Source organism: Diadema setosum, chromosome 19 (assembly GCF_964275005.1).
Source record: "Diadema setosum chromosome 19, eeDiaSeto1, whole genome shotgun sequence".
NCBI lineage: Eukaryota > Metazoa > Echinodermata > Echinoidea > Diadematoida > Diadematidae > Diadema > Diadema setosum.
Window position 1 is genome coordinate 35823653 of NC_092703.1, and position 63560 is coordinate 35887212.

Below are 63560 nucleotides of genomic sequence, written 5' to 3' on the forward strand. Positions count from 1 at the left end.
AGCATCAAGGACGTCGGAAAAGGGCTAAAAATTGAAAAATTAGCAATGCTGCTGCGAGATTTTTCGCTTAGAGAGTGATGGTATCCTCAAAAACTCCAAAGAAAAACAAAATCTCCGTGCATGCCGATACAGTGAATAAATGTACAGGGGCTGAATGCAAGTGCAGAGTCACCAAAATTCGGACACGAACGGGCGCTGCAACATCCCCGATACAACCGTGCGCCAACAAGGTATGGCGCGCGCTCAATTTTCAGTGGCCTTGTATGCGTGTTGACATTGCGCGTGTGTCCGAATTTTGGAGTGGCTGTCTGAATTTTTGGGAATTGACAAGGTGATAATGCACTGTCAATGTAATGACGCACCCCACTACCCCCGGACATGGGTGCGTCATGGTCATTTTTTGACTGACCACACGGGGTTTTTGACGGACACCACAGTCACTTTTTTGACGGACAAAAGGCTGCAAGTGACGAACACCACAGTCACTTTTTTGACGGACAACACGTTGAAAGTGACGAACACCTCGGTCACCTTTTTGACGGACATCCTCGGTACATTTGACGCACCCCCGAAAATACTGAAACGATTTTTGCATACGTTTTATTCAAGCAATTTCATTTTCTTTTGGTTCGTAAACATAATTTGTAAAAGTTTCGGCAAGTTTCCCTTACCCTGGCCCTGCAAGCACCGTACCGTCATTCACCGTACATCACGCTGCTGCTACGATATTCCGTACAGTAGTATGTATTCTGTGCATGCAATCCATCCATACGACAATCACATGTGTGCAGATGCGCTGTGTGTGCGCGGCCATTGCTAGTCCGGTGGATGCATACTGCAGCGCGGGTACTCACCACGCCACGGCATTCCCGCGAGTATACACAGCCCAGTCGCTGTACGTAGAGATTCGCATAGCCTAAACAAGTCCCTGGTTTGACTTGAGATTGAGTATGCGGGATTTCATGGGTTTGTTGGATAGAAAATGTGAGGAGAAAGGGTGCCGCTTTTAAATTATTTGCTTGCCAGATTCTGGCAAGCATTTTTCCCTCTTATTCCAAAATGCTTCCCGACTTTGATTTTCACTTGCCGCGGGAAAACGCTCACCGTAATTTCACTCGCGGTACGTGTATACGGTACTGGTAGCGTGCAAAAATGCGTGCAGTTTTCCATAGGCTGTAGCCAAGTGACGCACCCCTCGGTTCAGAATAATGCGTGTTATTTTCCATAGCCAAGTGACGTACCATGACGCACCCCTCGGTCAAAAATTTGACCGACAATGATGGGATTTTGACGCACCCCTCGGTCAAAAATTTGACGGACAAAGCTGGTAAAATGACTGACACCTAGGTCACAAATTTGACGGACCAAACGAGGAAATGACGCACCCATGTCCGGGGGTAGTGGGGTGAGTCATTACATTGACAAGTGCATAATATTTGGGGATTCTGTGAAATTTTATGATGTACGGTATTTAACAAAATCAATAGTGGTAAAAAGTAGTTTGATATATTAAACATACATTATTGTGGATATGATTTTGTAGAGTATTATTTGAGTTATTATTTTGTAGAGTATTATTTGAGTTGAACAAATATTGCAAAAAAGCTTAAGTGTCCGAAAATTGGGGGCTTTACTCTATACCACTTTCATAATACAAAGTGTACTTGAGCATGCTGGCTTCCCTGAGTGTAGTGATGAGCGAAATGAAGTACGATTCAGGCAGAGATAATTTTCCAGTGTGGTATAGACATGTATATCACAGCTGGAGGAGCCATAGTCCAACCAAACCACAGGAAATTAAAAGGTCAGAGATATTTAGGTGTACGGATGATTTGTTTCCATTTTGTTTTAATTTAACCTTTGTTCAAGTCCTGTTTTTACTGTATAAAACAGGAATTCACTGGACTCTCTCCCAAGATCATTGGAATAGAAAGTGCCGAATTTGAAACAGATCTCCAAAGGTTGAAGTGATGACAAATTTAAGTGTCTGAAATTTCCTTTTTGTCTTTTTGAATGGTGGATTGATTTTTTTTTTTTTTTTCCTTTGTTGCCCAGCACCGGCGATAATGAAATAAATTTTCAGGATGTAGGCCCCATGTTGCAGAATGGTTTGTTACATGTATTCCTTTGAATAGAGGGTCACCTCTTTTATCTAAGCAAACAACCATACCGGTACAAGTGTAGGCTGATATCTGTGGGATGCTCATTGATATTTGCAACATACTATACTAGAAATATTACTGCTAACGGTACCACCACTATTATTATTTTTATTATTATTATTATTATCATTATTATTATTATTATTATTATTATCATCATTATTATTGTCGTTGTTGTTATTAGTAGTATTACAGCTGTACTACTACATGTACTACTGCTACTACTATAGATAGATAGATAGATAAATATGGTATTTTATTGAAACTATTCATGTCTCGCAGTCATACGACTGAATTGCACATACAATTACATCATAAAAGAGACAACAGATATTACAAAAAAAAAAAGGTATTCATACAAATGAAACATGTAAAATACTGACATTAAGAAACGAGGTCATACGACAGGACATGTAGACCTACAAACTGAGCAAGCCGTAAACATAACATCATAACAAAAACAAAGATGATCAGGGTTCGGTATTCACACACTCTCTTTCGACACCTGCCTCACACACTATCACACTCCCTTTCGCTCTTTGTCACTTTCACTCGCTCTTTCTCTCATGCTTTTGCATACGCACCACTACGCTCACACAGTGTATTAGTACATTATCAGACTATTACTTTTTCTGCAAGAAAGAGTAATAGTAGAATGGTAAAGATTATTCTGCCCACTGTCATTTAATGGTGAATAGGATAATGATCCTTTTGTATGTTTTGTCCCCTTCCCTCTGCAGAGCCCATGACCCAAGGTGTTGAGCTCAGTGTCTAGTCGTTACGCCATGCTGGGGGGAGTACCCCAGGTGGCCTTCTACGGCCACGCTCCCGAGATGAACTACTTTGACGCAGCCAAGGATGAGGCGGCCTTTGTCCGGTCGCGGCCCCCCTTACCCGTTGACCTGGCCCAGAGCTACCGGCCCCCTAACCCCTGGCCGGTCAGTCCCACCTGTGGCAAAGACTTCATCCTGGTCTGTGAGTTCTCGGAATTGGAGGGGCCAAAACCACTGGTTAGTAGAGTTTGCTTGTATACATTCAATGTGTAACCTAATTGTTTTCAATCTATTGTGCCTTTTAAACCTTCCAGTCAGCCCTTAGGAATTGTTGCTGCAGGAGTTCATCTTACCCCTCATTCATTTGGCAAACTTGTCAAAATACATGCCTCTCTTGTCAGGAGAAAGTTTTAATGGAATTAACAATTAAAGTCATTAATCTGCACAAAATCTGAAAATGAATGAACAAGTTTGCCAATTATAGACAGAAATATTAACTAAGATATTCTAAGATGTATTGTCAATTTTATTACCAATTATAAATTCTGCATTTGAAATACAGTTTGTATAAAGTTGCTTTTTGACCAAAACAGATGTCAGATGAAGAAGTATTTTCTCGCTCCTAAGACAGTCTAGCAATGAATGATAGATGATATGAAAAACATCATCATCGTTCAGTGGTTCCTTGAACTTCAATGGGTTAAGAGAGACTACCGGGGCAGCAAATGTCACATGGGTAGGGAGAGTTTTGAAATTTAGGTGTGGAGAGAGATTGGGAAGATAACCTTGGCACAGCAATGAAACCAAGTTGATATGAGGAGAGTTGAAGAGGGAAGAGAATAATCAAGATATGAAAGGAGTGGCAAACTAATAGAGCTAGGTAAAGGCATGTATAAGATTCGCTCATTGATTAAATGTTCTGTGTAGGCCTAATTTGCCTGTGAGGTTTTAAATAAAATCACGTCGGCCTACATTTTGTTTCAGTCTTCTTTGTTTTTGCTGTTGTGTAAGATCTGTCTGAGATCCTGATGTCAAGCAAGCGTTTTAACTTTCTCGTGAACCTAGGCCGTATGTACATGTTCATGTAGAGGGAGATTTCAGGATACACTGTGTAGGAGACATATGCAATTATATGTTACATTGCAATTATATGTTACAGCTATATTTTTAGTGAGTCCAATTTTGTGCAAATCAGGACTTCCCAACAACTTAAATAAGTGGTTTAAATCGCAGTTGCCGAGTACAGTAATGAATCCATTGATACATGTACATAGTAGATGTACAGGTGTACATTCATGCATGTTGCATTCATCTTGAGATGAGAGGTAATCATTTCACATGTTGTTTAAAGGTGCAACATGGTGTAGTACCTGACTTGTGAAATTTGTGAAAATAAAAAGCCTTGCAAAATATATGCCATTTGTATAGTAGTTGAGCACTTGGGAAAAAAGGGGCATATTTTACATGTTGCATGGTGTAAAATATGGCTGGAACAGTGCATTTGTATACGGCAAATATTTTGCAAGGTTTTTATTTTCGTGAATTTCGCGAGTCAGGTGCTATTCGCGAAATTAAAGACACGTGAAAATAATGACTCTTATCTTGATATGAATATGACGCACACGTATTTATTTCTCTGTTTAGTGCAGTACTCCATGGTCGCAAATGTAACCACTCGCGAAATCGTCGGGAAATCCTGATTCGCGAAAATTTAGACTCACTAAATATACATGTACATGTATGGTGTGTACAGATACAATTAACAGCAACAGCTCAGTCACATTACAGTACATGCATTGACAGATTTTGAGACCTGTGCACAGTGAAATGGTGCTTACTTGTACATCAACCTCTGTACACAGATGTTAATCCCGACCTAATGGGTCATTGCCCATACCATGTGACTGCCTCATAATGGTAAACTCACTTTATTGCAGGTTGTGAGCCTGCTTGTAATGTGCTCTACAACGTTCCTGGGACAAAGATTAAAGCACTCAGTCACATTTGAGTAGTCTTGAATGTTATAACATTAAGATTATAGATTATAGATCCTTTGATATACTCTTGATGTAGACTAAAAAAATATCTGTGTACACTAATCCTATTTATGATTCAATTCATTATTTTTTATTTGCCCAAACACAAAGACAAGAACAATGCAAAGAAATGTATTCTGAGCAATTGATAAATGGGCACCATGCCCCACTCAGGGGGCCCCCAGGGGCGCCCAAAACCCCAAAATGAAGGAATCTTTAAAAATCTTCTCTAGAATCAGAAGTGATAGAGCTAAGATAATACTATGAGTGAGTACATTAATGACTGTATAGTTTCAAGTTTGTTCATAGGAGATCCAGGGGTGCCCCTTTTGGGGGCAGGGGTGTGTGGGGGGGGGGGGGGGGGGGTGGTTGGGAAGGTCCAAATGGGGGCCTGAATTGTACATTTTCATCTTCTTCCTGAAAACCTCATAATGGATTTTCATCAAACCTGGCAGTTAGCATCCCTAGGGGGTCAGGATCTCAATATATCAAAATGGGCACCATGCCCCACCCAGAGGGCCCCAGGGGGCCCCAATCCCCCCCAAATCAAGGAATCATAAAAAATTTGGGCCCTTATTGTACATTTTCATCTTCTACTTGAGAATGCCTGGTCAAATTTTGGTAGAGCTGTGAATAATTTAGATTAGTGACTGCGTGAAAGGTGAACTTGCGATACTCAGGTGAGCGCTAGACCCGCGGGTCTCTTGTTGCTTATAGTGTCTTTTCTTTTAGTTCACTTTCATCCATCAAGAGCATCTACAGGTGTGAGGTCTGTGTACAGACACATATGGACTACATGTACAATAATGATTTTTTGTCATTATATTATTTTCCTTTATAGACTTTACATTTCAAGACTTGAATTGGATGTGGAATTAAAGCTTAGTTTAAATGTCATGTAACTGCACATAAACTCACTTTTAGAAAGTCAGTCATGTCTTGCAGCGAATACTATTATGCTATTTTCCAGGCAAATTGATAGAGTTCAGGTAGAATTAATCAAAAATTGAGTTGTCAAATACATGTATGAACAACGCTGCGTACAACTAATGAAAGATATGTTACAAGAAGATTCAGTGTGAAAGATAATGTTTCTGCCATTCGAATGCTGCATGTACTACAACGGTATACAACCTCCGTTTTGTTTGTGTGTTTTTTAAGGAGACATGATACAACCTTCAAAGCTTGTATTTAAAGGGACTGTACAGTACTGGTTGAGGTGAGGGATTCATGTTTTGAACATTCCTAAGTGAGATAATGAGAAACCTCTTATGAAATATGAAAGAGCATATAATTTCAAGAAGGATTCAACGTTTATTTGATGAAAATTGGTTTTCAAATGGCTGAGATATCCAAAAAAGTGATAATAATAAAAGGCGACAGGCCACAACTTTATTAGGTTCTCTTTGTTTCACCTTGTTTTTGGATATCTCAGCCATTTCCAAACCGATTTTCATCAAAATCTTTTGATACCCCTTAGAATTGAATGTCCTTTGACATCTCATAGAGTGGTTTCTGAATATCTCGCAAAACGTTAAAAGCTAAATCCTCGCCTCGACCAAAACTGTACACACCCTTTAAACCCAAATAACCTCAAATGGAGGGAAAAGTCTATTAACCTGTTTTGATACCTAGGACAAGCTGACTTTGCTGTAACACTCATTTCCCATCCTACATGTAGATCTAGGCACCTGCCTCAACTGGTTAAAGGCATAGAACACATCCGTGCAGTGCCTGTATTAAGGCTGACCAAGCTGGAACTACACAAGTACTGTATACGCCGAATATTTCTTGAGGTTTTTATTTTCGCGAATTTCGCGAGTCAACTGCTATTCGCGAAATTAAAAACACACAAAAATATTGACTCTACTGCTGACATGATTGTGACGTACGTGCATACATCTGACAGTTCAGTACAGGCCTCCACGATCGCAAATTTAACCACTCGCGAAATTGTCGGGAAGTCCCGATTCGCGAAAATTTAGACTCGCGAAATATATGGCGTATACAGAAGATACTGTACTAGCTGAAATTTTCGCGGTGGTTTTATTTTCGCGAATTTCGCGAATCACCTTTGAACCGCGAAAATAACAACACGCGAAAATAACAACACGCGAAAATAACAACGCGCTAATAGCTAAGTTCAGTTAGACCCTCGCAACCGCGAAATTAACAACACGCGAAAATGTCCTCCAAGTAGCAATTCGCGAAAATATCTGTACACAAAAATTTCAGCTCGTACAGTAATGGATAGGTTGCTGGCTTGTCATCTGTACTTCTCTTTTTTTGTACATGATAAATCTTAGGCTTGCTGCATTGATGCGTATGAAATACATACCTTTACTGTTATACAATCTGTTCATTGTATCATTTGATGCTCAGACATTTACAATAAGCACAGCTGCCTGGAATGAAAGTCACTCGGTGCATTGAGATCGCATGGCGCCCTTAACCCATTGAGGACGGACTGATTTTGCTACAACACGCATTTCCCCTGCCTGAGTACATGTATACTCGGAACTCGTCCTCCACGGGTTAATAGTCCATGTTAAATCCCTTGTGCCTGGCTAGTGCTATTTGATAGTTTGGTTGTCTTACATTGTGGCCAAGATTCAGAAGAATGTTCAAACCAAATGCCAATAAAACAGTTTGGCAAGATATGGCAAAGTCCTTGAACAATTGACAAATGAGATTTATGTGAACATTGTAGCGCTCATATTACCAGTCTCTTCCTGTAAAAAGGTTGCTTGATGAGTAATACGAGGTGGTTTCCAAGAGAGGGGATTATTAGTTTTCAGAAATGCTGATAGAAAACACACTGACTCACTGACAGTAAACTTACTGTGCACCTGCTACTTGTATACGGTTCAACATTGATCTTTGATTTCATGTCTGAATGTGTGTTACTTTACTCCCGTAGGTTCCATACAGTGTAGTCTAGTGTGGAACAACAGTGTAATTGACAGAACTTGAATCACTCATAAAGACCATGTTAATGTCATTGTGTCAAGAGTATTAGACAACATAATTATGTTGTAAGACCATATCGGGGCAATTACCACCCCTGCTACTTGTAAATATTGGTTAGTGATAGGGTTAGGGTTACAGCTGTAGGTTTAGGGTTAGAATTTAGATTAGGGTTAGGATTACAAGTAGGTTCAAGATTAGGATTAGGGTTAGCGTCAGGAGAAAGGTCTTGGTAATTGTCCAGGGAGTAATTCATCTTTTCTCTTCAAGGAGATTAGGGAAGGTCAAATTCTGACCATCAAGCTTGATGTTGTTAGTGCCACCATCATGTTATCTGACCAATTACAACTTTGTAGGGTACATACATGCAGAGTGGGGTTTGCACTTTACATGAATTCACATTTGAATTACTGTGGTATCAAATACACTTGTAGCATGGTAATTTGTTAACACCATTCTCATTGGCTAAATGCCGTGATAATAGATACTGTGGCAATTTATTTGATACCATTCTTCCTGAAATACTGTTGTAGCTCTTGCTTGAAAGTACAGACTGTGTGTACACCTCTCTGGGGTAAGCACTGTGCATGCATGTTAATTTATATCAGTCTCCTGTCATGTCCATTTCCATGAAAGGGATAAAGACAGGAGGTGTGTCAGGTTATGTGAGAATCACACCACTGTGTATGATTGGTGGTATTTCATGACACAAGTCATACTCAAATCTCGCATGCTTATTTTGTGCAAAGTTTGAGTTACCACACTACATTGTAAATACCATTCTATTTCGTTATATATTTCTTACAGACTGTAGGTGTATTTTGTGGTGTGTTTGTGTTCACATACAAAATTAACATGCAAAAAACTGATATTTCAATGTAAATGTGAATGCAACTTATGTCAGAGAGGAGGTCCTCTGCAAAACTATTATGACCTCACAGATTATGGAGTGATAGGGTTATCTGTTAAAATGAAAATTATGAGAGTAGTTTTTCACATACTGTAAAAGTGGATATTTTCGTACGAGTATTTTCATTTTTTTTTTTTTGGTGCTCAGCGGGGTAAGATGGGTTTCGTGTGTTTTTAATTCTGCGGAATCAAGACATAAACATACTGGAACATATAATGGCAAACAAAAATATTTGTATGCTTTTATTTTCGCGCTAGTTTCTGATTGCGCAAAATGCGCAAAATTTCAACATTGCGAAAAATTTTACTTTTACAGTATATGTGAAGTCAACTTGCAGGGACTTCTAGTATGGGCATTCATTACTTGCTCTCCGCAGTCACAAAGAGCCTCCGGATGATATCACCCTAATATACATGTATTCATGATGTACCTAAATGATTTTAGAATCCAGTCTGTCGAATTCTTGAGATTTCCTTGTAGTGATTGAATTGAACAAATATATTCACATAAATTGTACTCTGGAACCTGAACCTCATCTCGAGTGGGAGTTGGTAGCAGGACAAGTGTGTCTGTGTCAAGGAATGCAAATATAATCAGCTACCAAGTGTTGACATTTGTCAAGATATCATCACTTCACACTCCCTACCTGAAATGCACAAAATGTGATTCAATCTCAGAAGGGGAAATCATGTTCCAATGCAGTTAAGTTTTCAGATTTTTTTCTTTTTTTAATACAAGATAGACATCATTGTTTACCAGGTAATTACACTTTAGTGATTACTAAGTATCTTTTGATTTTTTTTTTTTTTTCAAAGAGGATCATCTTGATTTTAAAAGTATTCTATCCACATTTTTTTTTCACTCTTTGACATTGTATACACACTATCGTATGTTTGTACACTACAGGATGTACACTGTATGTAGCGAGTGAAAGCAGTGCAATGCTGCTTTCTTTGCTGAGAAATATTGAGGGTAAAGTCATTATCAACAATATACCAGTCAAATTTGTCACAGTCTAGAAGCTGCTACACATTTTAAAGGTGCATAGTCCCGGTAGTGTAGAGGGCGCTGTCGATGATACTGTCGATCACCGTTAGCATTGATACGAAGATTGCCGAAATCTTTCAGAAGCGACTTCACCAATCTCTTGTTGACTGCACAAACAATTCCAAAGGTACCAGGAAGTTGGAATTGTTGATGAACCAACAAAGGGAATAGAACTAACGGTTATAGTCTATAACTCTTCAGGTGACATATATGCTATGATATGTCTCGCTCTAAATGTTAATTTCGACTACTAACGTGTGTTAGTTTAGATGGCAATCCAGGGGAGGAGGATGGGTTCCATGCCATGCCAGGCACTTTTTAGTTTTGAGTTGAAATTTACACAAATTGGTATACCCGGTTACCGGTACAGAAATTGAGAAATGTTTGTTTTGGGTTTGTTTTTTTTTTTTTTGGGGGGGGGGGGGGGATGGGGGACATGATAAAAAGAAAGAAAAAAAAATTGTCACAGTCTAGAAGCTGCTACACATTTTGAAGGTGCATAGTGCCGATAGTGTAGAGGGCGCTGTCGATGACACTGTCGATCACCGTTAGCATTGATACGAAGATTGCCGAAGTTGAGCTGTCATCAAGAGTAAAGTGCATAGGTGTTGCTAAGTAACGTTGCCATCGATGTGCTTCTTTTTATGACATCACAAAAGAAGTTTGCTAAAGCTGTCTTCCCCCTCAGCCAAATTGTGAGCCGAACTGTGATCGGACCACTGACTACAGTGGATCGGACTTCTTCGGACTCAGGGGAAGTGGGCCACGGCGTAAGCGCCAAAGAGGAGTCGATAGCATAGGTCTTTATAGGAAACCTGCGCCATGCGCTCGCGTACGCATTTGACTAAAACACTGGGACCACGTACCTTTAAAGCCCCCGTCACACTACAGCGTATAAATCAGCGAATGCCTAGCGGATGGGCAAAATTTGGCAAAGTCCAGATACGCTCGAATCCGCAAGCAAAACGTCGTTTTCGAATGTTCGCCTAACGAATGATGAGCATATGCTAACCGTGTTACGAGCGGATTAAGTAGCGAATGAAAGCGAATGCGTACAGTCCGTCCAGCGGATGCTGAGCGGACAAAGCGAATGAGGAGCGAATGCCCAACATATGCAGAGCGATACTGCGGCAGTCACGTGACGGATCTCGACTGACGCACATTTTCCCAAATCATTTTGAGTAGTGACAGTGTCGAGTAACGTTGTGATTGTGAGAATGGCCCCCAAAAGAAGGAAGGAGAAGTCACCACCAAGTGCTGCTGATGTCATTACCCTCGACAGTCCTCAAGATTCCTGTGTTCCTTCTGATGATCACGTTGACGATGATGTGGGGAGTCCAACATCCTCCATTACGTCTGGTGCCTCCAACTGTTCCTAGCCTGGAACTTCAGCGAAAAAAAAAGAAAAAAAGCCAGAGGCAAACGCCGGGACTTTAATATCCCGGAAGTTCGATGAGAAGCTGATTATACAACCCGAACTGCCCTCGTCTTCGGATCCAGGCCCTGGTCCACATCGTTCTTCGATGTTTTCCTCTCCTCCGTTTTCTCTTGTCTTGGATGTATTTGGCGATTGCCAGCTGGTTTAGGTCATACTCATGTTGATGAACAGCTAGAAGATATTGCATCTGAAATCTCTGAGCGTCCTCCAATTCTGATGACCAACTGATAAATGCTACCTGTGCTGTCCAGATTTGCTGTGCGAATTTGGACGAACGGCGAACGAATGAGAAGCGAACGCAGAGCGACCACAACTTTCGATCAGCGGGCGCTAAGCGACCACAAAGCGTATTGTCATTCCGTTCGTCATCCGCTCAAGATTTTGGACATGTCCAAAATCAAAATTTGTCTCCGGCGGATCTCTGCGAATCTCTGCGAACAGCTAGCGGATACAGCGAACGCCAAGCGGGTCATGAACGATGAGCAACGGATGTGAGCGTATCTCCAAATTTTCGGATCCGCTGGGCATTCGTTGGCTAGATACGCTCTAGTGTGACGGGGGCTTAACTATCAGACCTTCAGCAAACAATCCCAAGACTGACATGATGTGAATAGTTCCATTCACATGACATTCCTAATCTTGGTGGTTAGCTCATATACTGTACGAGCTGAAATTTTCGCGTACAGATATTTTCGCGAATTGCTACTTGGAGGACATTTTCGCGTGTTTTTAATTTCGCAGTTGCGAGGGTCTAACTGAACTTAGTTATTTGCGCGTTGTTATTTTCGCGTGTTATTATTTTCGCGGTTCAAAGGCGATTCGCGAAATTCGCGAAAATAAAACCACCGCGAAAATTTCAGCTCGTACAGTTGTAGAGCCCCATGTACAAAGATGCACTCAAGTTTAATAGCAATCTTAAAGAGAAGTCAAAGATTAAAACGACAGGACATCTCAGGATCTGTGCTACAACGTATCCATGATCCATGGGAGGGGGTGGGATGGGGTTGCCACTTGCAGTTTAGGGTCATGTGGACATGATGATAATCAACAAATTTTATGCAAAAGTTAGTGAGACTTCCCCATGAATCGTACAAAATTGTATTCCCCTCAGTTTCTGGGTCAACCATTGGTGCATTTTGTTCACTACTGTTTTGTCGCACATTATCGGGTTTATCACTAGCATTGCGTAGATATTGTATCTGTATCTTACGGTTGTGTGGTTTAATCATGGAGTGGGACTCTTGCTTGAAAATTCAATCTTTAAGACTAAGTGTCATGTGTCATGCATATTGTAGTTTAAAACTACAGCCGTACAAGCTACGTAATCATCTATTAGTTTAAGACTTTAAAGATGGCCCTTCCCTTTTGCATTCCTTCCCAAATAGCACAGAACATGATATATTCCGCCAGAATGACAAGACTGGTATTGTAAATCTATAAAATTTCTGTGATATTTGAAGGTTGTTAGCCGTCAAAATTCAAATAATGCACCAAACGCTCACCGTAACGTATTCTGTGTACTAGGCACAGCTGCACACATTAATCCTCCTGTGGTTTTAATATGATACTTGTACTTTGAACAACAGATATGCATGTTAAAGCTGTCAGAAAAGAAGAATTCACTAGCTTCTCTTCCTTTGTTATCAATGGCAAATAACACACCACTTACATGAACTACATGTACAACTAAGTGCATCACACAGTTCTGTAAAACTAGACTACCAGGTAGTATTTAGATTTGTAATTTTTGCGCAGTTCGCAAAAACTATTCAGATCTTAACGGTCAATTTAACTAAACAAATAAAGACCCTCTTGAGTTCAAAATTTACAGGATGTTTCCAAATAGTGTTTTCTTCAATACCTAAGTGTTCTCACCAATTTTTCAAAAATTTGCATGCAAAAGGGATTGGCTGTCTTTAAAGATTACAAACGTCGTGTGAACGAAACTAATGATAGATTAGAGGGTGTAATGAACGTGTTATGTGTGGAGGTGCAGATGGAGAAATGAGACGGGTGATTGACAGGTGGAAGCTGGTAGTGGAAGCATCTCATCAATCTCTCATCTTTGTAATCCATTGCTTCACTGGAGGTTAATGTCTTTACAAGGATAGAAAGACATTAAGGGTAAACATAGTCAAACACTGCAGGAACAATGCAGCTTAAATGAACATAGTATCAAAGATTATTATGCGTTCAATTGGGACTGCTATAGATATTATAGTGAGAGTGAATTCTTGAATTATCTGTTTACATTTTTTTTTTCTATTTGATTTTAATATCATGATGTTTATAAGATATCATGATTAGCAATCAGTCAAATATGTCCGGCAAGAATCTGTTTTAGGTGTTGTGTGATATTAGAAATAGTGATATTAGATATGAAAAGAGGCATACATGTATCTACAATATGATGTAAATTATTTATGTTTTGATCATTTGCAGATTACAATACCCAAAGATGGAGGGAGCTCCTTTGACAAGAATATGTACGCTGTAAAAATCATGGCTGTTGACTACAACGCAACCAACTATGCCCGCACAACGTAAGTATAGTATTTCCGCTCTCCTATTTCATTTGACGTACAACTTTGTACATGTTCCATAGTTCAATGTTTTTATGACTGTAATTGAGGGAAGAGATGTGCCTTTAACATCAGTTGTTTTATGCATTGATTTTTCACTGCATCTTTTGTAGAGATATCTAAAGATTTAAGAGCACAATCAAATTATTTCAATTGCTTTGTGCGCTTATTTTGAAATAGGAAAATAGGAAAAAATGAAATATTTACAGCAGGGTTGCACACTAACCCATTTTTTTTTTACCGGTCCAACCTGTCTGCCGGACCATTAGGTACCCAGTATTTCCATTTTTTACTGGTTTATTCCTGAAAAAGTTACTGGTCTGACAGTGATTTTTACTGGTCAGGGACCGTCGGACCAGTGACAGTGTGCAGCATTGGTTACAGTATGACAGTTTGGAATAAGAGTAATCAAACTACAACAGTGCTGTGTCTGTTCTAAATTTACTTCAAGTGTAAATTTCAAGCATGTTAAAGATGCCTCCATTTTCCTATGTGAAAATGCGAACTTGGGGTATTACACAAGAAGCTTCAAAATCAAATAATTTAAGTGTCTATCAATGTGATGACAAAATATCATGTTTGTTGATTCAATGGGCATTCAAGCTCTCATAACATTCCTGAGGTTTGGGTAATTTTTGGAATTCCTTTTGTCACCCTGAAAACAAGATTCCTTTCATACAGTGGTATATCATTGTAGACGTAGGTATTTCAGACCTTTCTTCAGAATGATAAATCTGGAAACTTTTTTTCTTGTGATAGAGGGGGACTAAATACCATAGATTTTCAGTGAATTTATTTGTATCCCGCAAAAACTTCTAGCCATTATTCTCGGTCCAAATGGTAAGCATTTTCTCGGGTGACATAGGGCTTGTTTTGTAAACAATATTTAAAGGGAAGATAAACCCCAAGAGCAATGTGGATTGAGTGAAAGCAGCAACATTTGTAGAACACATCAGTGAAAGTTTGAAGAAAATCGGACAATCGATGCAAAAGTTATGAATTTTTAAAATTTTGGTGTTGGAACCGCTGGACGAGGAGACTACTAGAGGTTATGACGTGTGAGTGGACAACAATACCAAGAAAATATAAAGAAAATTCTACAAAAATCCATTTTTCATGAAAATTACAAATTCCATCAACTTGATATTGACATATGTTAGGGGTAGCAATTATTCCCCCTGCTTTCTGAAAGAGGTTGGTCCATTGCTCTTTCATAATTCTAGAAAAGTGAATTTTTGTTGAATTTCCTTTATATTTTCTTTGTATTGTTGTCCACTCATACGTCATATCCTCTAGTAGTCTCCTCATCCAGCGGTTTCAACACCAAAACTTTAAAAATTCATAACTTTTGCATCGATTGTCCGATTTTCCTCAAACTTTCACTGATGTGTTCTACTAATGTTGCTGCTTTCACTCAATCCACATTGCTTTTTGGGTTTACCTTCCCTTTAAAGGTGTATTACCGTAAGATTTCATACACAATGTTGACAGATGCTATTCTTCAACTGTGCAAAATTTTGTGACATTTGCAAAAGGAATATGACCTTTAAGGTCTGCTTTGTCCTTTTAGTCAAGGACAGACCACATGTGATCACCCAATCTGACATGCCCACATGAACACACTCATCACACATGAAACACAACATGACAAAGTCGAGCCAACGGCCGTCCTTCATCCATCCCTTCCCCTCCCATGAATAGCTCTGCAGTTTGGATGCTGTGTCCTTGTCTTCCTACAAAGTGTGCATAATTATTACAGCGAGGGTTGTGGGTCATTAAGAGACCGTGAATGGGAGTTTATGCACCGGCCACATTAACACACTTACTGTCTTCATTATGAGTCAGCCAATAGTAACATCATGTGACCAGAGTAAATGGCAAGGCTAAAACGAGGTTAACAGTACGTGAAAGCACTGCGACATTTCCTGACCTAAAGTCCAAAGCAGAATCCGATGATAGTGTAATGCATGCTCTATATGTACATGCGCCTTGACCATTTTATTTAGTGGATTTGGTGCAAGATAAATTGTTGATAATTATCATTATTTTGTAGGTTTTCTTGTAAAACGGTAGTTTTGCCAAACATTTGTCAACGGAATCTTTCATCCGATGTGATTTTTTTCCATTGTAATGTGATAAGCGTGGCTAGGAAATGAGGCAGGATTGGCTGTTTGCCTGCAGAAAGGAAATGCCTTTGATAAGATTAGCTTCAGAATTATATTTCTCTGTGATGCAGTGTTGTTGTATCACTCATATTGCAGAACATGGATTAAAAGTGATAGCCCTTCTTACAAGCCTTCTCAGTTTCAGCTCCCGTCTGTTAGTTTTCATGGGAGTTTTGTCAATATCAGCACAGCTTATGATAAATTGTAAATCCAACTCCCTCTCATTTTAGTACCTCAATGAAAGGTTAACTCTAATTACATATATTGGACTTGTGTATTGCACCGTGCTGTGTTCAAAAAGTCATTATCAGGTAGACATGATCATCGGTGAAGTGGTTTAAATTTCAAATTCTACATTATGTTGTATTCATACGTAAAATACATGTAAAATCTGACCGCAGATCTTGATATGATCAGAATACATTGTATGTGCCAGATGAGTTCAAGCTTTATTGAGCCTTCATGTTTTTGTATACAAAAACTTTGTGAGGCAATCATTCTAAAATATGAGAAGTTACTTAAATTATGTTTGAACAATAACAAAATAACTATTTTATTATTTGGTATCATTAACATTTATTTACGACTGTACATGAAGAGGTTATCCCTGTCAAAAAACATAATAAAATTTTCAGCCTGTTGGCATGCACAAAGAAAGCTCCAATGTTAATATCATGTGATCATGGTGTATCCGTGTGGCTACTATTATTTTAGCAAACTACAAGTCATGTATGTAGTTTTGAATGTTTTTGAGGAGCAAATTTTGGTGTACCTGTAAAACCACAGGTCAGCTGGCTTTACAAATTAACAGGAAATCTCAAGGAACAATGTGATGCATGTTTTCCTAGGGACATTTGTCTGTAGGTGAAGTGCAGACACCAAACACTAGGGGAACATCAATACTGCTGGCAGGGGAGTGCAAAAATAAGTTTAGGAGCAAGACATTCTGTTGATTAAAGGGGAATGAACCCCAGGTATGTTGTAAGTGTATTGAATGCAGAATTATTCACAGAACGCATCATTGAAATTTGATGAAAATCAGACAATCCTCTTAAAGGGACTGTACAGTACTGGTTGAGGTGGGGATTCATGTTTTGAACATTCCTAAGTGAGATAATGAAAAGCCTCTGATGAAATATGAAAAAGCATGTAATTTTAAGAAGGATTCAACATTTATTTGATGAAAATTGGTTTTCAAATGGCTGAGATATCCAAAAAAGTGCTAATAATAAAAGGCGACATGCCACAACTTTATTAGGATCTCTTTGTTTCACCTTGTTTTTGGATATCTCAGCCATTTCAAAACTGATTTTCATCAAATAAACTTTTGATACCCCTTAGAACCGCACGCTCTTTGACATCTCATAGAGTGGTTTCTGAATATCTCGCAAAACGTGAAAAGCTAAATCCTCACTTCGACCAGAACTGTACACACCCTTTAAAAGTTAGAACTTTTTTTACGTTTTGGTCCATGGCTGGATAAGGAAACTAACAATCTGTGATGTCGCAGTTGGACAGCAATTAATAATATAAAGAAAGTACCAAAGAGAGTTTAACATCTTCATTCTTCCAGCATATTGAAAGAGCACTTGGCTCACCTCTTTCAGGAGGCGGGGGAATATTACTGTACATGTATGTTATCTCAAACTTTACTGATGTTTTCTACCAATATTTCTGCATTCACTCAATCTAAAGGATGTTTCATAGTTGAATAGGTCCTATCATTATCATTTACTGTAGCTTAACCAATCAAATCCCCAAACCCATGTTGTTTGTTGCTCCATTCTTTTGTTATGACTTCTGATGTAAATTAGTGCATATAGTTGGTGTTTCATTAGGAAGAGTAACAAATTCTCTTTTATTTGACCCCATGGTTGATCATGTAGAGTTCTCTTTTTTCTTCTTTTGGAGAATATTCAGAAACCTTAAACATGTATTTGCCGAATTGATAACACATTTTGAAGATTGATTTCCCATTTCTGTTCCAAATTGGCATTAATAAAAATGATCTTTTCAAAGTTTGTGCATATTTCATAACCTTAACTATTAAATGCCAGATAATATTTCACCAGTATGAGATATAATGCAATGAAATTCATAGGTGCCAATTTAATAATGGTAACGTCATCATTCCTGCAGCAGATATCCCGTAGGACTTGATGAGGGTTACAGCAAATATAACATCAGGCTGGGTAGAGAGACAGTGAAAGTTTAGATTTGTTAGTCGCTGAATGGTGCTAAATGTGATATATTCTGGTAATCTATGTCCTACCCAGGAATACCTTCAAGCTATCGGAGGATACAGCAGTCATCATGGAAGACAGACAAGAAGGAACCTACTCCTATGTAAGTCTCATTTTGGATTCTTATGTCATATGAGAACCAGAAGGGTGCTATAGCATTCTAAGATTTGAGCATAAATAAAAACTAAACAATAACTTTTCAAAAAAAATTAGTTTATTTTTCAAAAGTGGGTAGCTTTATGTGCATTGTTCCGAATTTAGGGCAAAATAACACCCTTGTGGTTTTGATTTTTAACATTTGACTGGAAATGGAAATAATTAGAATCGACACCATAATGTAGAGGAGATCCAGCTCTAGAACATGATACCAATAACTCAATACCTCCCATTAACATTTTGTCTGCAATACATCGCATACATGTACATGTACATGTACACAAGTGCAGTTTATGTCCTGTTCTGATGAAAGCAACAGGTACACCCCAACAAATGATGCAGTACCTGTATCTCTTCTTGGAATGTTACATTATCTCTCTACCATGGAATTGATGAACAAAGTCTACAAAATATTGGTAAAGTCTGACACAAGTTTTTGACTGCCTTACTAGTACAGAGCTAGTAAGTGCTGTGTAGTCAGGTAGACGACCTTGGCCAAGAAAGACGGCATCGTTCATCTTAATTAAACATGTTCTACAGTCTACAGGTATCCCTCTAATCAGCCGGCTCATGTGCAGCAACATTATTAATATTGCTGCTCCTGAGCAGCAGTAGAATGTCAGCATTATGGGATAGCATGCAGTTCAATGACTTTTAGCCAGGACCGTGGACCCATGCCAGGAAATTAAGTGTGGAGCAAATTTGCGAGTGTGTCTAACAGGGCATGACTAGAACACCCAGGGAATTATTGTGTATGGCACAAAATATTTGCGAACACAGCCTAATGAAATTGAACCCCATGTAGCCATGCAGTAATGAAAGAATGCAATAAACCAATATTTTTATGCGGTAATTCTCAGTTCACGCTAATTGATGTCTTCTCAAGTGCTAACCTTTTCCAGTATTAAATTTAAATTTACAGCAAATACTTTTCTCCCATTGTATACTTATCCCTCAAATCCCAGGTTTTACTCAACACAATGCAAGCCTGTATGCTGGGTTATTGTTAGTCAGAATCTAGTTTGCATTACTCTGTGCAAGTAGAGCTGATATTAGATTCAAAGGACTGATCGAGTGAACATAGCCTTTTGAAAGAAACCAAGTGTTAAATACATTTTAATAGATCAGTTACATCTGTGTAAGTGTCATACAACTGGCGACATGATGCTGACATATATGAAGATGATAATGCTAATAAAGATGATGATAATAGGTCAATTCCATTGTGACTTATGGGACAAAGTGACAATTTTCGGCAATTTCAAACCAATATTTTGAGAAAATAGTTGCATCAAATGCATTTTTCTCAGTTCATGGTTAGATCTATCATATCACAGTTTATGAAAACACCATACTTAGTTTGAAAAGTATCATTGCATTACATACAGCAACGAAAACTTGCTGTCGTGACTTATGGGACATCTGAGGACCACCATTTTTCACATGGGAAAGTAAGTTCTAAAATATTCTTACACACAGAGTCTCTGGAAAGATATTTTCTTTCCTGAATGTAGCAAAGAGTTGGTGCTTACCCTGAGCCAAGTGGTATGAATATCTACTCATTGGTACAGTAGCAGGATAGGGAAAACCAGTGTGACTGATGGGACACAAAAACGTGACTTATGGGACGCTATCAACTACCACATTTTGAGATTGAGAGAATAATATTTACTGATGCCGGAACAAGTTCTAGAACATCATGAAACCAATCTATGACCAAAGAACATTCAGAAAATAAGCCATCTGAGAATTACACAAGCTGCATTATGGTCATGATAGTGTATCAGAAATGATACATAATTTCTGCAAAAATTGGCAATTTTCATGAAAAATGAAGGTTTTTCGGAAATAACTCCTCTCCACGTTCACCGATGTTCACAAATGAGGTATCAAAATATCCGTTGTGAAAGGCTGCTTTGAGTAAATAATACCAGATCATCTAATTAAGCTTCATTAGTCATCTATACTCAATAGTTTGATTTTCATAAAATGCAACCTTTCAATGGAATTGACCAATAACCATAAAGAAGAGGGGAAAAAACAAGGAGTAAGATTATGATGAGAAAGTAATGATGATGATGATTACAACAGTTGTATGTTATTTGATTATGATCACCATCATCAACATTATCATCAGCTGTCTTTGTGATGTCGCATGATATTTGATGTGAAAAATATTCACAAAGTGGCTTTTCTCAAGAAATTTAAGTAATTTGATAATTATGTTTTGTGAAAAAAAAATATGCTAACGATGTGTTTATACAAGAAGTTTAATCTTGGACTGAAAAAAAAAAGGTACTGTATGCTTTCAATAAGTAAAGCATTTGGAAAAAATAAGGAAGCTACCATTTTCATGTTTTTGTCTATGATTTTTTTTTGTATCATTCATTTGATCAGAAAACAAGGGGGAGGTGGTTTGGGATCTAGATGAGATGGAGGTGAGGTGCATGTTAGACCAAAACTTTGCAGATTTGAGATTCACCACTGATCAGTTTTTCACCAATGTTGATTTGCAATTTACAAATGTATCATGTCATAGGTTTTTGTGACAGCAAGTTGATCATGAAACTATTTTTTTTTTTTTTTTTTGCTCTCATGACTTACAGTCATTCACTTCTATAGGATATTCAATTTAATGCATCTTGGAAGCAGTCTACAATGTATGTGGTAGCCTAAAAAATGTTGGTTTGAGATGGATTCTGTATATTTGAATTTGGATTGGATTAATTTGGTTTATTCTGCATCCAAACGAATACAAATTCAAACTCAAATTCCAAATATCTATGCAAACAGTGACAAGTACCATTATTGAATTTATAACAAATTGTTATGCAAGAAGAAAACATTTACAAGGCAATACTTATTATGACAATAAATGTATCCAGAACGTGTAAATAAGTATACAGGTTGTAGTTGATATTTTTCCAGTAAATGAGAGAGATAATTGAATGCAGATGACTGCCGTCATGAGCGGTTAGGCTGGAAATGGATTGGGCCTCATAACAAAATGAAAGAGTGAATAAAAATGAAAATGAGCGAAGATTAACCGTGTGATGTTTAAATGGCAGAGTTCACTACTCTGTATAATTCAAGTGCATCCATAGACTCATACAGATACAAATTGTACCCGCAGTGGTCTCGGTACAACACAGAGTAAGTGTGACTGTGATATGTACCCTTAGATAAAGGAATTACATTTTGTATATTTCCCTTTAACTAAGCATACAGTGTACAACCAGAAAACGTGCAGCATGCCTCAGTGCTGTAAAAGTGTGATATTCCGTCCTAGTCCAATTATCATCTGAGTCTCGCATGAATTCTGGGGGCTGTCGGAAGTGGACAGATGCCTAATGACTTGGCTTACGCTGACCTCATTCGGGAGTTAAGTGTGCATGAGATGTGCAGGGTATTTCAGAGTCGCGACTCAACCTCATGCATAGAATGTGTAGCAGTCGGTGAAACGGCATGGTGTGAAATGAGGATGATGTACACATTATCAGCACCCAGGTGCTGCCATGTTTGACAGACAACTTAGAAATTACATGTATATACATGTAGATTAAAGAGAGAGATTGACAATAAATGGATTGTTCCAGTCAATTCAGTGATTAAAGGGAGAGATTGACAATAAATGGATTGTTTCAGTCAATTCAGTGATTAAAGGGGGAGAGGACAATAAATGGATTGTTCCAGTCAATTCAGTGTAATTCACTGTCAGGGGTTTGTTTCATATCAAATAGCCAGTAAATATGATGGACTGTTTAGAACAGAATGAGGTATTGAACAGGCACATTCTGGAGGTTATACACACACAAGATGCTGTAATCAAGTGATGTGTTCACCAAGAATTTGGTTTTTTATCACACTTTTGATAGTAATAAATGTAAGGTATTGGAGCTGGCATTTAACATAAAAACAAACATCATTCATTGTGTTCTCTGAAACCCTTTATTTCAGCCATTGTGTTTATAAATCCATACTTTTTCTTTTTGTCCTTTAGCCAAGATCATTCCCCCCCCCCCTCCCCCATGGAATATTGATAGTTATGTGATTGTCTCATATCAGGCAACATAAAGAATGTCAACAATGCAGTACATACTATGTATTTACAATGGTTTCTGGTAGTCTCTTCCACATAGACATACATTGTAGATTGTAGACATATTAAAATAAACTCAGTCATCAAAATATGTTTAAATAACAGAGATTATAGAGAGACAAAACAGAGATAAAAATGATAATAAAAGGGATTGAATGGAATAGAATTTTGATATGGACAAGATACTCTTTCTGACTTCTTCATAAGTTGTCCATTACAAGTTTCTGCAAAGTGTGCTAGCATATTAATTATTATCATCATTGTAATGATGATTGTTAGATCATTATTGCTATTACATTTGTACTATCATCATTTATAACCATTTCCATTTCCATTCATGAATGTTCTACTCACCGGAAAGATTGCCTTTTCAGCCATAACTAGGGCTGATTTTCAGAGAGGATCTTGGTATAATGAAAGTGATCTTACTTAATACGAAAATAATGTCAAAGATTGTAAAATACATTCTAGCAACAAAATTGATATTAAAAAAAGAAAGAAATAACAGGAGCACACAGGTGAAATGAATGACTTACTTCTTGCCATGGTAACAAGGCCAGAATGAAAACATTAAAAACATTTCCTGAAAATATACCCTACAATTCAGTCGATGCTTTTCTCAATATTCCTTCGTTCTCTAATTATTATTACAAGCTGTTGTTGACTTCTCATGTTTCTGTGAGTCTAGCAAATGCAATTAGAAGTCCTCGCACTTCTTTAATTGAATTGTAATGTCTGCCGATGACAGAATTGTCGTGAAGGCACATTTATCATGCAGAGACGGCAGAACACAAGAATTACAGACGGCAATATGGAGGTAGTTCAAGAAAGGAGTCTCCTTGCAGGAGAACCTACTCCCGGGAGACAAATAAAATCTATCATGTTAGCGCATCATGTCTCAGGGAATTTTTTTTTCCTCGCAGAAATCATCATCTTTTCTTGGTGAAATGGGAATCTCTGAATTTTACTGAATATCTTACATTGGAGAAAGATTAGATGGATACTGACTACAGTCTGTAAAACTATAAAGAAAAGGGAAATAAATCAAACATTTGTTCTGAATATATGAGACAAATACTTTCATCTTCAAAATGAATTTAAGATGCAGTCATGAATTCATTACATTCAGTTTAATTGATGATCCTACAATTTAGCTTGGAGGTGGGGGCTGGAGGGCTGCTCTCCTTCCCCCACCACACTTAATAGGTCATTCTGGTCACCTTGTCTGTGAGAGCTCATTCTTTGTTTGACCATGCATCCTATTCGCTATTTTGGACAAGCTTAAATGCATTATGCTGCTTTGGAAACAAGTGACGTGCCTACCCAACTGAGAAAAACAGAAAGGTCATTTGGGAAATAGGCACATGAGCTAATTATTGCACTATCTTTGTTGTAGGGGAAATATGATATCTTGCTTTGTTTTTCAAAAGTTAAACTTTTTGTGAATCTTCAGACTGTTGAATCAAATGTCTTACTGATGGACTGCCATTTATGATATTAAAAGATGGCATCGTGTGATCAAATTCATCCAGGTCGCACACTTACTGTAGCAGTAGTGCACTTTATGTACAAGCAATGGTCTGTGTATTGCCTTCATTCAAACTCACACTTGCAATGTACATCCTCCTGCTTTATGGACTATTTTTACAGGAAGCATTTTTTCCCCCCCTCCGTGGTCCAAGCTATGTGCTGAATACGCTGTCTTGCAGTGATCGCCATGGCAACGAGATGATGTGTTGAGATATTCAATAACATGATGCTCCTGGAGGGTCCCTAGCTGCTAGGTAGTAGCTTACCTAGGATAGCACAAACGTCATAATGTTATGATGGAAATGCCACGTTGGACCAGCAGCATGTATTGTATGCATGAGAATATAACATGCAGGCATTGTATGGTGCTGATGAGGGTACACTTTTTGTATCTTTGTCACCATACATTTGTACTTTTTGTAGTTTTGTCTTCCTCGCATGATCATGAAAGAGCAGTTAGTCTTCGTCTTTTTGATATCCCAAGATGACAAATACTGTAGGCCTTTAATTCCTATGAGTTTGTAATACATCAAATGTCTATGATCTAATGTACAAGTTGTAACTCAGTGGATTACATAGATTTGCTCATCTGTTATGTTGTATCAGTTTTGTGTAGTCTACATGGAGAGTGAATTTGAAATTCGAAGTATGTCCAAGATTCATGCCTTGCGCTATAAAATGGAGTGCTTTTTGACATGAATGTAAAACATTTTAACACACATTCAAAGCTAAATTTAGGTGGTTAGCTCCTTGTGTATAAAGTTACTCACTGCTCACTTGTATTTTGTTATTTATTCATTTATTTATTTACTTATTTTTGTCTGTCCATTTCAGATTCACCACTTTACCTTGTATGACATTCATGCCAGGGGCTTCGTTCGTCCATTCTGCATGGCTTACATCACGGCAGATAAAAAGTGAGTACTACTCCAAACCAATTATCTTCAGTGTCTTCTGGCAATGAAGAGAAGAGAGAGAGAGAGGGGGGGGGGGGGAGAAAACCAGCAGCAATGCATAATCAACTCCCATCATGCACAGACAATGTGTGTCACAGTTCATAGCACATAATGCTTTACCATACCCTTGCATGTTTGAAAACTATGTTTCATAGTTCAACCACTATAAACACACGCATAGGTCAGTATGTCAGTAGATGTTGAGATATTGAAGAAGGAAGTAGTAGAAGATGGAGAGAAGGAAATAAAGACAATGGAAAAAAAGCAAAACAAGATAAGAAATAGTAAAACAAGCAGAAATGGAAGGAAAAGAAACAGAAGAAGATGAACAAGAAGAAAAATGGGAAGAAGATTTACAAACATATAAAGTATTAAGAAGTGATATTATTTGATATATTTCTCACAGCTCTGCTGGTACTCCTACCTACTATGCACCACAGAGTACATGTGTTTGATCATGATCAGATGGAACCTTTAATCGGTGATAATATGTGAAAGACAACATTATCTTAAGAGATAATGGGCAAATTTGTTTTCTTGACTGTGAAAAATCGTATCACTGATAAGCAATCAATGGTTGTAAAGTGATTTCTAGCTCAGCTCGGATACACTTCCTCTAGAGAATCTTTTCTGATAATGGTAGACTGCTGTTGCTTCTATTTCTTCTTCTTCCTCTTCATTCTTTGGGTTTTTTTTTCATTTATTTTTCTTCTCCTTTTTCAACATCGTCTCTCTATTTTCTTCATCTCCGTCTTCTCTTCCTTTCTTTTCTTCATAATTATTTCAATTTTTTACCTTTTCCTTTTCTTTTTCATACTTCTTCGTTATCTTACTTTCCTTCTTGTTCTACATCTTCCTTTTCTCCTTTATCATTTCCTTTTTTCTTTATCTTCATCCTTTCTTCTTTGTTGTCTCCTCCTCCTTCTTTTCATCTTCATCATCTTCCCTTTTTCCTTAAAGGACAAGGTCACCTTCATAGACATGTGGATTGAGTGAAGGCAACAATATTAGTGGAACACCAGTGAAAGTTTGGGGAAAATCCGACAATCTGTTCAAAAGTTATGAATTTTTAAAGTATCTGTGCAATCGCTGCTGGAGGAGAAGACTACTACAGTGTATGATGTCACTTGCGTACAACAATACAAGGAAAATAAAAAGAGAATTTCAAAAAAAAAATTGACTTTTTGAATAAAGTGTACATTTCTTCAACATGTTACTGACTTATGTTAGGGGTAATATTATTTCCCTTGACTTCTGAAAGAGAGAAGTTGAGTGTTCTTTTGTTATGTGAGAAAAGTGAGAACATCTTGAATTTTCCTTATACTTTCTTTATGTAGTTGTACTCATATGACATCACAAGCTATAGTAGTCTTCTCATCCAGCCATGACTGAGCAGAAACTTCAAAAATTCATAACTTTTGAACGGATTGTCCGATTTTCCTCAAACTCTCATTGATGTGTTCCACTAATATTGCTGCATTCACTCAACCCACATGTCTATGAAGGTGAACTTGTCCTTTAATCATTATCTTCCTTTTCTCCATCAGCTTCTCCTTTTTCCTTTTCTTCTTTATCATCATCTTTTCCTCTTCATTATTATCTCCTTCATTCCATCTTCATCATCATTTCCTTCCTTTTCTTCTTCTTCATAATCACTACCCTTCTTCAATATCTCCTTTTCATCTTCATCTTCTCCATTATTTTCCTTTCCTCCTTCATCATGATCTCATTTTCCTTCTTCGAAATCATCTCCTTTCCCTTCATCTTCATCGATCTCCTCCTTCTCATCTATCCCTGATGTTGACAGTGATTGTATCTACCTGCAGCTGATGTTTTCCTAGCCTGTGTCAATGTACAATGTATGCATCAGTCCAGCAGGTGGCAAACCATGAATTTTTAACAGGTGGCATTTACCCTCCCTCTCCCTGCCTCACCCACTGCGGTGAGAAGGTCCCAATACTGCAGGCTTTAAAGGGATGGTGTAGTTTTGGTTGTGACGGGGGATTCATATCTTTACTTTCTGTGAGATAATGAGAAACCACTTACAGTTTGTATGAAATATCAAACAGCATGCATTTCTATTCTCAAAGAGGAACTCATTTTTTATTTGATGAAAATACATTTTGAAATGGCTGAGATATCCAAAAAGGAAAGTATGTGTAAACCAGAGGGGTCATAAAAAAATGTTGGCCCCAACTTTTGTTAGGACCTCTTTGATTTCTGAGCCATTTCAAAACCAATTTTCTTCAAATAAACTTTGACTTCCTCTTTAGAATTGTATGCTTTCATATTTGATAAGAGGCTTCTCATTACCTCACAAAAGAGCTGAAAGCCTAAAGCCCCATCACAACCAAAACTATACCGTCCCTTTAAGTGCAGCACTTATGTCAGTGTCAATGTATCTCTACCCTATCCTCTATGACAGAGATACTATCTAATACTGTGTCATGGTTATACAAGAAAATCATGTATATAGTTGAATTGCGCATATTCCTATTGGCCCAAGTTTCAGACTAATGTGTTACATATCATTTTTGTCAGGGTGTTCTTAAACAATGGACACTATATTTATCTACCTCTTGTAACACAGAAATTACATAAAAGATGAGAAATATGAATTGGTTATACTGTATTCACCATATATTTCGTGATCTTTTTATTTCCATGAATTTCATAAGTCTGGAATTCACAAATTTAAAAGCATGTGAAAATATCAACTTTGATCCCAACATGAATGTGACGTGCATTTCTCCTTTCATTTTACTGTACTCCAAAATCATGAATTCAACCACTTGCGAAATCATTAAGAAGTCCTGATTTGCAAAAATTAGACTTGCTAATGTACACTTACAGAACGTATTTACGTATGGTGTGTGTTTGTGTGTGTGTGTGTGCGTGTGTCCAAACATGACAATATCCAAACACACAGTTTTATATTTGGATTATCGAACACTTTTGATTTTGCCATGCCTGCAGCAAACTACGTTCCAACCTACAGCACATCATGTCCTGCTTCAATCAAGTCAGTCAGTACTATCGCTATGGCAACTACGTCATCTTCAGGGAGGAGATGGTGCGCCGACTGGCAGATCTCATCTACACCAAAGGTGTGTAGCACCATCTCAGTCTGGTGTAATGTGTCGAGATATGTGTATGTCTTAGACAGCACTGTGTTTAATTATGGTCCACTGAATTCAGGTATGTGAGTGTTGAAGTGCGTAATTGAACATTCAGAGCTCACTACAGTATGTCATCACTGTATCTTTTTTTTCGACTTCGTGTTGTCAGGAGCAGCTCATATTGGTTTCTATCTCCAGTTGCTATGCCTTGAATGCACCCGAAACAGAAAGTAAGCTTGAAAAAAAACACACACATTTTGGAAAGCATAAAACATGGCTCTTGAATGATATCCATTATAAGTCATTATCAGCAGGATGAACCATTCAATTTTACTTTTAGTGGGTCTTTTGACAAGCGTACAACAATTGTTTCTCAATTACACACCCCTGAGTGATGATGATACAAAAGTTTAACAAGCTTACAAAACAACAGCAACAACAACACCCCACAAAGGTTTGTAGTTTCGAAAAAAAAAAAAAAATGACAGTAACCATGTTCATTCTAAGGATGATTCAGCCTGGTAAGCAATGATAACATTTTTTCTCCATCCCTCGTCCTCGTAGAAATCATCAAGACCCAGCTGGAGGAGACGGAACAGAAGCAAGAGGCGAGGGTGGAGAGGGCGAGGAGACACAAACACCGTAACAACCACACCCTCAACGCCAACTCAAACTCAAACACAAATTCACACTCCACCACAAACTCTGCTCCAAACTCCCACAACTCCACCCACGATAAAGCCAACCCCACCGTCAAAACCGCCCGCATCAGCTCCAGTGGTAGCCAGGACGACGAGACGTGGGGACTCCTGGATGAATGTGATGGTGAGAACGAGGAGGAGGTGGTGGTGGTGGTGGAGGCGGTTACCAAGGAAACGGATGATGTTGTAGAGAAGGAGCAGGACTCCAAACCAGGGGAGGAGCCAGTGGGAGATAACGCCAGCATTGTGGACATCCGACAAGAGGAAGAGGAGATCATCGCAGAATTAAAGGAGTACGCCCGGAAACGGGAGGAGCTTGAGTCAGCGGAGAAGGGGATCCGGGAGATTGAAGTTATCCTAGAAGCTGTCAATCCGGCACTAGTGAGTTTGATTCGTAGGGATGTGGAACAAAAACTATTTTTGTCTATTTGAGATTGTTTAAACTCATTCGTGACTTAAAGTACAGAAATCAAGTTGATAGATTTCTGTACAGAAAAAAAACAAAAAATCTGATAACACATGCCTAGCTGCATTTTGAACTGTTCCTCTGTAGGCTGTTTTATTTCTGTTTTTTGTTTTGTTTTGTTTTGTTTTGTTTTGTTTTCAGATTTCCTTCCTCAGTGATATTCAAAATATGTATATTCACATCTGATAAGCATGGATCCAGGGATTGGCTTCTGACTGATGAAAAATGTCGGTCATACAGTTTGGAGGAAATACAAACTAAAAAAGAGAGGATCAAATTGTTAAAGCATTTCTAAAGCTGACATGGTATGAAGCATGCTCCCAATCACTTTGCGGAATGTTCACACTAGGAATGAGAAAGTAGCTATATAGAAAGTTAAATGTGATAACAAGCTAATGTAGCCATCAGCTTGTTCAGTGGATCACAAAGGGGAAAGGCTTTGATTGGGTTTGGACATTGGACTTTCTGTCCAATCAATACATTCATAATGCCTGCAAATTGCAGCGAGAATCACAGGATCAAGTCTAAGGTTTTATTTGCAGAAATGGCATATGGTAGGTTTTTATGACTTGGGCATCTAAAGGCTTTTATGACACAAGTGTTTGCATGTGGCTGTCATTTGTGCACCTTTGATATGATATCAGATATAAACCTCATCTGAGACATCAATTCAGATGAGAATCACCATAAATAGGATCTATACTGGAAGCAATTGACAAAAATTTAATAAGATCATGAGATCAAACTACCCTTGGGTAGCTTTATTTGTGATGAACATCTAACATACAACATCCTTATTGGAGGCATTCAGACATGTTATACAGTCGTGTAGTTGTAAAATAAATTTGATTAGATATTTGCAAGATATAGGAATCATACACTAGCACACAGTATTCTGTTTGAATTTGTTGGTGCCGTGTGTAAGAGAACAATGTGTATCTTGTTTGTGTATTAATGTATCATTGGTAGAGAGTGTGTGATACACTTTGTACTCATATTTGATAGTCTAAGCCACCATATGAGCAGTGCAGATTATTTTAGAAAGGGATGATCTGTAAACAGCACAGACACTTGTACAATATTCCCAGCTAGACCAAAGGCACATATTTCATCTAATGATGACATCTGAAAAGTGTTGCATAATCTTCATGACTGTTTGGAAGTCTTGAACAGAGAGAGTTGCATTCTGGCCAAAAGTGGCAACTCTGGTGGTTAGCATAAAATGCCACTGTTCATGGTTTGAAGTGAAACACATGCACACATTGTAGCAAAGACAAAGTAGCTTAATGATAGGGTAATTTGGAGGGGGGAAAAAAGCAAACACATATGATAATAATTACACTTGTGCTAATCACAATTTGCACATTTTCAAATTCCTTTAATTGCGATGTCTGTGGCATAGATTTACCACTGGTGTTGAAATCATTCATCTTTATTCAAGAAATATGAATTTACCAAGAGAAAAAAGAACCCAGAATATGATTTATCACCAGTGCCAGATTTTCACTTCACTTCGTTCACATTCTTACAGAAGAAGAACAAGAAAATGGAGATGAGGTATAGGAGACTACAGGAGCGCTACTCAGAGAACCCTACCATCAAGACCAAACCCCCTCCACCAAAGAACCTCCACAAGGAGGGATACTGCAGTGATGAAGACATGTCCAGAGTTCCACAGAAGACCAGGATCAGGAAAAGTAAGCATCCCATGACGTTTGTGCCTTGCTAGACCTGGGGCCTGTTTCATAAACTTGTCATCAGTGACAAGTTGTCAATAGATGTGACAAGCTACTGAAATCCTTGCATCTGATTGGCTGAGAGCAAATTTGTCATATAAATGTTGCAGTTGTCACTGATGACAAGTTTTATGAAACGGGGCCCCTGGTATTTGCTGTGCCTGTCATCAAACTTGCTAAAAGTATATATTTGTTCTCACATATTACGTCTTGGTCAAATACATCACATCAGTTTGTACAATCCTAATTTCTGATAAACAAGGCTAATCTCTCTAGTTTGGGTAAAATTCCCCCAATTTGGGTACAAATCAATGTACTTTGCAAATTCTACAGATTATTTTGATTGACCAAACATGCTCTTCTATTGTCATGGTCTGACAGATGTACATATTGTAGCTGTTACGTAATAGACTGCCTCACCTTGCTCCTGTGTTAGAGAACCTTCACCTCCACATTAGTGGAGTAATGGATGCAGACCCCCCCCCCCCCCAAAAAAAAAAAAAAACAACAACAAAAAAACAACCATGTCTCTCCTGCTTGAGATTGAAGGATGGCTATGACCTTTAACCCCCTAAATATGCCATGTTCATGTTAACCAGCTTGTAGAGTACCAAAGTGTGAGGTCATAGCCATTCATCGCCATGGAAACTGGTTCTAAACAACCTTACCTAACCCATGTGATTATGCTTGCACCTGGTTCTCACCCAAGCTACAACAACAGACTATGACATCATCATTTCGGTACTTTATAGCTGAGTGCCGTATGTGTGCTTTTTATGCAGTAAGATTCACTTAAAACATTCCTGGACAGATATTTGTTTGCTTGGTTGGTTATTTGTTTGTGTTTGTGTTTTTTTTGTTGTTGTTTACATTGCTTGTTGTCCTCTATGCCTGCTGCCAATAAGCTTTCCACTTTTGCTATTCCATGGATGATGTTTTGTCATGGTCTAACCAGGGAGTTCCAGCCACTCGGAGGTGGTCGAGGAGACAGACTCCAACAATGATCCCAACGCCCCCTACCAACCTCAGATGGTGCGCACCGTTAACCCCCGACGGTTTGACCGAAGCCTGCGCACCCTCCACGAACTCTGTAGCTATGGTGCCAAGGAGGGCTTGAATCGCCTCCGCAAGCTCCTGAAGGTGAGATGAGGTGGTTGCTGTTGTCATAGCAACTGGAGAGACAATCCCTGTGATTTTATATGTATTTTTATCTCCACGATGACAAAAACATGAAATTTGGTCATCACTGCAAGGTTATGGGATTTATTCAGTGACACTTGCTATGTGATTGCTGCATTTGTCTCTTGATAAATATGATAATGTAATTCTGTACACTTCTTTTGTTTATGAATAAAAACTGAAACCATGATAAAGTTGTGGACTTGACAATTCACCACAACATGAGGATCCTTTAGAATCAAGCTTGGAGAGTAGCACATTGTATTTCAGTTGAAAACATGCTGTTGTTTGTCAGGAAAAAAAAATATATATATAAAGACATTGTATGAATCCACAGTGTTTGTGAAAGATGTTGTCATTCTTTATCTGAACATCTCCTAAAAAATTTATGCCCCCCCCCCCCACCATCTGTAAGATGGTCCTTTGTTCAGCCATAGAACCCAAATCATATGAAGCTAGTTTTACCCATTGCTTTGATGCAGGGAAAAAGGAAGGGAATTTGTGTACAATACATCAAGTCAAGAAAAGACTGCGATGGGTATTGTGTAAATTTCTTAGCCTATAATATTTCAAAGTTTGCAGTTTTACCCCCCCCCCCCCCCCCCCCATCAATGAAGACAAATTCTTTGAAGTTACCACTGGTCTTGCAAAGAAAGAATTGATTTTTTGTATTCAGGTAACATCGGTCACATGTTATGTTGTAGGCTGCAGAACGGTAAGTGAATTTACTACATCAGGTAATATTTTCTATTCATACATCATTTGATCAATCCTCGATGCTGATTGTTCAAAGGTACAGCCACTAGTTGCTATACTGCCTGGTAGTCAGCTAGCAGTATTTCAAAATGCGCGTAAGTATATCTTACGTGCATATCTACATTTCAAAATTATACTTTTTTTATGTAATTTTCCTGACCGGTAGCATGACAATTTCATTTCAATGCCTTGATTTACATGTAGCATAGATATCTTGAATTAAGTGGAATGCAGTATATAAAACAAAAGGTCGGCTGCATCTTTTCAGGTCACCGTGCTCTGGACAAATAGTTTTGAACAATACCCCTGGAAGCAGTCACTGTTTCTGCCAAGATTAAATGCATATGTGCTGGCTCTTTTTTCCATCTCCCCTCCCCCTCCCACCGTAGTTCTACTGCCGAGATGCCAATGTACTCCATCTGGAGAAGCAGGAGTCGTCTCTGGTGGAACCCTCCGTCTCCCTCTTGACCATCGGTCGGACGGTCACTGTCAACTTCCTGAACGCCATTAACCTGTGAGTACTGGACAGATCTTTTCATTCTTGACTGCAAATTACAAATATATTCAGCAGTCAAAACCTGTCTATATAGGCCACTATTTTCTATCTCCCTTGTGTGGCCGCTATAGACAGGTTTGACTCTACTTTGCATTTGGCTGTATTCGGATGACCACCAGGGGCCCGTTTCATAAAACTTGTCATCAGTGACAACTGCCAAATTATATGACAAATTTGCTACTGAAATCCTATGACAACTTGTCACTGATGACAAGTTTTATGAAACAGGCCCCAGAAATCTTGCAGTGCACTGAAATGAAATGCCGTTGATGGCCAGTTAGGTGTTGTAGGAAACTGGAAATAGGAAGCCATATTAACTCACATCGATTATATCAAATTAGATTAGATTAGATTCAGACTTCCATCTGGAATCAGGAATCAGGAATTTCTTTGTTTGTCAGTCATTCACTTTGTGTGTATGTGCTCCATGCTACCAAGCACACACAAAGGCAGAGCAAAAATAGAATATCGGTTTGTGCTTTTTGCTCTGAAAATGTGCACTGATTTGGTATTTTACCCCTTATTTAAGCAAGATATACAATATATTGTTGTACCCCTTTTTTTTAACTCAAATTCCACATTAAGACATTGTCTTCTGATATGATTTGTGCAATTTACTTGATGTGTGCCAGTACAACATACCTTTTATCCATTTGTCTTTCAGGCAGTGCATGGCCAATTGCCACTGGGATCCAAGGGGATTGGTGAGTTCCACTTGAAATGCTATGGGGTTTTTCTGTGCCCATTGCCACTCACAAGGGTTTACTAAGATAAGCATAACCATAGACTCATTTTGGCTGTGACTAGTGCTCCAGATAAAACCATGGCACTTAAGTCACTTGTTGATCACAATACAGCATATTGTCATACTCCTGACTCTCCCATCGTGAGAGTTCTTGAGGAGTTTTTGTGTGTGTGTGTGTGTGTGTGTGTGTGTGTGTGTGTGTGTGTGTGTGTTTTTTTTTTTTTTGGGGGGGTGCATTTATAAAAAAGCAAAACAGATTTAGAAGGAAATCAGGGAATGCAAGAATATTCGAACATGCTGTTTGGGATCACTGAAATTTCCTTCTTATATCAGGTATCTTGTTATATCAGGGACCAAACAAAAAACAAAAACAAAAACATGAAAATGAGACCTGCAAAATTACCTTGTAATATCAAGTACCTTGCAATACTTGACCTCAAAATAGCAGGGTTCCATTGTACATGTATCATTTTCATTGCCAAGACTTGTGATAACTCAAGCTCACCCCATCACCCCCCCCCCCCCATCCTCCACCTCCTGCTCATCATCCTCCTTTCCCCTTTACCTCCCCTTGTTGCTAAAATCAGTATCCTGCCATGTTGTGTTTTCAGTAATATTGCGTCGTTGCTATTTTAATAGTACTGACAGCAATCCAGAGGTTAGTTTAGAAATCCTCATGTGAGTAAGTCAGTGGTCTGCAAATGTAATGACTCATTGATGGAATCAGATTTAGTGTTTCTGTTTCATAATGCCATACATCACTCTTGAATATCAACAACCATATCATCTGAAATAAGAACTGCGGTTGTAGGGCAATGACTGTTTGTTGGTCTGTGTTTTCCGGTGAGAAGGATGCATGAAATGATTACAGTTGTACTTAGGATCATGTGTTTGCAGAGTGGGGTTGTCTTTTGGAATACAACTGTATACATGTATGCCATATATTCAATGAGTCTAATTTTTAGTGAGTGGTAATAGTGTTTTCTTGATCACAGAGTATAGTTATGAATGGAGATATGTACACATACACATTGCATTCATGTCGGGATCAGAGTTAAAATTTATGTTTACTTAAATTCACAAAGGCACTTTACAAAATTTGCGAAAACAAAAACCCCAAGAAATATGTGGCATATACAGTATATGATATCACTGTAGTGACTGTAGTATAGACTAAGAAAAAAGTGTCTTTATTTTTAGAAACATGTCATTGCTTACACGCATTCTACTTTCGGGGAAACACTTTTGTTAAATGAGAAGTTAGTGGAAGTTGGCATAGAATAAAAAATTCAAATGTAGCAACTGTACACAAAATGTTCATGAATCCACAATGTGCAATCTACATGTATTAACAGTTTATGATTTATTTCAAGGACATGCATACAGTAGCTAGGGAAAGTGAAATACTTTCAGAATTACAACTAGATAAATATTTCAGAGGTTTTATCAAACACACCAGAATATTCAATCACTGAATGTTCTGCATTGTTTTGCATATGGTATGTAAAGTTACCAATTCAAGTTATGGCAAGAATTTGTTTATTGCAGTTTTTAATATGACTAAATAAATTACCTCTGCAGAAGATTTTTTTCCTCTTTTAATTGTTTTAGGGTAGAAATTTGATTTAATTCCATTCATTTCAAAAAAATAAATCTCTAGAAAGGTATTTTTGATCCTGAAAAAGCTCTGCTTAATTTGCCCACCACCATATTGTGGATGAATTATAAAAAAAAAAAAAACAAGTTTTGAAATGAAAAAGTGAAAAAAGGCCACTTATTACAAATGTTCATGAAAATTCAATTGTATGGAATCTTCTTGTTTCCTCCCCCAGTGTTTCTAACATGCATTCATTCTTTTTCTCACTTTGTTTTCTACCTTGTCTCCTATGACCAAATTTCCTCGCTCACCTCTTTTGTGTCTTTGTTTTGATTCCTCAATGTATTCCACGTATCTTTTGACCTGAAACTTTAATTTCTCCTTCTTGCCATTTTCTCTCTCTTTGTTTTCACCTGTTGTGGTTTGATTCTCTGTGAAAATTTTACAATTCCTTTCCTTTTCCTCTTTTCCTCCTCACCCTTTCTCTCTGATTCATGCATTCATTCTCTGTCTTTCCTTCTATTCATCTTTCCTCCGACATAACATCTTTCCTCTCTTTTTGTTGCCCTTGAGTCCTCTCACCTTTGTTGCCCTTGAGTCCTCTCACCTTTTCTGCTCTAACTTGGCATTAACTTCTCCCCCTTTCATTCTTTTAAATTTTTCCTTTGTGTATTTCCACATCCTCTGTGATGCTATTCTCTCTCCTCCTTTTGATGTCGACTAAATGGCTTTTACTATCACTAATTTATTCATCTTATTACCATGATTTGTGTATGTTTGTTTGGTGGTGATGATGGTCTTACCCCTCTGCATTCTCCGTCCCCGTTTCCATTCTCTTCATGGTTTCTGGTCTCCGGTCTTCCTCTCCCTGCATGTTGCCGATGACGTCTTCATCTGACCACCAGACGGAGTCCATCTCCTTGGACAGTTTTTCATCTTGCCAGGAGGATTCGTCCCCTTTCGAGTCTCTTCCGCCGAGCTACGAGGCCAGATTTGTGATGGGATCATCCTATGCATCGTTAGAGTAAGTCTTGGAGACATTCAGAAATATTTACGGAAGCATTTTGCATCATCCTTGAACATTGGTGCACAGCATTGGTTGGACATAGTTGTCCATAGCTGATATATGTTTTTTTTTCTTTCTTTTTGGAGAAGTAGTAGCTCCTTACACTAGACTTTGTATCATCACTTTAAGCAAGATATATTCGTGACATGAAATTTTAATGAATAGGAAGTGATGGACCTTTTCATGGCATGAAAATTTTGTGAATTGTCACAGGTGTTCAATGCATATAGTGTAGATAAGAACTTTTGCGTGCATTTTAATTTTATGAATCTTGGCTCTCGCAAAATTCGCAAGATTAAAATGCACGCAAAATTTCTGGTTTTATAGTATTTGAAATGACATTGTTTCATTGAGCTCAGTATTTACCTGACATGGTTCATATTATATAAACCAAGGCTACTGTTGGAGTTTTTTGAGCAATTCTCCAAAGTTTATCCAGACTTGATTGCAAATGTACCTTCCTTGACTCTGACCAACTGGAAAAGGATGGTCAAGCAGGTAAAGTGAGCACCTGGTGCATGTTATCTCTAGTGGTGTGGATGTCTAACCTGAATGGAGACACTGCACCATCACCAGTCAGTTTCATAGAGTGAGATAAACCATAGCACTTTTATGTTTCTGTCAAACTAGTCTTGTCTCAGATGAGGTTATTCATGGCTGTGTTTGAGCGCTGTAAAGTGAACCAAATCGACCTGAACTAATGCGTACCATACTGAACTGTGCAAGTTTTGGGGCGATCGAGCGCTCTTTTGAGAAAACGTACCTCATGAGGTATTTTTAGAAGAGGTCACGCATTTTGTAGCAAGAGGCTCATTCACCTGGTGCGCTTGTACTCCTTACAGCTGTCCCGAACAAAGAGAATGATGTCTTTGCATTGTGACATATGCGCATGTTACGCGCATTCTTTATATGCAAACTTTTGGTACTTTTTTGGTACGCTTTTGGTACGCTTTTGGAGCACATTGGGAAGTGGTCCACTTTTGGCTCGGTACAGTACAGTACAGAGTACACTATTGGAGCATTCGAGCGCTTTAGGAGTTTGCTTTAGGAGAGCACGCGAATGCACCCCATGTCTGTAGAGGATGTCAGCTTTGAATTCAACTACTTACATTGTAGTCCCGAAATTCTTGATGTTCCCCACAATTTTCCAGTTTCATGACCCATTTTTTTGTTGACATTATAGCAACCCTCATGCACTCATTTGTGATATATCACTTTGTGTTTGTCCCCATCTTATTTCTCTGGTCACTCAGATCACTGTACTATGAGGTAGGGGAGAGCATGGAGGACTTATTCTTGAGTCCAGACCCCAAGATGCCAGCACATCTACCAGGCAACCATAGTCTCTTTATAGAAGACTCCTTTGGGAGCTGGATCGACATATCACAGGCTGACCAACACAGATCCTCTTCCGGTTAGTCCACAAACTTAACTTGTTAAAGACTAGTCCCAAGTATGCTTGAATTGAAGGGCAGGTGTCTATGGGAAATGTGTGTTATAGCAAAATCAACTCATCCCTAATGAGTTAATTAACCTTTAACAAAGTCATTGTCTCTGCTTCTCCTTCAATATTTATTTAATTTTTTGTTTGATTTTAAATGGTGTAAAAGGTTTCTAACCACAGCTCAAATGTTGAAATGCAACTCCATTCTTTAAATAGTTCATTATTATTATCATGTTTTTTAGGTCCATGCTGCCTACAGTTTTCACTGTCTCTTGATGACATAGTCACTGAAGCTTTACATAGGTGTGACACAAAATGGCAAAAAATTACTGCACCCATTACATGTGATTAGGCAAACTACATGAGCCAATAACGTCAAGACATCAAAGGAAAAAACAAGTTGTCATGTTTTTATTAATCTAAAGACACAAAAATCGCATTCCATGCAAATCTATGCTTTGTCAGTGGAAATACAATGTGTATCACAGATAATCAACTGTAGTCTTGATACCAGCTAGCTGTGTGTACAGATGCTTTTGTTTTGCGTGTGCAGTGTGTATTCAAAATGTCTCTTTTGGTATAAGATACATTCAAGATATAAGTTTGTCGCCATGATCAACATCAAAGGCAAATGCACTTTAATTTTGAATCCCATATTTTCAGATTTGCCAATGTATTTATAGCTGTCCATGGAATTTTACAAATGCTATTCTCTAGTTTAAAGTCCAGTGTTCCAAATAAAGTGAATGTGAGGGAGAATTCATTTACCTCAAATTGAAATTTGTTGCCCAAACTCATTTGTATGTATATTCAAGGGCTTGAAGTGATCCATGTGTGGCGACATTAACATGCACCTTCATTCATTGCGTTGATTTTGCAGGCCTCTAACTCAACTCGTTTCATTCTTTGTTTTTGTTCTACCTTCATTGCTTCCACAAATCCGTTTCTTTCAAAACATCTCTACGGTCTTCTCTTGTCTACACGTTCCTGTTCTTCTTTTCTCTACGTTGTCCCGTTAAAATGATTCTGGATGTTTTGGTTTCGTATCGGTTAAATTGTGGGTGCCTGTGTTTTAATGTTTGCAATTGTGAAATAATTCTTAACTGTGACATTGTGTATGTTTACTGTCTGTTGTGTAATTTGCTCATGATGAAAATAATTAAAAAACAAAATGCTTGCAAAATTCAACTACTCTGTCACTCTGCTTACCTATGCATGGTAATAATGCTGTTTCATATGTCAATGTTAACAACTTGCATTGAGATATTAACACACTTTAAAAAAACAATGAATGCTTTCTTCATCATTGAATGTTTTTTTAATATACTTCCTCAAAACTAAAATGTTGCTTCCCCATTCATATTCTCTTCAATCCATTTTTGCTTTTCCTTCATTGCTTACTTCACACTTCCATTGTTTTTGTTTTCAAATGTTCAATGTGCTGGCATGCCTCATTCACTGATCAAAAATCATCATTCTTGAATATGATTGATGTAATCCTTGTATCATGTGTGATATATTGCTCATATCTATTCTTGTAATATTTATCACTGTGTGCATGCCCATATTCTTGTTGTATTTTTGTTTAAAAAATGTGAGTCATACCTTGATGGATTTTGAATGTTCTTACATGCTTCCCTTTTCCTGGCAAGTTACAACTTGTCCTTGCACATCCTTCCTGTCTTATTTTGATTTGCTGTCCACTCCTCTGACCCTCTGGTCTTCTCCCTGCATGCGAAATGGAACTTTCCATATTGTGTCCTTGTCGACCTGTCCTCCCCCGTGTCATGATGGAATTGTCCTTGTATTCGTATGGTGGCTGCATTGATGTATCTCATCCGTCCCCCATAAAAACAATCTGTTCCCTCGTTGCCCATGCTTGTATTATCTGTATTCCTGTACATGTGCTCCTCATCACCCTTTTCTCCTCCACCACCCATCCCCCCCCCCCCACCAAAAAACCCACTCCCTGGCATGGTATCATTACTTCCGGTCCCTGGTGGTATCATCTCCTGTATTGGCTGCTGGACTTTGCATGACTCGTGCTGGTGCAACATATACCTCCCCTTCATCCTTGCATGCATCACCCATGGTGATATACTGGGATACACCCCTCGTCACCCGTCCCCCCCCCCCCCCCACACCACCACTACCACCACCACCACCACCACCACCACCACCATCACCCCCTGCCACCATCACCCTTCCCTTCCACCCCTCGGCATGGCCTCCCTTCACCCGTCTTGACCCCTACTCCCTGGTATCTCTGCATGCCGTGTGATTGAATCTACCAGACTCCTCGTCTTGCTCTTTCCACTCAGTCTCCTCTGATACCAGAGACCAGCCGTCTTTGCCCCTCCCATCCTGTTCCAACCCCTCCAAGCTCCCCTCAGTAGACGATAGTAATGAGGAGGAGGAGGAGGAGGTGGTGGAAGAAGAAGATGTAGTAGAAGAAGAAGAAGAAGAGAAGGAGGATGAAGCGGAGGAGGGAGAGGGTATCTCCATGGGAACCGCATCAAGTAGAGGAGATAGTATCTCCAAGACCAGTGAAAGGGAGGAAGGTATACAGCACTCAACTTTGAAGCTATTTTAGTTAATCAATCATCCAACACGATGCACACATTTCTTGAATACACTGTACATTGAAAAGTTCTTGCTTTGTTCATGCCAATCTTTTCATCTCATCATGGAAACAGCTTTAGTTTTTGCCGTAGTTTCTTTTTGCTTTGTTCCTTTACATGAAACACAGTAAGAAGAATGGGAATTAAAAGGAAGCTAACGCTGTTTAATGTTTGGCATATGGACCCCGTTTACAGTGCGGGGCTGGGCCGAGCGGCGTCCGAGCCGCGGCCGAGCCCAGCCTCAATTGCGAGGCTGAGCCCCGCAATTTTGTCCGTTTACACTGCAGGGCTCGGCCGCGCTTTTAATTCAAACCTTTCAATATTTTGTCGTAGTGGCGCTCTGCTTGTAAACAAACGCAATTTGGTATAGTCTGGTTTTCAGATCCTTTGCCAACTGAATTCTGTGGCGACGAAATCGCCGTTAGGGCAAAGGCCTTTGTCGAAGGAAAAATCCTTTGCAGGACAAAACCATCTTAAACTATACTAGTTTTCGACGTTGACGGGGTTGATATCCTGAATAGCGAAATAGGATGGGCAGAGGGTTTGGAAGCCAGACTAAAATTGGCCGCGCATTTGGCCCAGTTTGCATTTACACTGAGAAAAAGCGGGGCTCGGCCGGGGCTCGGCCGCGGACGAGACCACCTCCAGAGCGAGGCCAAATGCGAGGCCAATTTTGGCCCCGCATTTGGCCTTTATGGCCCCGCTTCAGTGTCGCGAAAATTGGCACACACATTGCCAATGACGAAATCTAAAGTACCATGAAGTTAATTTAAAAAAAAAAATATCATTTATGCTAAATTATGCTAATTTATGCATATTTATGCATAATGATGCATGAAATCAGACAATTTGGTATAGATCACTAAATAAAGCTCAAAACAGGCACATTTTTTTGTGTAAATATTCTTTTTAATGTCCTTAGCAAATGTTAGAGAAAAAAATTGTGCAATCAGAAAGTATTTTATTGTTTTTTTAATTTCTTATGTATTTCTTTGTTTTTTCGCCTTTATGTTTTGCATTGTTTTTTCGTTGAAATTTGTCCATGACATTGTTCCGAACAAGAAAATATGTTATTTATTGATTTTACTCAATGAAACCCCAAAATAATCATGCTTTTATGAAATTTGCCTGTAAACACAGTTTGCATTGAAATTGTATACGAATGTACGTTTTTGAGCAATTTTTGGTCTGACATGCACTTAACTACTGCACATATCTATGCGCAACTTCGGAACCGCGCACCTGGGCATCGCAAATTTGGTGTCAAAAGATGCTGGAGACTTGAAAGAAAAAAGTCATGAAACGTCGCGGCGATAGCTTTTCGCGATAGCGATACATCGCGCGAAACGTTGAGGGGGGGGGGGGACCTGGGAGGCCTCTCTCAGATTACTTATTACTCACAATGCTGTTTACAAGTTTGGCATCCCTGTCATAGTGTCGTAGCTTGAATTCTGTGATAATATCTAACTTAAGCAACAATAACAAAAATCTTTCAGCTGCTTTGCTTCTCATCAAGTAGTTTAGAATGTGATCAGCCAATGTCAAGTTATTTCCACTTTAAAGCAAAGCTTTGCTGTGCTGAAAAATTGTATTGAGAAACCTCAATTATAGCATTGAATTCTAGTTCCCATGAAAACATTTATTTACAGAACAGCTTATAACTTCACCAAATATTCATGATTATTATAATGATGGCAGCTACATGTACATATGCTTATATTTTCCTATGATGAGTGAATAATATGTTTGTTTTTCCTTAATTGGTTATCCAGGATTTAGCATCCCAGAAGTGATTTGTCCCATTATAAAGACCTGTAAAGCCTAATGCGTGTTCCATTGTCTTTGAATTAAATGAATGAGACATTCATGTTATAATGCTATCCTCAATGATTATGTTGTTCATCAAGTGAGCGAAAGGCAAATTAAATGTCTGTCTTATTAATCATGAATTTCTTGTTCACAAGTCCAGGCAAGTAATGAAATAGGCAATGTTATTGTGATACTACTTTGAAAAAAAAATGTATCTTGGTGATACCGTTCAATATCGAATTCAAATTTTCATGTTCTGTCAAGTAAACTCTGATGCACGGAAGCAAAGTAGATTATTTAGCATTATTATCATAACTGTTATGATTACTTTTATCATTCTTCATATTATTGCTGTCATCAAATTACTTCTAGTGTCAAGGTATCAGTGTTGTTGAGTGGAAGAACAACTTGATCATTATTGATGAGACTATTGTAAAACATCTGTTATATCCTAAATTTGGAAGGCACAAATTACAATGTATTTTGTGTAATTTTTCATATGATTACATAGGATGTGATGGCCAGAAGGTTCTGTCTTCAGTAGCCTCATGATACAGTAATCAGTCTATGTTTCTCAGAAAATCAGTATTTTCTGATGAAACATTTCAAGTGTTAAAACTACATTGTATATGGACACTTCAAAGCAGTACGAGCAGCATTACTGAGTTTAAGTGATAGTATAGTGTATAATCACTGTTCAGTATTGGAGATATATATGTGATTGTCTATATCAACATAAAGGTGAGTGTATAGGAATAAAGGGCCAGTGCTGATTGTATTTGTGTTTTGTATGCCCCACAGGTAGCAGTGTAGACAGCTTAGAGAGGTATAATAACTCAGTGCCTTCCACCGAGGAGCCAGTACTACAGAGGAACAGCCGAGTCCCTGTCGGTTGCTATGCCTCTAGGTTATCAAGTGTCAATGTAGACCTACCAGGTAAACTAGTCTCATTTCATTCTTGATACCAACACAAAAATTCCATTATCATTATTTTTCTTTAACAGGATTTGATTCGATATTGTGTGTTGATTACCTCTGCTATTATACAAATAGTGAATGGTTATTAGTGTGATGGTTTCACTCGAAATAAAAGAGACGCGTTATTCAACAAGGCGAAACCAAGTTGAATAGCTCACCTCATCTTTCACCAAGTGCGAAATCTTGTTGCATTGCACAAGTGAAGACCATACACTATTTATTTTCTACAACACCTCAGACGTCAACAAATATGGTCCACACAGATTCTTGAATTTAGCACAGAAATGGTAACCATTTTTTTGTGAAAGACGAATGAGTAGCATAGTCACAGTCAGTCTAGTCTTATGTGTTCGTACACAAAACTGATTTGTTGAAGTTGTTTGCAGTAAAATGAATGACAAATTGTGTGCTTGTAAGCGCGCTAGTAATTGTTGAGCGCAAAAAAGCTTTATTTATTGTGACATCAGAGCCATGCAATGGAACAAAAACTTTGAGTCAATCAAGAGTTTAAAATGAGAGTCAATGGAAATTGGTGACGTCAGCCATGTAAAATCCATTTTTGCTCAAACAAAATTGCCTGGCTGACAGCGCCAGCAACGCAGTGGAACTTTTAACTGCATGTCATGTGATGAGTAATCGACCAGTCAGATACAAAATTAGTGTATATATGTCCACTGAGATTTACCATTTTTTTTTTGTGTGATTGCTTGACTTTATTTTTGATCACATGACCAGGGTCGGGAATCAAGGATTTCATCACTCGCTACGTCTTCGCTGTTCACTTAATATATGCTCTTCTGTCGGGAAGGACGGTCGTCATAGCAGCGTCTCCCCCCAGAGAAAGGTCAGACATGAGTTTAAGCCCAGCACTACTTAGCAATAATTATCACTGTTCTTTGTTTGCTGATTGATACTTCAGCTGGCGTGCTTTTAATTTCTGAAGAAAGCCAAAGCATAGTTCTCAGAAGGTTATAAAATTCATCTTGCAATTTGCTTGCAATATATTGAAGAGGTCTACTAACAAAGAAACAAAGAAAGCTGTGTATGATTGTGAATATAATTGTGACATCCTTTTTCACTCATAATTTCTTGAATTCATCAATTCAATTCATTAATTGTAACATTGTGCATTTCAGTTTTTTTTTTCTTTTTTTTGGGGGGAGGGGGGCATATTCTATAATCTATAAACTAAGTTCTTTCCTAGTTTTCATTTCTTTGTATCATTTTCTTTCATACGTAGTGCCTTATCCCTCTACTATTAGTTGTGCTTTTTGAGAAGTAATTTTTATTTTCATTTTATTTTTTATTCTTTCCACAGAGAGGTAAATGCACTCATTAGGACCCTATGGCTGTTTGTCCCAGGCCATTCAAGGTAAGTACATTACTTGGCTAATGAGAGGAAACTCGAGCATTTCAAGCTCCCCCCCCCCCCCCCCCCATCACTTTCAGTTCACAGTTTTAAAGATGTGTATAAGGTCGGGGCTCTGTTGCATAAAAAGTTGAAATCAAACATAAAAAGTTGAAATCAAACATATGCCAGAAAATGCAACAAAGGTGAAGTAGCAGCCAATAGGAATTGAGTGTTCAGAGAATTATGTTTATTTGTTTGATCAATGCTTGATCTCAACTTATATGCAGCAGGACCCAGAGTCCATACTTAATTAAATTTAAGCAGGGTGGATCTGAAGCTGTAATGGTATTTTGAGTTTGAATTGATTATCCTCCAATCTTCATGTGGGAACCCCAACCTATTCCATGATGAATGTCTTGTAATATGAACTTAATAGCATTAAATGGACCCCTAATATCACACAACTGCTGTTGCTAAGATGCAATTACAGTGTACATGCTGTGAAGTTTCGCAGTGTTAAAGATGTATTTTGGAATTGTAATCCATGTATGTACAGTATGCTCAAGTCTGTAAGTTTGAAATCAGTAACAAGAGATTGCATGGCAGTATGGAATAGAATCACACAAGACTGCTTGGGGCTGATTAACCTTAAATGTTCCCCAAAACACACTTCTTTAGTTTGGCCTGTTACCTTTTTATTGTGATCTTTACTTTTTTTGTGTGGATGTTACATCAGGAAGATTGAAAATACATTGTAACTTTTTTCATTGGAGCTGTGTTGCTGATATGTTTATGATACGTTTAATTCCAAATGCAGATTTTTAAAAAACCTCTTGATCCCTAAATTTGTAACTGATCCTTAAATTGGCAACATGCTTTAGTGGAAGAGAGGTCCTGTATCTTTCCAAAATCATCAAATTGTTGTATTTTTACTGATTCTGTTCAGATTTAATGGGTTTCACAAGTTCATCTGATTTTTCTGTGAAAAATAATTCGCTGTTAAATTCAAGAGTTGCCAATTTAGGGAGTATAAGTGATCATTTCTGCTTCAATATTCTCCCAGGGGATAATGGTTTAATGATTATACAATAGAGATGTTCAGTGATATTGGAGTCTTATGTCATTGTCCCCCTTCCCCTGACCAGTCGCTACCACCTGGTGGTACCGTGGCACACCAAGCCGCTCTGCATGGCCGACCTCAGCCGAATGAAGCTGGTCGGACTCGCCGTGTCCAAGTCTCTGTCCAGGGTCGTGCCAGGCTCTGTACGCCGCTACATCACCTTGTTCGACTTTGACCAATCCACACTTTATACACCTCCGTACAAGGTAGGTATTCGTTCTTCAGTACCAGTGGTCTCCAGTGGGCCACAAATCAATGATTCTCTTTCTGTGCTAAATTCAAACTGAGGAAAAAGGTAGCAGTAAACAAAATACCATTTCAAAATCCATTTCACCGCATATATAGATAGATGCAAGCTAGACAACTGATAACAGCAGTGTCACCAAAGCTGTCCCATAGTGCATCTGTGACAGGGCTCTCCAACAGTGCCCTGAATTTTATGCCACTGATTGACAAATTGCCCTACTTGTTTGGTGTATTGGCATTTCCAAGAATTATTGATATATATCCCATTGTTAACCTTATGGAGTTAGGAAGATCAATGCATGTTGCTGTGGCCTGATTTGTAATCGATTACGAAACATTACATAGCTACCACGATTGGATATGCCCTAAGATTGCAATACAGTCAGGGTACCTTTTACACATTTTTACCTCACATTTTATTCATTACCCAACTAAAATTGTGTTATCACAGTTATTGAACACATATCTTATGCATGTGTCCTTTTTAGACCAAAAATTGACAGTTTCTGCAGGTACATGTATATCAGTCATTTGGCAGCTGGTAACGTGACATTGTGCTCTTGCGACAATTGTTCCAGTCTTATATTCTCCAAGGATTATAGTGTGAGGGTTAGGATTGTTACCGGGTTTTAGGTTTAGTTTGATGTGAGGATAAGGATTAGGGTTAGGGTTATGTTTGTGGGTAGAATCTATGTTTGGCTTAGCATGCAGATATTTCATGGAAGCAATCGTTGCAGGAGCAAATGTCGTGGAACCATGGAAGCTATTAAAGGACAAGTTTACCTTTGGGAGCAGTGATATTTAAAATGTTCAAGATAACACATTTTATGCATATTATGTGTAGGTCAGTTGTATCACAAAACATCCTACCATGTAAAACTTTTGCAATAAAGCCTAAAATATAAGGAGATATCACTGTTTTTCTCATTAAACCATAACTGTAGACGGTTTAGTCTGGAAACATTTCTATTATAACTGTTGTTCACATTTTGTATATTCAACAATACTTAATATCTATTATACTAATTCAAATGTTTACATTGGCTGTTTCTATCCCTAACTCACATTTTAGAATCATTTTGAAGCACGAATGCTGGGTTTTTGTTTCATCTGCAAATGGTAAATTATGCCTTTAAGTTTTCACCTTTGAACTTTTGACCCTGCAGGGAACATGCTTAGATGCCATCGTGAGTCGCCACAAGCACTTTCAGACGGACCAAAGCTACCTGGCCTACATCCAGAGTGTTCTCCTGGAGCTAGCCTCGAAAGCATTCCTCTACTATCATTCCTACTGCCTCAACTCACCAAACTCACAGCTCATTAACAGGTCAGGCCCCAACCCATTTAATCTCAAGAGTCTGCCCCTTATTCTCTGAAGCTTCGCTATACAACAAAACTCTCTTTTGGATAAGAAGGTGATTTTGCAAGTCACAACTCTGTATATTTCTTTGTATTTTTGTACCCTGGAATAGTGAGAAGCCTAATGTAACAAGATAATTGTCATGGTTTGTAGGTCTTTATTGTAATGAGGTTCCCCTGAGTCTGGCCTCTTTATCGTTATGCCCAAATTTTTTATCTATAGGCCTACATCAAAATGAAAGAATGCTGCATACCGCCTCAATATATTAAAAAAAAAAAAAAAAGCTTTTAAGTACTCTTATTCAAAAGATGCAAAAAAAAAAAAGAAGAAAAAGAAAACTAAAAGGAGTAGAGATGGAGTTTCTGATACCATAGTAATTCCGTATCCCATTATGCCTCACTGTCCCTTGACTCCGTTACAGTACTTCAAGTGGTGACAGCTACCAGCGGCCGACGAACACACCCCCCAGAGTCAGTCCATCGTCCTTCCTGGCCAAGTTAGGTCTCATGGACGGTGACTCCAGGATTGTGGAAGTAAGTGGGATTCTCCCTCCCCCCCCCCCCATCTCCCCTCATCTCCCCCCCACCCCCCCCCACCCCATATAAAAGTCCACAAATACAATTTGTCTCCCCTTTTTGTGTTGTCTAGTGTTGGAACCAATTCTATTGCCAAATTCTATTGCCAAATATTGTGTTTGTGGTTATTACTTTTTGTGCAAGTCTTCCCAAAAGCTGAATATAATATAGCTTCTTCTGTGTACCCTTTTTAACATTCCCTGTAGATGAATTAAATTCATTTCATTTATATCTTAATGATATACTTTGTAGTGACAGCAGCTAGGAAGGCAGGCAAAGGTTAGCTTTGTGTGCTGTTTAGCTCATCATTAGAAGGGCATCGTAAAAAGTGAATTTCACCACTATTATGATCTTTACTTTGCATCCAAAAAAAAAAAAAAAAAAAAGCTAAGAGTTTCAAGCATAGTACAAGTCAAAACAAACAAACAAACAAGTAGGCTCAGTGATTCTATGCGTGATACAGCTTTACATTCCTGATATTTTTGTCTTTCTAAATGTCATTCCCTCCTCCTTTTTACCCTCGCCTTTCTCCTTTTCTTCTCTTTTTCTCATTTTCTCTTCTATTTTGCCCCTTCCACTCTTATCTTTTTGCCTCGTTTGCTTTAATATACTCTTCTCTTTAACTGACTTTCTCTCTCCCATCTGTCCTTTTAGTTGAGGCATATATTTCTACCGTATATTATACATACTATCATATTTCAACATACTCATATTTCCTTGTATCTTGTTGTCATGGTAACTAGTACTGGGTGGAGCTGATCAAGCGGCAGCAGATCGATGAGATCTTGCAGAAGAAAGGCTGCAGCACCATGCCGAACCCAAGCATACGACTGGACCACAGGATGTGCAGCCGTTACCAGATTTGACGATGACCGGCGAGCTTCACGTTACTGACCATCACATCAACTTAACATGTTTACTTAGAGACCATTGTACCTTACTCTTGTGTTTTCATGCCAATCAATATAGCAATCATATCCCGCAAACTTGCGGACCATCGACCAAACATGATGCTGGGGAGTTTGTAACTCCTTGTGCTTAATGGTGGGAATTAAGCCAGTTTTCAAAGAGTATTGTGGGAGACACCTGTACCAGAGGTCCAACATCACCAAAATGTATGTATTAGGGCATTTTGTTTTGTCAGATTTGATTCATTCGTGGAGGCAGGAACCAGGAAATTAAATCATAATTTCCTCATCATTTGACTGTAATGAACCAAAAATGAAAAATATTTAGCCAAAGGGAAATCAGACTAATTTTGATATGTATTTCATCAATAAACAGGACAGGTTCCTGACCGTCCATTGCGTAATCACAAATCTCTATCAAACTGCATGTGCCATATTCCCCACACATCCTTTGAACATCACTGCTGACTCCCAGCTCTCCTCCGCCTCTTCTCTGTTATCATCATCGTTACCATCATCATCACCATCATCACCATCACCATCATCATCATCATCACCATCATCACCACCATCAACATCATCATCATCACCATCATCATCATCATCATCATCATCACCATCATCACCATCATCACCATCATCACCATCATCATCATCACCATCACCATCACCATCACCATCACCATCATCATCATCATCACCATCATCACCACCATCACCATCATCATCATCACCATCACCATCATCATCATCATCATCACCATCATCACCACCATCACCATCATCATCATCACCATCACCATCATCATCATCATCACCATCATCACCACCATCACCATCATCATCATCACCATCACCATCACCATCATCATCACCATCATCATCATCATCATCATCATCATCATCATCATCACCATCGCCATCACCACCATCACCATCATCATCATCACCATCATCACCATCATCACCATCGTCATCACCATCGTCATCACCATCGTCATCACCATCATCATCACGATCACCGTCACAATCTTCATCATAATCATCACTATTTAAAGGAAGATATAGCAAATTTTTTAATGATAAAGTTTCCAAACCCAATTTCTCATGTTCCTTGCAGTTTGGGAACAAATCCAAGACACCACCCAGTTATATAATTTCACTCCCACTCTGACCCTCTTTCTTTGCATGTCCTGAAGCAAAGCTTCCATCTTCCCTCCTCAATGTGAAGACTTGTTTTAAAGAAATGTAAGAAATGTAAACTAAGTCGTAATTTAATATTCAACACACTGACACACACAAAGTACAACCTTTAATGTCACAAAAACCTGACTGTAAATCCTTATCATCAGAGGAGGAGGCAAGAAATGAATAATAAAATGGTGATAGATCAGATGCCTTGATTTCATTTAATACCGGTATTTGCATTTACATTTCATTTCTCCTCCAGTTGTAGTTTATATTTCATCAGTTTCTTCACACCATATGCCATGGCATTGCAACTTACCTTTTGTCCAAATTTTCTGTCAGCTTTATCAGGCAAAGATGTGCACAAAGTCTTATAGAGTTAGCACAATGTCCAATGTGCCCATGTTCAAGACATTTCTGGGTCGGGCTTTTATCCAGTGACCTGGACTCATTTCATTTAAGGCCTTGCAGTTATTATACGGAATCAGGAGCTAGTTTCAACATGCATGTATTTCCGGTCATTTAACATCTTCCAAGGCAAATTGAAATGTTATAATATGGAGCAGGATGTAATATTCATGATTGTTAACTACTATGGCCATTATTATGATATATGTTTGTATTCAACATTAATAACTACCAGTAACCTGGTTGCTTATCTTTATACACTATGTCGGAATATATTATGGTATAATATTATGCAGAAGCTGTTACACAGTGTGAAGTCTACCATTTGGCTTTTATAGATTGATATCATGTTACAGTTGAGGGCGTTTTTCACAGTATTTACTTCTGGGCAGAATTTGTCTTTGCATGGAAATCAGATCCATCCCATGAAAAGAGAGCTGGATATATTCAGACACTGACCGGCATAGGTCAGCTGTACAGAGTGATACCAGAGAACGAGTGTAGGGGTGTCGCGAGGGGGTCAAGATTCAATTCAATTCAATTCAATTCAATTTATTTCACATCTCTTAAAAATGCACAAACATAGACATATATGTACAAACAGGATGTGTAACACAGAAATATACATTGTACACAAAACAATCTCAAAACACAAATAGTATAAGGACTGTTACCATAAAGTAGAGAAAATAGTAAAACGGTACAAAAAATGCAGCAGATGTGAGGGAATGACAAAGGCCCTTGGCCTATCAAAGGTTCTTCTTTTATTCCCATCTTGAGGATTACAGAGTTGGTATATGGGATATGTGAAATGGTTATCCATTATCCTTGTAGCCCATGTCATAAGGCAGCATTATTTTGTCAACTTTCCCAAGTTTGAAAGGCGTTTCAATTCCCACTATCAAAATATGTTTGCAAATGCCTTTCATATTTGCGTTTCTGGAGTTGTTGCGCATTTTGATTCTGTCGTGAAGTCAATTGACAGTTTGACTTGAGGAGCGGAGATATGTAGTTAGCAGTGGTTGGCTTGGGCATGTTCAAACTATAAATGCGTTTTAAAACAACTTTGCATCTATCAAGTCTACATAAACTTTTTTTTCAGCATTTCTAACCCCATAATTGAAACAGCTTTGCTTTTATCATCTGCCCAAAACTCCCTGAAAGTTGTTTAGAAACCTTAATTCTGCACCAGAAGTGAGTTGATATTCAAATGTACCCAAAGAGGGGTTGGCAGTGATTTAAAGTTGCTGTATTAAAGTGCAGTTGCCATGGTAATAGATCGAACACTTGCATCTGATTGGTTGCTGCATGGATGCTGCCAGTGAAGCTGCTATTGCTGTAACTTACAAATTGTTGCAAAGAGCACTATGAATTCTGGTTCATCATGTTTAACATTATTCTGATAAGTAACCACAAGGTACACATGTTATCCATTTTTCTAGTCTTGGAGGAAGCAATATTATGTCATAATCACAACCTACAGGAGACTTAATCACCAAGAAGACAGTGTAGATTTTGGAATATTGATGATGTGTGATGCTATACCAAGTTTTTTATAAATATTGCAAAACGTGACTTTACTATTAATACTACATATGATAAGATTGTTGATGATATTTGGTGAGTGTAAACACAAGTGGAATATTTAACATGTGCATTTTCAATGACAACTCAGGTTCCATTAATTGTGAGGATCATTGTAAAAGTCTTGGTTAATACAGAAAAAGAAAAATATGTTTGTCTTTCATTATCACCTCTGAAGTAACATTCATGGATGGTTGTATTTCTTGTCCCACATAAGCCTGAATTCACGAAGGTGGTACAGTCTTTGTCCATGGTTTTAACCATGGACAAAGACCGTAGTTTGTATGGGGCCCTAAGTGTCACATGGCCAATTTGTTACGAAATCAGTTATTTCGTCAATAAAATGACCATTTCGTTAACGAAATGATCATTTCGTCGACAAACTGTTAACATTTTGTAACAAAATAAACATTTCGTCGACGAAATGACTGATTTCGTAATGAAATAGGCCATGCGACACTCAGTGCCCCATACAAAACTACGGTCTTTGTCCATGGTTAAAACCATGGACAAAGATTGTACCACCTTCGTGAATTCGGGCCATTGTGTTTGTGTAAATGATACGTCCCAATGTATCTGAATGTAAGTTTGACCGAGTGTAAACCAGTCAGGTCAGTGGAAGGGGCAAAGCTTGTTCACACGAGGCAGCTTTCTCAGGAGAGCATATCCAGTGTAGAAAATAAAGGCATTAAGTATTTCAGTGTGTGTACTTTCTTATAGTATGGGGCTGTTTCATAAACATTGCAGGATTTTACAAAATGATGGGATTGTGGTTAATGATAATACAGTTCAGTAATAAAAATTGGTAACAAGTGTTTCTAAGCACTTCAGCAGATTAGAGCTGTTGTGTGCTTTAGTGCAACCGAATTACTACTAGTAAACATTTACAATCACAGTGAATAAATTAAAAAAGATAAAATCAAAAGCTGAACAAATGAAAATCAAAACTCAAATTCAAAAAAAAAATCACAGCTTAATAAGGGAATTTTAGACTTGAAGGCAAGTTAAAAGACAAAAAAATAATAATTTTATGAATTTGGAGAAAATTAATGAAACAAGCTTAGTCTTTTCCTTGAATGAAAAGGTCTTGTCATAATTGATGGTTATATTTAGAAAGCAATGATTGTCACAATTGTGATTCAATAAGCAGATTTTCGCATGCTTCATACTGTAAATCAGGAAACTTAAAGGACAAGTTCACCTTCATAGACATGGAGAATGGGTGAATGCAGCCATATTAGTAGAACACATCAATGAAAGTTTGGGGAAAATCGGACAACCCGTTCAAAAGTTATAATTTTTTGAAGTGTCTGCTCAGTCACTGCTGGATGAGAAGACTACTACAGTATATGATGTCACATGCGTACAACAATATAAGGAAAATATAAAGAGAATTTCACATATTTTTATTTTTTGAAAAAAGTGCACATTTCCTTGAATTGTCACCGACGTATAAAAAGACTGGGCTACTTTGATGCCTCGTAGGACGGGGGCTCATTGGGCCCCCCCTAAGATCTCGGCCGTTGACCGCGTGATCGCAAGGAAAATTGGCACGCGAGTCACCCACAAGGTAATCTATAAAACTGAATAGGTAATGATTTCACAGTTATTCAAATTTATTTTTAATAAATTAATTATGCTAATTTATGCATGAAATAGAAAAAAAAATGGCTGTAAATCTGTAATTAAAGGTCCAAAACTGCTAATTTTTGGTCAAGGTACTCTTTTTAGGATTCTTATTGAATGTACATCAAAAAAAGGGCAGTATCAATTTTTTTTCTTATGTATTTTATTGTTTTTTAAATTTCTTAATGTATTTCCTTGTTTTCGACTTTTTGTTTGTTATTGCTTTTTTTCAATGGAAATCATCGGCGACATTATTCCAATCATAAACAACATGAAATTAATTGATTTCGATCAGTAAAAGTAAAAATAATGATACATTTATGAATTTTGGTCAGAAACAGAATTTGCATTGGATTCGTACATGAAATCATGTTTTTGAGCAATTTCGGGTCTGACATGCACTTACAAAATATTGCGTAACTGCGTACCCGCGCATCGCAAATTTGGTCTCAAAAGTTGCGCAAGACTTAAAAGAAAAAAGTCATAGAATGTCACGGCGTGATATTTTTACATTACAGATTTACCGTGAAAAATGTCGAGGGGGGCCCAAAATGCCCCCCCCCCCCCAGTCTTTTTAGGGTTAAGGGTAATATTATTCCCCCTGCCTTCTGAAAGAGGCAAGTCAAGCATTCTTTTATTATGCGAGAAAAATGAAAATATGTGGAATTTTCTTTATGTTTTCTTTATATCGTTGTACACATGTGACATCACAAGCTGTGTTAGTCTTCTCATCCAGCAGTGACTGAGCAGAAACTTCAAAAATTCATAACTTTTGAACGGGTTGTCCAATTTTCCTCAAACTCACTGATGTGTTCTACTAATATTGCTGCATTCACTCAATCCACATGTCTATGAAGGTGAACTTTTCCTTTAATGTCAGGGTATGAAACAATGTATGCAATGCAAAAGTAATGTATACTTTTTGTCTTTTAGGGCAGATCTGTTAAGGTTGGGTCATGTAATTAGCAGAGAGTTATCATGTTAGCATTGAATTCCCATCATTTCCATCGGGGACGTTCTTCAGTGTTCTCTAAATAATTCTACCAGTCACACAGCTGCCTCAAGAGGGGAAAGCAAATACTGTATGTGGTAGCGTATATCGCTGGCTGCAGTATCTTAAAGGGATCATATACATATAGTTTTGGTTGAGACCTAATTTCAGGTTTCTAACATTTTTTGGTGAGATAATGAGAAACCTCTTATCAAATATGAAAGAGCATGTAATTCCATGAGGAATTCAACGTTTATTTGATGAAAATTGGTTTTGAAATGGCCGAGATATCCAAAACAGAGCAATTCTAATAAAGTGTGAAACCCACACTTTATTACAATCGCTTTGTTTTACTTTGTTTTTGGCTGTTTCAGTTATTCCAAACCCGATTTTCATCAAATAGACTTTGAATTCCTCTTAAAATGGTACAATGCTCTGTACGATGTCACAAGTGTTTTCTTGGTATCTCGCAGAAAGTTAAAAGCCCAATTCTCATCTCCACCAATACTGTACTATCCCTTTAACCTCGGAACATTTAATACCCACACAAATGGACTGTTTTGCAGCCCTTCATACGGCCAGGTTTGCATTCTAACAATCTCAACAGACAGACTTTGTTCATTAGAGTTGATAGTTCTATGACCATCAGAGTGTACCTGTATTTCTCTCATGTGCAGCATCCCACCCTGCTCATTTTCTTTCTGCTGCTTGAAATGTACTCGAGAGATGTTTGATATTCCAATCCGTACAGTTTATACCATTTTGTACATTGTACTGTATTTACACAATGTATCTGATTTGTCTGTGTATCTACCACATTGTATCTTTCCACAAAAAAGAAAAAATTGAATTTATGATACGTACTTCGTGGTCAAGTTTCCGTCACAGGCATGTATGGCAAGGTTTCTACTTACTGTATCTTTAACATCTTTGACCAGTCAAAAAAATAATGAGCGGTTATTTGTCGCACGTCTCTCTGGCTAACGTTGTTTTGCGTAAATTCCTCGAGTACTGTGGAATGTCTTTGGATGCAATTTGCTTTGAGATGCGTTCCATTATGTCATGCAATTAATGTATGTGACACATCTAAGTGCACAAGTTCTGTGATTTCTTTTCTTAACGTGTATTTCTAGTGAATGTACTTATTTTTGTATCAAATGTCTTCTGAAAAAAACTTACACTGAGTTGGTATTTGTAGACATTCTTCATGTTGAAACTGTGTTGAGAGAATTTTTGTGACTTATCGCCATTGAAAGGATTATTATTGTATTATCAGTGCAATTAAAGACCAATGCATCAAAGACTGTGTTCATATGAAATCGTCTTGTCGACTCCCCCATGCATGAACTGTGACACAAGAGGACTTGCAATTTGGAGGATAAGGTTATCATTCTGTTTTAATCCTATTGTGACTGGGGTATTTGAGACCCAAGTTTTTTACTGAGGGGGGTCAATTTGACCCCTTCCCCCCCCCCCCTTCAGATCTCAAGATTACATGGTTATATACAAGAGGAAAATATTGATTTTTTATTTTTAATCAGTTATGCATATTTATGCATGAAATCATATTTTCGCCCGTAACCCCATTAGAAAGGCTGAAGGATTGCTAATTTTCTGTGTCAGAATTCCTCCAGACACATCGAACAATTTTCTTGCCCAAAAATGGCACAATTAATATTAATTTCCTTTATTTTTTATTTTAATTTCTTATGTATTTTACTGTTTTTTTTAAACCTTTTGTTTTCTATTTTGTTTGCCAAAATTTGTTGCAGAGTACCTTTTTCAATCTTATCTACATTAGAATAAATTTCACTGATCAAAAGTTGAAATAATCTAATTTGTATCAATTTAACACAAAAACCCCCCAACAATTTGCATTGGATTTGCACACAGTATCACAAATTTGAGCCTTTTTCGGGCTGACATGCATATGCAAAACATTATGTAACTTCAGGATTGTGTACCCGGATGTTGCAAATTTGGTCTCGCAAGATGCGGGAGACTTCAAAGAAAAAAGTCATGAAATGGCGCGGCAAAATCTTTGTGTGTTGCGGAATCATAGCACGAAATGTTGAGGGGGATCAATTTGAACCCCTCCCCCCACCCCCCCAGTTAACATAGGGTTAAACTACTGTAAAATTAAACATTTTCATCACCTCGGTACTCTAATTATATGTAGCTGGCTGGAGATAAGATGCAATGGATAAAACAACTGAAGGAATCAGACCAAGGCCAGAGTGAGGGATGTTGGGAAGGGGGGGGGGGGGGTGGGTCTCTTTTTGGTTTAACATTCTTGAACCCATTTTATAAGAACACTTGTCACATGTGACTGATTCATAGCTGGCAGCAATCCACCTTACACTTTAGCATTTGAAGTAGAAGCACACAACTTGAATCTTTTCAATGTAACAAAGATTTCAACTGGGAAAAGCAGAGCTGTTAAGCAGAGCTGTTATAAATGTTCAAATATTTATTCCAGATTAAATGTAAAAAAGAAAAAAAAAATACAATATACAAATATGGAATAATGCACTTAAATGTTATCAGAACAAAACTTTACACAACAAAAAAGGAAGAAAAAATTTGAAATCAGAAGCAGATTGAGGTAGCTTTAACGAAATAAGCAAAGGACTGTGAATATGATGAGACAACTACTTGCCCACATTTATATGATCTTTTTAAAGTATCCATTCTTCATGTCTCGTGCATGACTGTCTGTGACAAAACATGAGTAAAACAAATAGCACTCCAGACATGTCTTGTACAATTTACATTTCAAAAACTACAAGAGAATGTGAGAGCAAAGAGAGAAATAGAATTCAACTCGCATTTAGCTGCACATTTTGCACAACGCTTTCATGACAAAGTCTGCAAGAAAGTCAATAAAGTATTTCAGGATTATTCCCCCCCCCCAAAAAAAAAAAAACGAATTTCAGTGAATGATGTAAAACAGGTCTGTGTGTCTAAACCCACGCACAAACACATACCCCAATTTTACCAAGAAAATTATACAGAACATAATAAATAGGATTTCAGTGATGACCAAATTGAATGCCCAGCAATTTGAGATAATGGTAAAAGTGTAACTTTTAGAATTTTGGTAACAAACTGCCCTCTACTGTCACTCCATGATTCCAAGCTATGACATACGCAAACTGTGAATACACACGTCTTTCACACACAATAGTCTGTAGGCCCCTGTAATATATCAAAAAGTACTTGCGTAACAGTGTGGACAATATTAAGGCAACATCGTGTCACAATTTTTCTCCCATCAGCTTGCACTGAAATGGTACAACCACTTGTTTTTCATTACAACAATAACAACAAAGACACAAAATACTTATCCAACAGATTTCAGTATGACAATTAATGCAAAACACATAATTCCCATAAGAACTCAAAATTCATCTCCCACTATTTGGAACTTGCTTGTACACGTGATATTTCAAACGGATCTACTAACAAACATGTCTGTCTGACCCATTTTGCCTGGATCACAAGTCATTTGAACATATTTCGAGATCAAATTTCCAAGCGTGAAGTGTACTCAACTTTAATTCTAAAGCATCCTCCCCATTCCCTTGCACGTACAATAGGTAGAATGATACCAGAATGAGATGATCGACATGTGCCCTAGCAGTAGCATTACATCACATGCAATTTATAACAAGCTGCAAATGTAATTCACTTGCGTGCAATTAATACTAATATGGCTTGGTATACTGAAACTGAAAAACAACATGTAACAGCCACAACCACGAATGATTTGAAACTGCAATACAATACCACCAGTGTATGTTTTTGGGTAATAATTTGTACTGTATTTTCATTGTAACCCCACTGAAAACACATTATCACAACATTATTTCACACATGTCATACGTACATATATCTCTTATTTCAGAAGATAAACTGACAGTTTGTACAGTTATATGGAAATGATGCTTTAGTTTTAATAATCATGATTACAATAATTATGATTACAAGAAATATGTCTACATTGCAATCAGCATCTGAGAACAACAACAAACAGCACAGTGAAATGAGACAACTGGCAGTGATTTTTAAGCACTTTCTTTTCTGCTCTTTCTGAGGTACAAGTACAAGTTACTTTCCCTGGATTTGGATTTGTAAGGCTCCATACCACTTCACCTAATGCTCTGTTTTATCTGTCACACTGACATACTGGATTTGTTACACTGTTGTGACGTCTTTACTGGTATTTGTGCATGTACTGTAAAACATAATACATTCACGGCATGAAATTTTTGCGAATTGGAGCTGACAGCCTCTTTTGTGGCATGAAATTTTCACGAATTGCCACTGGCGTGCAATGCATACAGTGTAGACAAGAACTTTCGCGTGCATATTTTTATTTTCGCGAATCTTGGTGTTCGCGAAATTAAAATGCATGCGAACATTCCTCGTTTTACAGTATGTCATATTAAGTGAGAAAGGAAGAAAGGAATGAAGGAAGGAAGGAGCAAAGAAAGAAAGAATGAATGAATGAAAATGAATGAATGAACAAATGAATGAATACATACATTGTTACAGAAGCTTCAGAAGTAGAAGAAAAATTTGCATTGATATGTGCCTTCTGAATATTCAAATTGCCTTACAGACATTTCAATATGCACTGGCAGCACACTACAGTGCCAAAGAACAATAAAGAAACAATTTCAAAGAAAGAACTTGGGCTCATGTAGGTAATTCTTTTCATTCTTCTATAATGATATCTATGAAATAATCGATGATTAGCAGGCAGATCGTTGCCAGTGAAGCAAGTTAAAGACATTGTTTACCATTTGCAGATGGAACAAAAACCCAGCTTTAGTGCTTCAAAATAGTTCTAAAATGTGAGTTAGTGATAAAAACAACCAATATTAAAATGTAAATCAATCTACTCAATGTTAAGTATTGTTAAATATACAAAATGTGGAAAATGGATATAATAAAATTGTTTCTTGACTAAACTGTCTACAGTTATGGTTTATTGAAAAAAAAAATAGTGACATCTCCTTATATTTTAGGCTTTATTGCAAAATTCTTATATGGAAGGATGTTTTGTGATACAACTGACCTACACATATGCATCAAATATGATACAACTTGAACATTTTTTTTAATCACTGCTCCCAATGGTAAACAACACCTTTAGGCTCTACACTGTATGTCTACACTGAAACAATACTTGATAACTGTTCATGCATTGCTGTATATCAGAATAATGACAAATATTATAAACAAGCCGATCAATTGGGGTAAAATCTGTCTGAAATTCAGATCAGCTCAAGACTAACTACGTAAAGCAAAATAAATTGAGAGGAAATATCACAGCATCTTAAATCTTCTTTACCTTAAAACAGTCATAATTCTAAAATCAGTAACATTTTCATTATAGCTTTCATGGTCAATGCTAAAGCTTCTTAAATAATCATAGAATATATTTGGACAAAACTACAAACACTTATTTGAGTACAGCATTACGTATTCTGTGCATTACAAACCTTCACTACCAGCTATCACCATGCAGGATAAATCTTGGGAATGGTCCTGAAAACTGTAAAAGTGGATATTTTCGCATGGCTAATTTTTCGCGCTTGGCTGGGTAAGAACAATTTTGCATGTTTTTAATTCCGCATAATCAGGACATCACCCACAGGAACATATGGCCAGAAAAAATATTCGCGTGCTTTTATTTTCACGCTATAGTTTCTGGTTGCGCAAAATGCGTGAAAATTTCAACAACGCGAAAATTTCCACTTTTACAGTAATTCATCACCATCTTCTCTGACAGCACCATGCCGAGAAGCTCCTCTGGTAATGTTAGCAAAAGTTTGAAATATCATCTGAATAGTGCTATATCTGCCATTTCATCACACTCTTGGTACTGGTTCAATTTCTAAATCTTAACCCGTTGAGGATGGGCTGATTTTACTACAACACGCATTTCCCATAGACCTCTGCCCAAGTATACTCGGGAGTGGTCCTTAACAGGTTAATATTTGATGATCATCTTTCTGCAGCTACAGATGGTCAATTGAGCTCTATGCAACATGAGATATCATTATCTGAAAATGATTTTGCACTACACAAGGTGATATTACAGTAATTGTTTCAGTAAGAATCAATATCCAAGGACTTCCTATTACACTGTGTTAGTGTTGACAAGCTATTTTGACGGGGAAAAAAAATCATCATAAACTAAAAATGATTTTGGTTGTAAAACAGTTAAATAGAAAACCTTTTGGGTGAATAATATGCTATCTAGATTGGTTAATATCTATTTTGTTTTAATTATACTATTATTGTATTTTTTTCATATTTTTTTTTTCTCTTACATAAAATGTAAGGAATATTATACACACAGAGCCGAGGTATCTATGGGTCCCGTACGCTAAAATACAGTGACACTGCACGATAGTAAGTAGTTGCCATGGCAACAGGCTGACCACACCCCAGTTTGGTTGTACACATCCGTTTGTGGGGTAAGCTATGGCATCTACAATATTCATTGCTTGCATAGTTGCAGATGCCTTCATGAAGCACAAACCTGAAAAACACATGTTAGGATAAATCAAAGTGGGCACACATGATGATAATCTTTTTTTCCTCCCATAGTTTGAAAAGAACTCGTATTGATCTCTTATGCTTGAGCAATAAAATTGCATTTCATATTTACATCATTATTGCTAAATATTTCACTATGTGTCAATGATTTGTAAAACACAAATCATTTAATGTTAATGCACAATATATGAAAATTTCATCTCATTATTAATAGTTGTCACAAATATCATGTTTGACATAGTATTGTCACTTCTTTCAGCTGACCTTCACCACACACATACACGCAGAAAAAAAAATATATATATATACACATGTCCAACATGTAATCACTTCTGTTGTGAGTTGTTTCTCAATTTTTCATCATTTCTGATATCCTACCATTCAGAGTTAATTCCACGCTTTACATTCAACAACTCCTACTTCTCCATTCTGGCCTTTAAAAAACCAAACAAACAAACAAACAAGCCTTTAAAAAACAAGTAAACAAACAAGCAAACAAACAAGTAAACAAACAAAACAAATAACAATAACAATAACAACAACAAAATGGGGAGAATGGGACTTGAGGATGCTGGGGTTACAGATGCCTTCCTCAAAAGCCAGTATCTCCATTCAGTGATGATTAGAGCTGTTGCCATGGCAATCATTCTCCGCCACCCCATTTGTAAGAGCGCCCCCAACTGCCGTGCCATTAGCCCAGAGGGTCTTCTTGTCGGGCGAGGTCAGAATGTAGACGCCGTTCTCGTCGGCAACTTGCGATGTCACCAGCCAGAAGTACCTCATGTAGTCTAAGAAGGATACGACCTTTGACACGAGGTGAGAGGAAACGAGAGAATACGATGAGAACATACTCTGCATGTTTGTTACTTTCTACTGAAAAGAACGAGCAATGATCATATCTTCTACATGTTTTTGCTTAGATGGATGCAAGATTGGCTAGGGTGACCCATTTCACCTATTTTCAGTCTTTTGAATCTTTTGGCACATAGGGTCAATGAACTTGGGAGTTCAAGCTACGCATATTTTGAGGTTTACATACGTGCTCTAAAGCGTGTTGAAGTTTGCATACGCGCTCGAAAGCGTGTTAAGGTTTGCATATGTGCTCTAAAGCGTGTTGAGGTTTGCATACGCGCTCTAAAATGCGTGCTCTGCTCGGGTGGCACCCGCCAGCTGAAAGTTGATGATGTATAAACAAAACGCTTTTACAATGGGAAATTGGGAGATTTTCAGCATGCATGTATGGTGGAAATCAACGATTTCTATGAAAGAACAAGATCAGTGGTGGAAATGAGCTGCATGCTTGCCAGAGGTCTGCACTCTCACAGTGTTTCCTATACAGTAAGCCGACAGTCATCCAAACTCAACAACTACATTGTACCATCCTTTCTTGCCTAGACAAAAGACAGGATGACATCTTACATACCAGAATGATGGGACAGAGGACCAATGTGTCCAGTGGTGATCCCAAGACAGAATTGACCAGCAGGACAAGAAGCCCCAGGTAGGCAGTATTTGTGATGGTCATCTCTGCCTTTACAATGTGCATGGTCTGGGATTAAAGGTCAAACAGATAATGACTAATAAGAATAATGCAATACATGAATAAATGAATACTAGAATGAATGAATGTATGAATGAATGAATAAATGAATGAATGAATGAATGTATGAATAAATGTATGTATGAATGTATGTATGTATGTATGTATGTACAAATGACTGACTGACTGAATATATGAATGAACGAATGAATGAATGAAATAATTAATGTATGTATGAATGACTGTATGAATG

General features: G+C 37.9%; 1 protein-coding gene across 1 annotated transcript; it reads left to right on the forward strand.

Moving 5' to 3' along the window:
- Positions 1 to 2943: 2943 nt before the first annotated feature.
- On the forward strand, positions 2944 to 50037 carry LOC140242683 (guanine nucleotide exchange protein smcr8a-like). The gene is made up of 21 exons (XM_072322443.1): positions 2944 to 3172; positions 13776 to 13876; positions 18357 to 18426; positions 24943 to 25025; positions 28041 to 28171; positions 28748 to 29265; positions 30882 to 31047; positions 32042 to 32226; positions 33411 to 33535; positions 34242 to 34285; positions 34585 to 34598; positions 36822 to 36943; positions 38239 to 38399; positions 40751 to 40990; positions 43661 to 43795; positions 44573 to 44681; positions 45156 to 45209; positions 46334 to 46514; positions 47721 to 47881; positions 48336 to 48447; positions 49233 to 50037. The coding sequence occupies exons 1-21, from the start codon at positions 2948 to 2950 to the stop codon at positions 49353 to 49355; spliced, it is 3060 nt and encodes a 1019-aa protein (XP_072178544.1). The 5' UTR covers positions 2944 to 2947; the 3' UTR covers positions 49356 to 50037.
- Positions 50038 to 63560: the final 13523 nt, after the last annotated feature.

Bases quoted from the DNA above. Each gene is read 5' to 3' on its own strand.
- LOC140242683 (XM_072322443.1), top strand. From the start codon at position 2,948: ATGCTGGGGGGAGTACCCCAGGTGGCCTTCTACGGCCACGCTCCCGAG. The intron at 33,536-34,241 runs GTGAGTACTGGA...TTTGTCTTTCAG, and splicing joins TTCCTGAACGCCATTAACCT to GCAGTGCATGGCCAATTGCC. The intron at 47,882-48,335 runs GTCAGGCCCCAA...ACTCCGTTACAG, and splicing joins AACTCACAGCTCATTAACAG to TACTTCAAGTGGTGACAGCT.